Source organism: Andrographis paniculata, unplaced genomic scaffold (genome assembly GCF_009805555.1).
Source record: "Andrographis paniculata isolate CXL003 unplaced genomic scaffold, ASM980555v1 Contig14END, whole genome shotgun sequence".
In the NCBI taxonomy this organism is placed as follows: Eukaryota; Viridiplantae; Streptophyta; class Magnoliopsida; order Lamiales; family Acanthaceae; genus Andrographis; species Andrographis paniculata.
Window position 1 is genome coordinate 222,841 of NW_026137424.1, and position 72,089 is coordinate 294,929.

The following is a 72,089-nucleotide window of genomic DNA, read 5'->3' on the forward strand; positions in this document are numbered from 1 at the left end:
GAGAATGCATGAAAATCGGGTGGTCGAAAATTCCTTGGGAGAGGGTGTTCATTAATGATCCTTTCTGGGAAAGGTTTCTGATATGCAGGGCGGTTAGCCATCTGAGGAGTTAATCCATACTGATCCCTTAATATATGTGCAAGCTCATCAGGATCTACATGAAAGCGTTGATGATCAGGAACATGGAACGGATCCTGCACAGGAATATGAATAGGATCATGTATATATCCTTCAGGCCTGTCCTCACTTGTATTGTTCATCTGCGGATTGGTAACCCTTGGTCCCAGTGGAACAGTGTTGGGAAAAGTCAGAGGAGATTTTCCCCTATCCATTCGGTTGGGATTAGTGGCACTTGGGAATGTACTATCCACGAATGATGGCCCTGCGAAATTTGCCTGTAGTCTGGACGGTGATATTCCTGGTGGAGTTTGAGTGGGTTGAAGACTAACCCTAGACAGTGCTTGATCTATCATGGTCTGCATCAGATTCTGTTGCTCACGCAACATGTTCGTTTGTTGCTCACGCAACATTTGTTGAACATAAGACCACCAATCAGTTGGTGGTTGTGGGATTTCCCCGGCATTTGGCACAATAGGTGGTGGAACGGATTCTCCCACCGGTGCCGAAGATGAGTGAGGTTGTGAACCTGCCATATGGACCCTTCCGATGATACGGCCGGATCTAAGACGTATGAAATTATCGCCGGAATTGGAATGAGCAATTTTGTCTTGCTCCCACTGTGGTCGCCAATTTGTTGATGTATTTTTTTCAACAAAAATAAAGTAAAATTCAAAGATATAGAAAATATCCTTAAACTTGATTAATTAGTGCCTGAGATTAGGAATCTCTAAACACTGTACGGTACAGAAAATAAACTGGAAAATAAAAGACTGAAATTTAAAGTGGTGATCCCCAAATCTGACTTTGCGTTGTTGAAGTTGATTGAAGATACCTTGCCAAATGATTATCCAAGCCTTTAAATATTCTCTGGGAAACCGTACCGAAAACCGTCACCCGAACGGTTACAACGTCTCCTTCCCAACCGTCTTCCAACCCTTCTCCTGCTGACACGCGTCCTCAGCAGACCAAAATTATCCCTATATTTCACTCTTTGAACCGACCACAGACCTTCCGCCCTTTAGGCCCGACTGCCAATCCTCCCGACTTGCAAACCATCTGACTTGTTGGTTCTGCCGCAGAATTCCGACCTGAGAACTTCCCGACCTGAGGGCCTTCCGACTTGAGGTCTTTCCGTCTTGAGGACCTCCCGACCTGAAAACCTTCCGACTTGAGGTCTTTCCGACTTGAGGACCTCCCGACCTGAAAACCTTCCGACTTGAGGTCTTTCCGTCTTAAGGACCTCCCGACCTGAAAACCTTCCGACTTGAGGTCTTTCCGTCTTGAGGACCTCCCGACCTGAAAACCTTCCGACTTGAGGTCTTTCCGTCTTGAGGACCTTCCGACCTGAAAACCTTCCGACTTGAGGTCTTTCCGTCTTGAGGACCTACCGACCTGAGGTCCTTCCGTCCTGATGACTTTCCGTCTTGAGGACCTCCCGACCTGAAGACCTTCCGACTTGAGGTCTTTCCGTCTTGAGGACCTTCCGACCTGAAAACCTTCCGACTTGAGGTCTTTCCGTCTTGAGGACCTACCGACCTGAGGTCCTTCCGTCCTGATGACTTTCCGTCTTGAGGACCTCCCGACCTGAAGACCTTCCGACCTGAGGTCTTTCCTTAGAAATAAACCCATTTTCCTTGATTTCCTCACGGTGTCCTTCAGTCAGTTCAATCAACTCTATTGCCAGGCCCACTCTTCTTTTTACCTTGGGCTTTTAACCTAATTCTAAATTTCGTACATAACAGATACAAAAATAGGGTCTTCAAAGAATATGGCCAAATAGATATTTATGAAATTTGTATTGGGATAATACAACGATTCGATTCTTGATTTCAGGCAATAAAATCAAGAAATAGATTAACTAGGGTCAATGATTGAAATCTCCAGGGATGTGTGTACTTTTAATAATGGGGTTTTTTTTTTTAAATATATATATATATATAGCAATGGCTGCGCCCGGGTGGGCTGCCTACGTACCCAAACGGGATCAAGCCATACGTAGTTCTAGATACAAGCTATACAGTCTCAGTAAAGCAAACAGACAAGACCAGCTAATAGTAAGTATCTAGCCTAAAGCGGGACAAATACTAAGTGATCAAGTCTAATTAACAATAATCAATGCTAAGTCTAGAATCAAAGAGTAGGGAGAGGCCTACTACCTGAAACGGAAGGACAGAAGGCCATCAGCGTCCGCTCGAAGGAGGCCTCGAAGCGACGAAGGAATATCTGAGGGGAGAAGCGTCGTCTCCATCGGGAGGGAAACCGCCAAAGTCACTAAGGCATCTGCTACGCGGTTCCCCTCTCGATATATATGAGATATCCTCCAAGTCGAATCCCTAAGTCGTAGTTGAACATGCATAAGGCAGCGCTGGAAAGTCCAGCGGCTCGTCTCGGAGGAGATCAGAGATATGCATGCCATCGAGTCTGTCTCGATCCACAACAGCGTCAATCCTCGTTCAATCGCAATCCCTACGCCAGTCTGGATCGCTGTCAGCTCCGCCAAAGTGTTCGTCGCCCGCGGAATCGGAGTCTGGAAAGCAATGAGTACCACCCCGGCTGAATCGCGGATAATACCAACCGCACCCACTGCGCCAGGATTGCCAAGCGAAGCACCATCGGTGTTAAGCTTGAACCATCCCGGAGAGGGTGCCTCCCCTCGCACCATAATCGGGGGCCGAGAGGTCGGAGGGGGATATCGAAGTCCAAGCCCCTCGGCAATATGAAAGTCACCTGCCTAATGTCGACGTAAGAGAATCCTAGCTCGCCAAAGAGTCTGCAAATGTGTATGAATCCGCCAGATGATCCTCTCGGAGGATACCCGAAGCCCCCTGTGCTTCGCGTCATTCCGAGCGGTCCAAAGGAACCAAAAAATCAACAACGGAACATACGCCCTGATACTCTGAGGGTGCGCCGAGGAGAGCCGCCACGAAGACACAAGTGGATGCAGTGTATATGTCTCCGGTAAAGATACGTTGAACAGCGCTGCAAAGTGCTCCCACACTCGTCGGGCAACCCCCGAACCAATAAAGAGATGCGGGATAATCTCCACCTCCGTCCGACAACAATGACATCGTGAAACTATCGAGATGCCATAATTCTGAAGGATCTCATCTGTCGGTATCCGTCGTCGAAATAGCCTCCATAAGAAAACAGACATCGTCGGGGTGAGAATGCGCGGCCATAATAGCCCTGAGAGCCAATTCCGTATCCCCGCGTCACAGCAGCGCTCCCAAGCAGAAGACGTCATAATAATAATAGTGGGGTTGAGGACTCAAATTCGGGTCTTTTGGCAATGGGACACTTAAGTTCTCCACCAAATACATTATATCCATTGTTATTTCATATTAGACTCACATAATAAATTATATTTTAACACACAAACACTTCACAAGTTATACTAAGAATACACTAAAATTCCAACAATTTCATTTCAATATATGATAAATTAAAATTTTTAACTATCAATTAATCATCGTATTATATAGTTAAGATGTTTAGGGGTATTTGGTGTGTTTGGAGTTGAGAATAAGAGTTGGATTTGAGTTTAAAATAGTAAAATATTGGATTGAAATATATATTTTGAATAATATAAATAGTGTTCATATAACCTTTTGAATCAAAATTTAGTTTTAATATAATATAAAAATATCAATATTTGATTTGTTATATTAAAGAAAATAAAATAGTATAAGGCCAAACAAACCCAAATTTATATAAGTAATAAATAAAAAATAAATGATAACGCACACCAACAAATTAAAATCCAAATTATTATTATTATTTGTTACAAATTTTTTATGAGTGAATTAATTTGTTTGATTTTATTAATTTGGTTACAATGTTTATCTCATTAATTATATTTACTTTGGTTACAACTTTAATTTATTTGATTTTATTAAGTTGGTAACAACATTAATTACTTGGGTACGTTTGTTTGTGGGGTTTTGGATTCTTTCTATTAATCTATTTTTTTACTAAAAAATAGCAAATTAATACATAGTTGTATTCTATATTAAAAATTAATTTTATATTAAAAATATATATATATTTACATCCACACACCCTTAATTTGATGATGATAATAATAATAATAATAATAATATCATTGTCGTATATGTTACGTTTCGAACAATCATTGCATTTACTTAATGATTTTATTAACCGCTGTTTTGTCAATGACTTTGTCCCATAATAATGCAAATAGTTTCGAATGGCAAGTAACGAACATCATCAATCAATCGTCATAATCAATATCTATTTTAATAATAAATTAAAGAGTTTATCTCACACTACTTTAAATACATCTTATAAACTGATCTTGTAAGCTCCTGTAATATATCAATGTTGAATATTGTTTGAATTTTGATGTAATTACTTAACAAACTTATTTACGAGAGTTTGTTCATTTTGAATTTCTATCCAAGTTTTTAATATCAATACAAGCATTATTGAAAAGAAACACATTGTTTGTGTTTTGGTAGGAGAATAAAATATATTACTTTAATAATAAAAAATAATAAAAAACTTAAAGTTAAAACAAACACTCTCTTAAGACTCCCTATTATAAATAGACTCAACATTCATCCTATTGGTTACCTTGCTTCTCACCTACTGCTTTGTCTGCTCAACACTCTCCGATTTTGAGACCTAAGGCTCTGATACTATGTTAGATGATGCAAATGACCGCTTCATTTAAAAGTTTAAGCTATTAGGGGTGTGCATCATTTATTTATTTATTAATCTACAAGTAGGAGTCAACTAACAATGATGACGCTCAATTGTCGATAATTTCGATGTTATGCTCCCCGTGGATTTTGTTTTTGATTGCTGATATTTTTATTTTTGTTGTTCTTGGATCCATCCATCCTCCAAACAAACATGATCTGAGATTTGCAATGCTAAGAATTCGAGCGGTATACTTTTTTAAACTACTCTTGTGTTTGTTTGATTTTGGATTTTGGGGTTGGTTTCATCCATGTTAACTTATAAAAAAAACTTGAGATTGACTAGTTTTGAAGCTGGAAATGAAAATTTATTGTGTGTTTTGATTTTCATATTTTTTAAGGTAAAATAATTGTTAAGTGCAGATTTGTCTCTTTGTTTTGAGTCGAAACATATCCCATATCTAATGTTGTGTTGATTTTATACTCTCTTTTGAATCAAAGATAATTGTAAAATATGAATTTTTGAATACCAACAAACATATTATACCTGTTTATATTGAACATAATTAACCATTTACTTTTTTTTTTTAATTAACCATTGATGGAAACTCGGTGTTGTGTTTCAGGCACATAGCTTTCAAGTATAGAGACATTGTGGTCATCTTCAATTGTGATTTGGACCCTATGAATGACTTGAGCGCTTTGCAGAAGACAAGCTACATTCAAAATTTGAGCGAAGATATTTCGATTATATTTTTCAAGTCAATCACCAAGGACTAGAAAAAGTAGGCAAAGCATTGATGGTTTAGCCGAACAGTCATGTATGAATGTGCACACAGACATGACGACGACAAACAACCCGTCGTACCTATGCTAATACTTATCTCGTGTTTCTTTTCAAAAAATCTATATATATATATATATGTTAGGATGGACACAGCCTCCAACGAATACAACAAGACAACTAGAACCATTGTTCGCGGAATTCCTGGAAGCAAGACTCTAGAGAAGCTTTAGCATGGAGATGGAAAAAGTGTGAGAGAAAATAACCGATTGAAGAAATAAGAGAGATAAATTGCATAATAAATCTTTGTATTTTATGAAAATTTCATAAAATATCTTGTGTTTTATTTATTGCATAAAACTCTCTTGTATTAGTATACAATTTACATAATGTACCTTTTATTGTTCCAAAAATAGCAATGGATAAGAATCACACAATTATTATGTAGATGACTATGTATTGAGTAGAAATAAACATTTATTCTAAATTTTCAATAGTTGAATAAATTAAATAAGATTGACAACTTATTTCTTCAATTTTAGTCAAGAAACTAGCTAGATGAAATTTATGTTATAAATTTCTAAGAATTACTCGCATATCATACATATGATCTTATATTATATAAGAATAAACATTGTGAACATGTTAATATAAACAATCTATTCCTAAAAACAAGAAAATAGTTTATGTCAACATATTGTTTCCTCAATTTTATGATTCTTATCTAAAAGATTAGAGTATATGTTCATCTTCAAAAGTCATTTACATAATAGGTCTGCGATTCTTAGCTATTGTTATTTTCAAACGAAAATGGTATTTTATGCAAACTATTATGGGTATTCTGTACATTATTTTTATAAAACTCTGGGTGTGCAATATAATTTAGCCAAATAAGAATTTTGATCGGAGTAATTTAGATTGTGTGCAGACAACATAGCAGAGGGAAGAAGTTCATTTGATTATAATAAACCAGAATATATACCGATCCATAGACATAATATAAATACACGACAACTGACACAATTTTTACTATAATACAATAGAGACACCTTTCCAATAGACATAACAGCTTGTGTCTAATTGGATAAATAATAATAATAATAATAATAATTTATATATAATTATTTCCATAATTAACAAAAAGGACCGTCTATTTCAATATTATTTTCGTTGTTGTGGAGTTACGTTGGTATATATATTATATAAGGACTTAATATTTGTTGAGGAATATTTATCATATATATAACAAAAATATTGTTAAATAATTTTGGGAGAAAAATAACTTATTGAATTAATCGTAAAGTCACTTATTTATAGGCATAGTCCAAAACAGATAAAAACAAACAATAAAATAAACTAACAAATAAATTATAATAAATATCTCCGACATCCCCTTCAAACTCGAATAGGGGTGGTAGAAACTAACTTGAGTTTGTGTAAGAGAGACTGAAACCGAGCAGGATAATGTGGCTTGATGAAAACGTTGCAGTTTGATCATCAACATGCTGACGATAAAGAGAAGGATCGTCAAGGAGAGTTCCGTCCATTGGTGTAAGACGGCATCTGGCGTCAAGGAGTGTCGAAGTTGTCTTGCAATCAATGAGACCAGCACGAGATAGCAGATCAGAAGCATACTTAGCCTGAGATATGTAAACCCATTAGGACCATCAGAAATCTCAAGACCTAAGAACTACCGAAGATGACCATGACTCTTCATATCGAAGTGTTGCTGAAGGTAGCTCTGTATATCACATATACCAGACTGATCATCCCTAGTAAGAATCATATCATCAACACAGAGAAGCAAAATAATAATTCAAAAGAACATCGGGGAATAAATAAGGCAGAGTCATGCAAGCTAGAAGTATAGCCAAACTTAAGAAGAGCTTAACTGAACTTAGAAAACCAAGCATATGAAGCATGTTTCAAGCCATAAAGAGCACGTTGCAACTTACAAACTTTAGAAGAAGGAGGAAACCCTGGAGGCATTATCATATAAACATTCTCAGATAGATCACTATGGGGAAAGACATTCTTGACGTTCAACTGCAAGAGAGACCACTTATGAATAGCTGCAATTGCAATTAAACAGCAAACCGAGATAAGACGCGCCACCGGAGCAAAGGCTTCCTCGTAATCAATGCCATATTTTTCCCTTCACAACTAAATGAGCTTTGCAATGCTCAACTGACCCATCAGACTTAGTTTTAATCTTGAAAATTCATTTGCTAGGTGTTTTATCTGGATGTAAGTCAATTAAGTCTCATGTATGAGTCTTCTCTAAAGCCTGCAATTCTTAAGACATCACTTGTCGCCATAGTGGATCAGAATTTGCTTCATAAAATGACCCGGGCTCATGGAGAGATTGGATAGTAGAATAACAATGATAATCACACAAATGAGAAGGTGGATGACTTACTCAATGTGATCGACGAAGTATGACAGGTCCAGACATTGTAGTCAGATCTGCATCTAGAGACGAGGTCGGACGTAGATCAGAAGCCTTAAGTGGAGGTGGATCAGAAGTCTCACTGGAATAGGATCCGGAGATGGAGATGAAGTCGTAGGATCAGAATCAGGGAACAATGGAGGACATGATGGCAGGAATGAAGGTGAACCATGGTGGAAAACATGACACTCTCCCAAAAAGTAACATGACGAGATACACGCAACTGTTTAAAGATAAGATCCCAAAGCCTATAACCTTTATGCTCTACCCAATAACCAAGAAAACAACATAAATGCACACGAGGTACCAATTTGGAATGTTCATGCAAAGAAATAAGGATGAAACTAACACAACTGAAGAAATGGAGGATACTATAATCGGGTAGCTGACCATATAGACATTCAAAAGGAGTACTATTATGAAGGACAGATGATGAAATACAATTTATGGTATAGACAATAGTAAAGGTAGTTTCCCCCTAGAACCTATCGGGACAAGAGGCAGACAGAAAGACGCACGGACAGTATCTAAAATGTGCCGATATTTGTGCTTTGCACGACAATTCTGTTGAGAGGTGTATGGATGGGAACGTTGAATAAATGTACCTTGAGCATAGAGAAAACTTAACAAGGTGGAACTCTTTAGTCAAGGTCATTATCAGTACAGAAGGTCTATATGGAACAGGAGTTCTAATCATTTGAGCAAATTGGATGCATATTTGAGGTGATTCTGAATAGTGTTTCAAAAAATATATCCATGGAAAATGGGAGCAGTCATCTATGAATATGACATAATAACGACATCCATTCATAGAGGGAACAAGGGAAGGACCCCAAATATCATAATGAACCAAGAAAAATGGTTTACTTGGGACTGATATATTTTCTGAAAAATAAAAGGCTGGTTGTTTTCTGAAATGATAGCGCAAACAATCAAATGACTTAAAACGAGTAGAACCCAAATGACCCTTACTATCGAGAGACTGAATTTTAAAGGAAGATGCGTGACCAAGACACGAAGGAGTCACTAGAGACTAGGGGATGGAAGGGTAGTAAGAGGGGTATGAGAAGCAGCAACAACAACATAAAAATTATGGGGAGGAATTTTCAAAGACTCTACTCAAAAAGTCAACCCACGTTTCAACATATCCCAAAAATTTGACCCATACGTTTATCCTAAACCTGCACACCAAAATATGAGAAAGTAATAATAAGTCCTTGGTCAACTATTTTATCAGTCGATACAAAAATTAGAGTCAAGTGAGGAATGTAGTAAATTTCAGGAAGATGTGTAAATGGTAGAGATACAGATCCTGAATATGTGATATCCATGCGGCTCCCATTAGCAGTGTGTATAGATAAATAGAACATAGGGTACGCACCGGTCAAGACACCAAGTGTAGGTGTCATATGATTGCAACAACCAGAATCAAAATACCACATAAGACTACCTGAATTGGACATGGCATGAGAGGGATTGGAAGTAAGAACTTAATGCGAGAAAGTCACGATATTCTTTTAAGGTTGCAGATGTTGGCTTATAAGATGACCAAATGATATTTTGTGCATTCCGAGGTGACCGAACATGGCAATTCTGAATGACATGGCCTTGGCGATGACAATGACGACACTTCACTGTCATAATAAAATTACCGACATGTACAGAAATCAGATAAAAAAAATCCAAAAAAAATTCTTCAAAAGAAAAAAATTATACCATCAGATAGAGAATAAATTTTTGAGACTAACGCCAAAAGAATCACCGCAATCGGAGTTGAAACTCACCGCCACGCATCGGTCAAAGTTCCAGCAGTGCAAACTTTGACTTACATGTGGGCCCCACACATCCTGCTGTTCGCCGCCAAACTTTGCTGGTCAGCCGATTTTTGGATGGCGGTTCCAATGATGCCAGAGGTGTCGACCGGAAATGCTCACAAGTAGAAGAAACTGTGATGGCTTCGGTTGTCAATCTTTTGGATTTACAGGAAGGAATTTGGTTTTGATACCATGTTAAAATTATTTTAACAGAAAAATAACAACTGCATCAAGGCCTATTTATAGGCGTAGTCCAAAATGGATAAAAACACACAATAAAATAAATAAACAAATAAATAATTATAAATATCTCCAACAAATATATATGCCTTCTTCATGCTCAACCAGGCGAAATGATCATATCGGCTCTAGTTTCCAACAATTTATCTATTCTGAATTCTATTAGTTTTTCCAATCAAGCAAGCGGTTGAAATCTTCAGTACAACATTTAACAAAAGAGAAGAGATATATACTGCCCCTACAAACTGCATCTACAGAAGAAGATGGTTGAAAGAAAATGATGTTGTCTACCGGAACTTCGAGTGATTTTTTGGGAATGCTTCAAGTTCAAAAAATGTTTTTGCAATTCTTGCTGCCATTGAAATGATATTACCGGTTTGAGAACAAATTCGGATTTTAATGTATTTTATCAACTCTAAGTTGTATTAAATTTTATTTATTTAATCTATATAAATATTTAATGTACATATTAAAACTATTGTGAGGGCTCATACAAAAATATTTCTTAAATATCGAATTTATTTTTTCAATTAATAATTTGTTATCACTTATTATTAAAAAAATATCTTAGTATTATTTGATCAATGATTCAAAAGTTTCATATCATTTATTGATTATTAAATTATTTGATACTATTATGAAGAAATGACCGTACATGAACAACTACTATTTATTGTCAAGCTTGGGGTCAACTTCTAAAATGATGACTTGTTTGGCCGATACACAAGGGGGTTAGAACATGCTCACGTGCCAGCTGGACTGCAGCGACGTAGTCGTTCCAGCCTCATTTGTAATAAGGGCATTGATATCCATCAACAACACCATGTTCCCCTGACTCAGCTTAGTGGCTCTGCATGTTCTATTTTGGGTTTGGATAAATATACGGATCCTCCACCATGTGAAAGCGCTTGGAGCATAGTTCACCAAATTAGTTGAGTTGAACTCAATATGGGGCATTCCAAAAAACTCAATTTTTGAGTAAAACGCCAAAAAAAAGTAGGAACATAATCACTTTGTGTCAAATTCCAAAACATTAAACAACAGAACTGAAAGAAGATAACTTACTTTCAGCACGTTTTGCAGCTCTTTGTGATTCAGCTAGAAAATGAAATACAAAGACGCATGAGAATTCAAAGACAGAAAGATATGAAGTAGATATATACTTTTTTTGGACCTGGATTCGACACCACATAAATAAATAAAGAATATTATTGCCGCTGAAGTAGGTGCCAAAATTGTTTTTTAAAAAATAATACTTCCTCCGTCTCATAACTAAGTACTTTTTGTATATTGATCTTTGAATATTAATTATTATATCAAAACGTATTACAAATCAAGAAAAAATTGCAAATATATTTCTATTAGTGTCTTATAATACTAATATAATGACATTTGTATAAAAAATTATACAAATATAAGGATATTTTTAACGTTAAGTACAATAGCGCAAAAGGTAAATGGATACCTTGTTATGGGACAGAGGGAGTAATATGTTGGAGCCGAATTCAACATCTATATGTAGTTTAATATTTATAAAAATATATATTATTAGAGAATTTTAAAATAATTCATAATTCATAATTTCTGTCCACCAATCTTAGTCTCATTTCTTTGTAAATTTACAAAGTGGGCTAAAATTGGCATACGGAAGAAATATTTATTTTATATATTTAGTATAAAATTATATTGTTATCAATATAATTAGTTTTTTAATAATGATATTAAAAATAATATATATCTCAAATATAAATTCAATTTTTCATTCTAACTATTATTAAAAATGAAGAGAGAAAGCATGAGAACTTTTAGCTCATATTCTTCATTGAAAATAATAAGATACGAATAGAAAGCAATGTTAGTAGGTGTAAGAGCCACCATTCTTGTATTCTAACTCATTAATAAATTTGAATTTGATAAACAAAAGCTTATTTGAGCTCAATTCATTGATAAAAAAAAAAATAAACATCAAGCTACTAGATATGAATTTCAACCAAATTAGCTATAAACAAGATCAATCGACGTACAAAAATATAATCCAAATTTGAATATATATGAAGAAAAACTCCTATTTAACACAATCTAATTAGCATGTGATCTGATATGAGATTTGCGCGAGATGAGGAGGAAGGTCCTGACTGCTAAAGGGGGACTACCTTGGTTGTGAGCTTCCAGGGCTTGTAGATTTTTCCGTATTCCTTAAGGTCACTCCTGCATGCGCAACAATCAGAAGTTGAGGTGCTAAAATTTTTGCAGAAAAGATTCACAATTGGTACACTTGGAATTCCCATTTATGTGCACTGGAACCTGAAGAAGCTCGCCAACAACTCTGGCAGGAGAGACAGAGTGGACGAGGGGAAAATTCATACACTATTAGAGACGCTTGACATTCGCGACGGGGCAAAGCTTAGCTTCTATTTAAATCTCCTCCAACTCTGCAAATCCACCAGAAAGAAGCTGATTGTCTTCGGTACCTTTCTGTTGCCCTTGAAATTTCTGGAGATACTTACTGGTAAAATGAAGGGATACAGCATTGGCTGCGAGATGTTCATGATGACAGGAACTCCAGCACAGATGCTCGGGAGTCTATGGTGGAAAAATTCAATCTCTCTCTCGTTGGGGCTTCTCTCATTTCATCCTCGATGTTCACCTGAACCGGCAGTGTTAGCAGAACAAGAAGAGAAATGCGCAGCTAAGAAATACGGACAATAACAAAGGAGAATTTATATTTCTGCTATTAAATATGATACAATAAATCTAATATCTAATTACTAAATATTAGAACTTCAAAGTTTAAACCAACTTTTGCAACTCCTAATATAACTTAATAAAAACTCCTAAAATATATGCACATATTATTTATTTATGTTGAGAACTAATGTATTAGAATAATTGTGAAATAAATTCTTAGATTTGAATTTTTGAATTTGAATTTTTGAATTCAAATTCAAAATTTAATAACATGGTTACGAGGCTTTAATACGTGTCGGTTACGAGCTTATGTAATATATATATAGACCTCAAACCTTCATTGTAATTATCTATTCTTAGCATCATCTTGTTCAATAATAAAATTCATTCCATTATAATAAAAAAAAAACCAACATTTGGTATCAAAGCTAAAAGTCCTTTCTGACCTGTTCTATGGTTTCCAATCCCGCTAGTACGTCGACTTCCTCCAGCCACCTCATTCCAGAATTTGATGGAGAAGACTACGACTTCTTATACATCAAAATGAAGACCATTTTAAAGTCGCTTAATCTCTAGGAGATTGTAGATAAAGGTTTGTGGAACTAGCCGAGGAAGAAAAGCTCGACGAAAATACTGCGAGAAAATTGGAGAAGCTGAGACAAGCTAACGCCAGCGCTTTTTCGGTAATTCAACGAGCTCTCACTAGAAATATTTTTCCTAGAATCATGAGAGCCGACACCACTAAGGACACTTGGGAAATTCTCAAGGATGAATTCCAAGGAGATGTCAAAGTCCGAACAATTAAGTTGCAAACGCTATGGAAGGAGTTTGAGAATATCACTATGAAAGGAAACGAAATGGTGAAAGATTTCTCAACGAGGTTAATTGATCTCGTCAATCAAATGAAGTCACATGGTGAAGAGATTTCCGATAAGAGGATGGTGGAGAAGACACTTATTTGTCTTCCCGAAGAGTTTGATTCAATCGTGGCTGTCATTGAGCAAACAAAGGATCTCTCAACACTCACCATCCGAGAAGTATTGGCATCTCTCAAAATATTTGAAGAAAGACGTTCAAGGCGGTTAGAAAAATCCATCAAAAGTGGTTTCCAATCAAAGCTAAAGTTAGGCAACCGAGAAGATATTACAAAGTCCGACTCCAATCAATCTCAAGCTGGTGGAAATTTTTGAGGACGAGGACAAGGCATTCGAGGAAGAGGACAATCTCAAAATGCATCTTTTGCAACATTTGTAAACGATCAGGACACGTCAACAAAGATTGTTGGTTCAAGAATAAACCCAAGTGCAATATTTGCAACCGTTTCGGTCACCTTGGAAAAGATTGCAGGAATCGAGGCGCTCATCAAGAAAATTAAACAGAGACACAAGAACACCATGGAACATTCTATGCTTGCCATACCGCGAGTGCCGAAAGAAGCAAGAGATGGCTACTCGATAGCGGATGTAGCAACCATATGACCTCAAATAAGAGAAATTTTCAGCACCATTGATGAAAAAGTCACAACTCCCGTCCAACTTGGAAACAGCGCACTCATTGAATCAATGGGACTCGAGGCCATTCCGATCAACACAAAAGAAGGTGAGAGCTTCATTTCCGATGTTCTTTATGTACCAAGTCTAAACCAAAATTTACTTAGTCTTGGAAAAATTTTGGATAATGGATATAAGCTTCTTTTCGACAACAATTAGTGCACGATCTTTGACAAGTGTGACAAGGAAAGGGTGTTTATGAAGATTCTAATGGTGAACCGAAGCTTTGCTCTCAATATCAATTATTTCCACACAGCTGCAAATCAAGCCGATACCATGGAAGAATCAGAACTATGGCATCAGCAACTTTGTCATGTCAACTATAGAAGCCTTAAAGCCTTATCGGATTAGAAAATAGTGCATGGACTTCCGGACATCAAGGAGAAACACAATGTGTGCGAAGGTTGTATGATAGGAAAGCAACATCGACAACCTTTCCCGAACGATGTAGCTTGGAGAGCCAAAGAAAGTTAGAGCTTGTTCACACCGATATTTTTGGAATGATGGACACTCTATAACATGCGGGAAATAGGTACTTTGTACTTTTATTGATGATTATTCACGTATAACATAGGTTTATTTCATGAGGCAAAATTTGAAGGTTTTAACCATATTTAAAATATTCAAGAGCCTTGTCGAGAAGCAAAGTGGATGTGCCATCAAAACCTTGAGGAGTGATAGAGGAAATGAATACACATCAACGGAGTTTATGACCTTTTGTAAGGATGAAGGAATGGTGCGACAATTGACAGTTGGTTACACCCCTTAACAAAATGGTATAACCGAAAGAAAAAATCAAACGATTGTGGAGATGGTGAAGTCGATGCTTCATGAGAAAGGACTTTTCAAAACTTTTTGGGCCGAAGTCGTCTATATTATGGTTTACCTTTCCAACTAATGTCCGACGAAAGCAATTCAACACAAAACCCCGATCAAAGCTTGGAGGCCGGAAACCTTCTGTTAACCATCTCAAAGTATTCAGGAGCATTTTCTACGCTTAAGTACCGAAAGTGAAGAGAACAAAATTCGATGAATCAAGTGAGCGATGCATTTTTTTCGGATATAGCATGATGAGCAAAGGGTTCCGAGTCTTCAGCTTAAAGCAAAATCGTGTCATTATCACTCGGGACATTCAAGTAAATGAAAATGCCTCATGGAATTAGGAAGAAAGCAAAATTGAAAAGAAAGAAATCGTAATGGACTTCACTCCAGCGGCAATAGAAGAAGTTAACAATGAAGGAGAAGATGAGGCTCAACCATCAAGTCCCACCTCATCAAATACCACGGATGGGGTTGATCCATTCAGTGGTAACTCATCATACACCACAAGTCCAAATCCAAAGAAGTACAAATCATTGAATGACATTTATGCTTCTTGAAATTATTGTGCAGTTGAACCCGAGAACTTTGAAGAGGCTATGAAGGAAGAAGCTTGGAGAAAAGCAATGAATGAGGAGATTCAATTGATCGTAAAAAATCACACATGGGAGCTTGTTGATAGGACATCAAAAAAAGATGTAATCGGAGTGAAATGGATATATAAGGTGAAGCACAATGCTGAAGGGTCCATTCAAAGAAACAAAGCAAGACTTGTTGCCAAGGGATATTCACAACAAGTTGGAATTGATTACGACAAAACCTCCCCGGTAGCACGTCATGACACAATTCGAGCATCATCATACTTGCCGCAAGCAAAGGTTGGACACTCTACCAACTTGATGTGGAATCCGCATTCTTAAATGGCACTATAAAGAAAGAAGTTTATGTTGAACAACCACCGGGATTAACGGTCGACAGAAAGGAAGACAAAGTCTACCGATTGAAAAAAGGCGTTGTACGGATTAAAGTAAGCACCCCGATCATGGTACAGTGAAATCAACAACTACTTCATTCAAAGTAGATTTAAGAGGAGAAAGAGTGAGCCGACATTATACGTCAAGAAAAAAGGTAATGATGCTCTTATTTCTATCCTTTATGTCGATGACTTGATCTTCACAGGTAGAAACAAGGAAATGATCAAAGAATTCAAGCGTGACATGGCTCAAAAGTATGAAATGAGTGATATGGGTTTGCTTCGACACTTCTTGGGAATGGAGATTCATCAAGAAGAAGAAAATGTGGTTATTTCTCAAAGGAATTATGCCGAAAAAATCTTAAAGAAGTTCAAGATGCTCGGATGCAAACCAAGGTACCATGGATTTTGGATTGAGTTACAAGAAGAATATTGATGTCAAATTGGTTGGGTATTGTGATAGTGATTTTGGAGGATCCCTTGATGATTCAAAAAGCACGGCGGGATCTTGCTTTACGATGGGATTGGCTATTTTCTCATGGATTTCAAATAAACAACAAAGCGTTGCACAATCATCCGCAGAAGCAGAGTATGTATTAGCAGCATTAGCCACGTCTCAAACCATTTGGCTAAGAAGAATCATGGGTGATCTCCGACACAAGCAGCAAGAAGGAACCACGTTGTACTGTGATAACAAATCAGCTATCTCCATGGCAAAGAATACGACAGCCATATCCGTCACATTGCTCTCAAGCATCACTTCATTCGGGAGGCAATTGAAGACATAAAAATAAGGTTGGAACATTTTCGATCGGAGGACCAACTTTCAGATATCCTGACCAAGGCACTACCTTGAGAAAGATTCCAACAACTTCGAGATGCTATGGGAATCGAACAACACATTAAGGGGGAGTGTTGAAAATTAATGTGTTGAATAATTGTGAAATAAATTCTCAGATTTGAATTTTTGATTTTGAAATTTTGAATTAAAATTATAAATTGAATTTTGAATTTGAACTTTGAAATTCAAATTCAAAATTTAATAACATGGTTATAAGGCTTTAATACGTGTCAGCTACAAGCTTATGTAAAATATATATATACCTCAAACCTTCATAGTAATTATCTATTCTTAGCATCATCTTCAATAATAAAATTTATTCCATTATAATAATAATAATAATAATAATAATAATAATAATAATAATAATAATAAACAATTTAATAACAATAATAATTTGAAGCACTTCCCCTTACTTCAAAGCTTGTGACTCCCATACGCATCCTGAAATAATCATGTTTGGCTTGAGAAAGTGATTTGGTGAAGATATCCGCTACTTGCTTGTTGGTTCCACAAAACGTCACTGCAATTATTCCATTTGCTACACGTTGTCGAATGAAGTGGTGCTGAACGTCAATATGTTTTGTCCTCCCATGGAAAGCTGAATTTTTGGCAATTGCAATCGCTGCCTTGTTGTCACAGAAAAATTTGTGTCGCCTCCCTCTGCTCATGATCCAAATCTGTAAGAAGTTTTCGAATCCACAAAGCTTGCTTTGCTGCCGAAATTGCTGCTGAATATTCTGCTTCACACGATGATAAAGCTATTGTGTCTTGTTTCTTAGAGCTCCATTTTACTGCTCCAAAACCGAGATTAAATATATTACCAGACACACTTTTTCAATCATCAATGCAAGCAGCCCAATCACTATCGGTGAAGCCAACAAGTCTGAAATTTTTTGCTTGACTGTACCAAATGCCAAAGTTCAACGTCCCAGCAATATAACGAAGAATCCTCTTAGCAGCTCCAAATTGTTGTTTCGTAGGATGATGCATAAATCTGGACACAACACTAACCGATAAAGAAATATCAGGTCTAATATGTGTTAAATAATGTTGCATTTTCTTTTTCAGTCCCGTCTTTATGCTGTAACTTCTCATTAATATTCATTGGTGTGGCTGCAACTTCACAATTCACCATGTTAAATCTCTTTAGAAGATCGACAGAATACTTCTTTTGATCCACAAAAATTCCATCTTCAATCTGAATAACCTCAAGTCTCAAAAAATATTTTAGCAACCCAAGGTTTGTCATCTCGAATTTGCTCATCATGGTATGCTTAAAATCATCACGTAAGGCCTTTGACGATGCAAGATACACCATATAATCAACATATAAACAAACTAACAAGAATTCGCCATTACCTCTCTTCATATATAGAGTAAGCTCATTCTCACTTCTTGAGAATCCATTTCTATGAAGGAATGAATCAATTTCACTGTACCAAGCCGGGGAGCTTGTTTCAACCCATAAAGAGAGTTTTTCGTAACCTATCAACCGTATCTTCACTGCCAACAAACATTAAATTCAGGAGGTTGAGAAACATACACCTCATCTTCCAATGCACCATTTAAAAAGTCGACTTCACATCAAAATGATAAATTGGCAAATTTAATTGAGCAGCTAATTCCAAAAAATATATTCACAGTTTCAAAGAAAGCAACCAGAGAATAAGTTTCGTCAAGGTCTATACTATGTTGTTCTGAATATCCTTTTGCGACGAGTCGAGCTTTATGCTTTTGAATACTTCCACCGGATTATATTTGGTACGAAACACCCATTTCAAGCCAACAATATTTCTATCATGTGGGGCATCGACCAACTCCCAATTTGAATTTTTTTCAATAACATTTAGTCCTCTTCCATAGCTTCTTTCCACTCTCATTTTTGTATAGCTTCTTCAAAAGACGTAGGATCAGCCGTTAACGAAGCAAACTCACATGATTCATAAACTTCTGTAACATATCTGAATTTTGGCATCGATTCAGCGCTGCTGCTGTTCTGGACAGTGAATGGTGACAATTCTGCGCTACTAATGTGTCAGATAGAGGATGGTGATGATTTTGCGTTGCTGCTATTTTTTCGAACTGAGTTGTGCAAGTGTATTCGAGACGCTGTTACTGCCATTCAAAAGTGCAGGATCTAAATGTCTAACACCTTGTACATCGCTTTCTTTTTCATCAAAATATGCAGGAACCAATTTAATGACACCATCATTGTCAACACTCCACTTCACTGCAGCCTCTTCATTGAATATCACCTTTCTACTTATTATCACTTTGCCATTTATAGGATTATACAGATGATATGCTTTCAATTGAGGACAATAACCAATGAAAATGTTGGATATTACAAAAGCAGATAATAAAACAAGTTAGCAAATCCTCTATAGATTACTTGGTCAGTGTTGTGTGTGTACACTCAACGTTTGTTTGAAGAAGGAAAATGGAGATAAATATTGCTTGTATCAAAACCATTACAAGACTCCTCGAAATATATAGAGATAGAAGAAAGATTCTGGAAACAACAACAGTAAATGCAAACGCAAATATCAACGGAACTGTCCGAGCAGTAGATAAACAGTCACTAGACAAACCAGTAACTGCCAGACAAAAAAACTGCTATCTAAATGTTATGTTTGAAATCTTCTTGAACAAGTTAATTTTCATCATTCTCCCCCCTAAAACTTGTTCCTCCTCGAACTTGCACACCAAGTTTCTTTCTCAATTTTTGAAAAACTTCAGCCTTCAGAGCTTTTGTGAATATATCTACCACTTGATTATTTGTACTCATATGTTGCAATTCAACTTTCTTTGACTTCACATGCTCTCTGATGAAATGGAAACGAGTATCAATGTGCTTTGAGTGTTCATGATGAATTGGATTCTTTGCAACTGTAATAGCAGACTTGTGGTCAATGTAGATCTTGGTCGGATGCTTCTACTCTAACTTAAATTCACCGAGCAATTTTCTCAACCAAATAGCATGGCAAACACAGGATGTTGCAGCAATGTATTCTGCCTCACAAATAGATAATGCAACGATTGACTGCTTCTTCGAAGACCAAGTAAATGCACAACCAACAAAATAAAACATGAATCATGTAGTGCTCTTTCGATCATCACGGCTTCCGGCCCAATCACTATCACTGAACCTAACAAGATCAGGATTTTATGTTGCTGAATATAACAATCTATAATCGATAGTACCTTTGATATATCTCAGGATTCTTTTTGCTACCTTCAAATGAGATGCCTTTGTTGTCTCCATAAATCTGCTAACAAGCCCAACTCCATATAAAATATCAGGCCTGGCACATGTCAAGTACCTCAAACATCCCACAAGGCTCTTGAAATATGTTGGATTTGTTGGCTTGCCTTCTCCTTTTTTGGTTAGAGCAGTCCCACACTCAACTGGTGTGTCCACAGACTCACAATCTGTCATAGTAAATTTCTGCAGAATTTCCTTAGCATATTTTTCTTGTGACACCAATATGTTCGTTGCATCTTGAGGCACTTCAATTCCAAGGAAATATCGCATCAAACACAAGTCATTCATCTCAAACTCCTTTTTCATTGACTGTTTGAACTCCTTAATCCTAGAATCTTTGCTGCATGTAAAGATCAGATCATCAACGTATAAACAGTTCAATAACAAGTCACCTGCAGAGTTCATCTTAGCTTAAAGTGAGTGCTCGTATGGACACTTCACGAAGCCATTTGCTAAGAAATATAAGTCAATTCTTGAGTTCCATGCCCTTGGTGCTTGCTTTAATCCATAAAGAGCCTTCTTCAATCTATAAACATTGTCTTCCTGACCTTCAATTTGAAATCCAGGGAGTTGCTCAATATATACCTCTTATTCAAGTTTTCCATTCAAAAATGCCGACTTGACATCTATCTGATAGATCTTCTGATTTCTCTGGGCAGCAATGGAAATCAGTAATCTCACAGTTTCAAGTCGTGCTATGGGGCAAAAACCTCTTCATAATCAATCCCGTATTTTTGCTTGTACCCTTTCACCACCAATCTTGCTTTATGGCGCTCGACTTTTCCTTCAGCATTTCTCTTTGTTTTGTACACCCATTTGATTCCAATGGATTTGTGACCTTCTGGAAGTGAAGTAAGCTCCCAGGTTTTGTTTTTCTGAATTGCTTGAATTTCTTCCTCCATAGCTTTCTGCAACTTAGGATCTTCCGCAGCTTCCTGAAATGTTAGTGGGTCTATTTCAGCAAATAAACAGAAATTGTTGTATTCATCGTCAATATAATCTTCAACAACCTCTGTGTTGTCAATCAACTCCTGAATACTTCTCATTCTCCTTATTGATGGACTCCTGGAATCATCACTATCAGATTCGCTTCCTCCACAGTTGGGTGTTGTTGCCCGAACACTTTCTGTTTCTTCCTCACCAACTTCAATTACTGGATTTTGTTCGCTATGATGCTTGCTGCTCCAGTCCCAGCATTTTTCTTCATCAAATGTCACATCTCTTGACATAATAATCTTCTTGGTAATTGGGTTGTACAGCTTGTAACCTCTGCAATTTTCACCATAGCCGAGTAAAATACGCTTCTGGCTTTTGTCTTCAAGCTTTGCTCTTTTCTCCTCCTGCACCTTAGCATATGCAATGCTTCCAAAGATTCTGAGATGATCGACATTCGGTTTCTGCTTGCTCCATGCTTCTTCTGGAGTGATGTCACCAATTCTCTTTGTTGGAAACTTGTTCAATAAAATAGACTTCACAAGCTACAGCATCTCCCCAAAACTCTTTTGGCACCATTCTTTCTTTCAGCATGCAGCAAACCATGTTCATGATGGTTCTGTTCTTCCTCTCCGAAACTCCATTCTGTCAGGGTGTCTGTGGCATAGTCAGCTGATGTTATATGCCATGTTCCTTACAGAATCTATCAAACTCCCTTGAGGTGTATTCTCCTCCACGATCTGTCCTTAACCATCTTAGGTATTTTCCACTTTGTTTCTCCATTAGATTCTTGAACTCCTTGAACTTTGTAAACACTTCTCTTTTGTTTCATCATATACACCCATTTTTTGCCACTGTAATCATCTGTAAATGTCAAAAAGTACCTGTTTTCGCCAAATGAGGTTGGTGTAATTGGTCCACAAACATCGGAATGCACCAACTCGATCTGTGATTTGGCTCTTTTTTCTCCGTGCTTGCTGAATTGCTTTCTCTGTTGCTTTCCCATGACACAAATTTCACACGGATTGCTTGCTGGTTCAATTTTTGGCAATCCCAGCACCATGTTTTTGCTACCGAGTGATTTCAGTCCTCCAAAATTAAGATGCCCATACCGCAAGTGCCACAAAGTACTACCATCCAGAATTGCAACCTTCTGACAGTATGAATCGCTCGCTGCCATTAGCTTCAGGGGAAACATTCGGTTCCTGGTCATTCTCACATTTGTAACAATCTGATTGTTTTTATCACGTAACATCATCATCAGATTATTCATGCTGATATCATACCCCTTCTCAAGCAACTGCCCAATACTGAGCAAATTGCTTTTAATTTTAGGCACATAATAAACATTTGAAATGAGTACGTGCCTTCCAGATTGCAATTCGAGGGCTACATCTCTTTTTCCTTTAATTGGGCATTTTGACAAATCTCCAAATGTGATGTTTCCCATCTGCCTTTCATCGAGTTTTATGAAAACTTCTTTTCTCCCACACATATGATTTGATGCTCCAGTGTCAAGGTACCATGTACTTTCCTGCACACTTTCCGGTTCTTCTTTTGCCAACATAAGTAGTGCTTGACCACCATTGGTTTCTTCTTGGTCAACCAGATTTGCTTCTTCTTTTACAGAATTAGTGTTCTGTCAACACTCTCTAGCATAATGACCAAAGTTCTTGCAATCATGACATTGAATTTCAGATTTGTCATACCTCCATCTAGAGTTTCTTCCACAGCCACGTCCTTGCCATCTTCCTCGGCCTCGATTTTGTCCTTGAGCACAATTCTGGTCATTATGTCCAGTCTCTTGAGCTTGCCTATACGTAGCTCGTCCTCCTCTTGCTCTTCGTGGCTGAAATCTTCCATGTTATGTGCCTCCTCTGGATGCATCAAATTTCTTGAATGTGAGACTCGTTTGGAGAGCTTGTTCCAAAGAAGTATCACCTCCTCTTCTCAAAACCATGTGCGCATAGGCTTAGAGCGAACCCAGCAACTCATCAACCGTCATCTCCTCCACATTTTTGGACTCTTGAATGGCTACTGCTACGAAATCATACCTCGGATGTAGTGACCTCAATATTTTTTGATTAATTTTAGCATCTTCTAGTTCCGCTCCATTTCTTCGGATCTGATGCGCAATAGCTATAACACGAGAGAAGTAATTTGCAATACTATTTGTCTCACCATGATTCAATGCCTCAAACTGAGCCGTCAAGGACTGCAGTCGAATCTTCTTCACTTTATCAATTGCTTCATGAGCTTTCTTTAATCTGTCCCATGCCTCCTTCAATGTCTGGGCAGTGGATATCAACTCGAAATCTGCTTCATCAACACCTTGATAGATTGTGAACAAAGTTTTCTTCTCCTTTTTCTTCAACTCCTTATGTTCCTCTGCATTAACTTTTTCACCTTCTGCTTTTGCATACCTAGATTCAACCAGGTCCCATACATCAAGAGATCCCAATAATGCCTCCATTTGTATACTCCACATCCTGTAATTATCTTTCGTCAACTTGGGCACCGGAAGGGAACTGCTGGACGCCATATCCGTCTTTGGGCTGCCTTTCGCCGTTAGGCTCTGATACCACTTTTTGGATATTACAGAAGCAGATAATAAAACAAGTTAGCAAATCCTCTATAGATTGCTTGGTCAGTGTTGTGTGTGCACACTCAACGTTTGTTTGGAGAATGAAAATGAAGATAAATATTGCTCGCATCAAAACCATTACAAGACTCCTCGAAATATATAGAGATACAAGAAAGATTCTAGAAAAAACAACAATAAATGCAAACGCAAATATCAATGGAACTGTCTGAGCAGTAGATAAACAGTAACTAGACAAACCAGTAACTGCCAGACAAAAAAACTGCTATCTAAATGTTATGTTTGAAATCTTCTTGAACAAGCTTAATTTTCATTAGAAAATGCACTTCTCAGATTTTTCATCCAATTTTGAATGCAGATTAATCAAAGCATATGCTGGACAACCAAAAACTTTTAAATGGCTCACCCTGGGTTTTCTACCATTCCAAACTCATATGGCGTCCTATTCAAAACAGCTTTCGTAGGAGATATATTTAATAAATACACGGCTGTTGCCACTGCTTCTCCCCAAAAAGGATTCGGAAGTACTTTAGTTTTTAAAAGACTTCTCGCCATTTCCACCACTATTCTATTTTTCCTTTCAGCAACACCATTTTGCTCCGGTGTATAAGGTGTTGTAAGTTCCCTACGAATGCCATAATTTTCGCAGAAAGAGATAAAGTCATTAGATAAGAACTTACCGCCTCTTTCAGTGCGCAACACCTTAATATTTTTTCTGCATTGCTTTTCCACCATAAACCTTAAATTTTTTAAAGTTATCAAGACTTTCAGATTTGAGTTTCAAGAAATAAACCCCAAGTTATATGACTATAGCCGTCAATAAACAAAAGAAAATATCGACTTCCACCAAGAGATTCTGTTTGCATTGACCTACATAAATCAGCATGTACAAGCTCCAAAAAAGTTGAAGATCTCCAAGATCGTCCACTAGGGAATGAACCTCTGGACTGTTTTCCATACACACATGCTTCACAAAAATCAATCTCTGAAATTTTTGGCAATCCAACCACCATTATTTTTGACATAACAACTTCAAACCATTTACATGTAGATGGCCATAACGTAAGTGCCAAATATTTGATTATTCATTTCTCCTAACAACCAAAGCTTTGCCCACTGATCGAAAGACATCCAATGGAAACATTCGACTTCTTGTCCTACGGATAGTCGCTAACGTCTGACAAGAATTTTTGTCACGAATAATGCACGATTTTCCATCAAACATAACCAAATAGCCACTTGAAATTAATTGTCCTACACTTAGAAAATTATAAGCTAATGTAGGCACAAATTGCACATGGTGGAGAAGATAAAAATCACTTTGGATTGGTTTCACAATAATTGTACATTTTCCTTCAATTCTCATTTTCTTTCCATCTCAAGTCGAACTTCTCATTTTTGTGTTTCATCAAGATCTTTGAATAAAAATTTATTTTCCGAAATGTGGTTTGAACAACCACTGTCCAAAAACCAAATATCTTTATAATCATCCCCACAAATCAATGAATGTGTCATAAATAATTTGTTTGTTTCTTCAGTTTGCTCAGTAAAATTTGTCTGCTTTTGTTCATCCTTCTGCTTTGCCCAAAAAAAAATCTCTCCATGCCCTTGTTGCATTATCTGCATTGCAAATTATTTTTTAATTGGCGTGGTTCAGAAGACCTGCCCCTGCCTCCACCATGACCTCATCCTCAAAAGCTACCTCTGCCGTGCCCACAATTTACAGAAAATTCTGACTTTCCCTTTGAACTCTCCCCCCTTAATTTGAAACGCTTTTTCTTCTGATTTTTCAGAAGATCTGTTCAATCTTGCTTCATGCGACATCAGAGAACTCATCAATTCATCAAGTTTACACGTTGACAAGTCCTTACTTTCCTCAATTGTAGCAATGATCAAATTTTGGAATCAAATTTCCGAGAACCTTACTGACAACAATCTGATCGCTGACCGATCCAGATTCTCCATAACACTGCATCTGGTTGACGATACCAGAAACACGTGACGGATATTCTTGAAATGATTCTTTTTCTTTCATACTCAATGTTTCAAAATCACGCCGAAGGGTTTGCAATTTAATTGTAAGTACTTTGTCGTCACCCAAATATTCTTGCTTCAAATATCCCATGCAATCTTGGATGTTCTCGCAGATGCAATACAGGGAACAATATCATCCTGTAATGTCGATTGGAAGAGTAGCAATGCCTTTGCATCTTTTCTACAATTTTCCCGCAACTGTTTATCCGGTGCTGCAGGAGTCGGGTCTGGGTCATCAAATCCAATTTCAACCAAATCCCACAATTCTTGAGAGTTGAAAAGAGTCTTCATTTTCAAACTCCAACGGATGGTACTTCTCTCCTTTGAAGATTTGGAATTAATGGTTGAATTGAAGAACTTCCATTTTACATATTGCAGACGAATAAAAAACTTAAAACATAATTCTTCACTTCTGAAAAAAAATAAATACAACACAAGCTCCCTAATAATAAATACTAGTAACCGAAGGAATCAATCTAGTACAACCACCATTCACTCATCAGGGCCAGCTACAAACATACCCGTGGAGGAACATGCTTCTCCATCTCCAACTACGGGAAGGCACTTAGGGGAGGCGAACAACCTACAATAAAATTCGAAATTATATAAGAATTTATTGGCCAAATCAAATAAGATGGCGTGGTGTGGCATGGACACCATTAGTTGTCGAAATTCGCACCAAAATATGTAAAAAATACTTTTTAACATAGAAAATTGTGCCTTATTATTTTTTTATATAAAAAATTATTATTATTTAATGTAGTTGCTATTTTACACATCTAATTTTTAATTTTATTTTTAATAAAACATAAATTTTATATGGCTTTGTCCCACATTGGTGTATTTTAAATTGGAGATAGCGCAGTGAAACTCAACCTCCACAGCGGTATACAAACTTTGTCGCATTTGCATTGTCTGTTGCAGATTAAATATGTGGAGACAGTGAACCATCCACATATTCAGACGCAATTTAGCGTGATGATTCTGCTAAGTGGATAGTGGTGATGAATGAAGAAATTGAGTCTCTCCATAAGAATAATACTTGGGTTCTTGTGAAACCACTGCCAGATAAGAGAATTATTGGAAGCAATGGGCCTTCAAGAAAAAAAAAAAGGCATTCCAGGAAGTGATACAGTAAGATAGAAAGCACGGTTGATTACAAAGGGCTATAGTCAGGTGCAAGGTATTGTAATGATGTATCCACACATGTTGTCAAACATAGCTCTATTCGTATTTTGCTTGCTTTGGTTGCCATTAAGGATTTGAAGTTAGCACAGATGGATGTTAAGACAGCCTTTCTATGTGGGGAACTTGAAGAGAATATTTACATAAAGCAACCCCAGAGTTTTGAAATCAGAGGAAAGAAAGACCATGACTATTTGTTGAATAAATCCTTATATGGATTGAAGCAGTCTCTAAGGTAGTGGTATAAGAGATTTGACTCTTTTATGTTTAGTAGTTGATATTTGAGGAGTATTTATGATAGTTGTGTTTATTTTTGGAAGTTAGCCGATGGTACTCGCATCTATCTATTGTTGTATGTTGATGATATAATTATTGCTCCTAAGAATATGTCTGAAATTCGCTCTCTCAAGTTGCAGCTTAGTAGTGAATTTGAAATTAAGGATTTGGGAGCAGCGAAGAAAATTCTTGGCGTGGATATCCAACGTGTTCGTGGACAGAGAATATTGGTCTTGACTCAAGAAAGTTATGTTAAGGTCTTGGAGCATTTTGGCATGAATAATGCCAAACCAACGAGTGTCCCTTTTGCTAATCACTTTCGATTATCAGCTGCTCAGTCACCACAATCAGTTGAAGAGAAAGAAAAAATGGCGCGGGTTCCTTATTCAAATGCAGTCGGTAGTCTTATGTACGCAATGGTATGCACCCGTCCAGATATTTCAAAGGCAGTCAATGTTGTTAGCAGATATATGTCTTGTCCTGGAAAGCCACATTGGCAGGCTGTGAAGTGGATTATGAGATACTTACAAGGTACTTCGAATGCTTGTTTGGAGTTTGGAAAAAATAGTAGCTCTCTGGTTGGACATGTAGATTTTTTTATTATACTAGCGATCTCGATAGAAGAAGATCTCTCTTAAGCTATGTATTTTGTATTGGTGGTTGTGCACTTAGCTGGAAAGCATCCTTACAGCTAGTTGTGGCATTGTCTCTACAGAGGCAAAATATATGGTAGGGACAGAGGCAATTAAAGAAGTTTTGTTGTTGAAAGGACTTTTGGGCGAGCTCAGTCTACATCAGAGTACTACTGTCATTTATTGTGACAGTCAAAGTGCGATACACTTGACTAAAGACCAAAGGCATCACAACAGAACAAAGCACATCGATGTGAAGTATCACTTCATCCGAGATATCATTTTTGAAGAGAAGTTCTGTGTTTAGAAAATTGATACAAAGGAGAATTCTGCTGATATTTTTACAAAATCTCTTCCAGTCGTCAAGTTCAAACAGTGTTTGAGTTGGATTGGAGTTCAGTGTTCGTGATTTAGCCCGATGGGGCTTTTTTGGAAAAAGTAGAGCAAGCTCACTAGTTTGTCATGTTGGACACGGCAAGGTAGAGATTTGTTATGTGGCTTTGTCCCACATTGATGTATTTTAAATTGAAGAAAAATATTGTCCCATATTGCTTGTGGTGACAAATTTGCCATAAAACATTCCCTATAAATTGGTAGCCTTGGGTTGGGTTTTGAGACACACAAAAGTTAAACAAGTAGTCTTTCCATATATATTTGTGGATTACTTGTTTTGCCTTGAGGGTATTTTGGGAGATTGAGAGTTGTGGGCTTTAGAATTGTTATTCGAACCTATTTTGTATTATTTTTTTATAGTGAAATTTTACTTCACCTTTGCCCATAGATGTAGATCATCTTGACTGAACCACATATATCCTTGTGTCTTTGAAAAATTTTGTTCTTATTTTTGTCATTGTTAAGGTTCTGCAAATATTTCTTTGGGATCATAATCCTAACAATAAAGGCACCGAAGCGGCACCTATTATTTTATAAAAATAAAACAAAATAAAAATATAGGCAACTAATTTGGTGTTATAAGATTATTCTTTTAAATAAAAAATTATTGGAACGGTTTTTCACACATTTACTAATAAATCAATTTTTAAAAGTAAAAAATTGTTGGAAGAGGCGCTATTGTTCGTGCCTCAACTATCAGATTTTTTAAATAAAACAAATTTCTCAAAAGCTTTTTTTTTTTAACAATAAATATAGAGAAAGGCGCGGAAAATAAATTTATTTTTTGAATATTAAAATTTATAGAGTGTGGTGCGGTTATTCGCGCTTCTTCTTTTAGACTATTTTAAAAATAAAAATTGTTGTGAGAGGAGCCGTTGGTCGCACCTTAACGGTCAAGATTATGTTATAGAAATTAAAATATTATTTAGACGCAAAATTCAGTATTTTATATTTAAATTAGTTGAAATAATACCTAATTTTTTGAAAGCCTAATTTCGCTGACCTATTTCCGGAATCCTTGTCACTGCGATCATCCTCTCGAAGCTGGGAAAGCTGGTTCCCATGGTTGTGGTTCTGTCTCTCCTCTCTGTCTACGTCCCTGTGGTAAATTATAAAGTTTATTATATATCTTTCTCCGCCAGATCTTTCTTCTCGAAGGTGCAAAAAGGTAACTCAAAAACACCTCCAACTTTTAGTTTCTCTTGCTCTTGAATTTTGTGTCTTTACTGATCTGATCCAGAAGGATTTAAATTCATATGAACATGAGCATTGCCATTTACATTGGAGTGTTCGATTTGATTTGATTTTAGAATTGAGTGAGAATGGTATATTTTGAGCCAATGGCTAACTTTCTTTTTTTTTTTTTTTTTTTGCCCCAAATTATTTGGATCTATTCTAGAAGTTTACTATAGTTTTTTTTATGTTTTTTCTATTGCTAAAAGAGGACCTTACAATCTCTTTCAGATTTTCGAATGGTGGCTTCTTGAAGGTATAACCACATTTCGTTGTTTTCATTGCCATGGTGCTGTCAATCTTTACTATACCTCAATATATGTAGCTTGTGCGTATTGTGATATAATCACATCATGGAGAGGAACTTGAGAAAATGATATCTTATTAATGGAGTATTTTAATAATTAATAGTACAGGAAAAATCCATATTCAAACCTCACTCACATTCTTCTCTACCTCGTTGACATTTTGTGATGCAATATAAGTTCCCTCGTAGGTTTTCCTTATTTGGCAAAGATTGGTTTTTTATGTACATATGTTGATATGTACCTTGATCAAAAGCTCAAGTGAACCTTTTTACTTTTATTTTGAGATGTCATTGCTTGTTAGGCTTGGAAGTAGATGACTAATAGAGTGTGCATATGCATCTGTTCTGGTTAAGGCTAGTACCTTTTAGGATGAATATTCATTGTGTATTTGTTAAGAAGTCTTAAAACTTTGCTACGTGACGGTGATTGTTGGGTCAAAAAATATAGAGGAATAGGACCCCACAAATTAAAATATTGTTGGATATGGGTCTAAAAGCACATGAACGTAAAGGAGGCTCAAAGATAAAAGTGAAGGCAAAGCTCATTGGCCATGGAACCGCTCAACAGCAATGGAGCTTCAAGCCTTGGAGCCAAAGACTGCTGCCTCCGCAGAGCCGAAGGCAACAATTTCCATTGGATTGTGGTGCTTCCACAGGGCCAAAAACAGCAGCCTCCATCGACCTTAGGGCAGTAACTCCTTGGACCATGGCGCCTCCATCCCGGAACAATGTTTCCATAAGGTCATAAAGTGTTGTCTCCATTGGGTTGAAAACAACTACCTCCATTAGACTACGATGCTTCCACAAAGCAGAGGAAGGTTGCCTCCACAAGATAGAAAGCAACAGCTTCCACAAATCATGGGATAACTACCACAGTTGGCCCTGGGTTAATAATTCCGTCCTTAACATTAGTGGAGGGCCTATGCACTTTCATACTTTATTCAAAAAGCTCCATGAAACAAGCCAACAAGAGAAAAACCGAAGATTCAATTTAACTTGAGATTGTTGGGGATACATCCCTGTAGACCGGCTAGGAGTACAATGGAAACAAGTCGAAGTAAACGGAAGATTTGGTCCAGAGACAATGGAAGAAGTTCAGAGCAAGTGGAACCCGGTCTAGAGGCAATGGAAGCGGTTGGGAGCTGATGGAAGGAGGTTACCAGAGAACTTATGGAAGGAGGTTACTAGACAGTTGGAGGTAGTGGAAGGAGGTTACGAGGCCATTGGAGGTAGTAGTGGGAGGTTACCGGTGGTTGAGAGTGGTGGAGGAATAATTGGAACTGCCCTTTTAGTGGGAAGAGGCAGTTATTCTATCTTAAGATTAAAACTATGAAAAAATACATCACGCACACGCACAAGAAGATGAAATCGTATTTTTCTCTATTTTCTTGTAATGTTTTAGTTTCTTTTTATACATTTTAATTCAAATTACATGTTTTTATCGGCTTTCCAGTAGATTTATCCGAGTTTTAGTAGATGTTAGTTTAAATCCATCGAAATCGATCGTTTAGGCTCGAAGCCTCGCTTAGGCTCGAAACTGTGCAGGCTCCACCGAAGGAACCGCCCAAAATCCGACAACAAATAGGCTCTTTGGACTACTTCCGGAACCCACACCGACAAATCGACGAACTACTTTGGAACCTCAGAATGTTAGGATCCAACAAATATATATATATATTATAGTGTGGCGTGAAGGTGACGCCAATATATTTTATTATTTTTATTTTATTGGCTGGTGGATTCTTGGCATCAAAACATGGTATTTATTTATTATTAATTATGTTTGGTTCTAATTTTGGTGCCTATAATTTTTTTTATTTTTTTATATTAGAAATGGCACCGCCTTCAGTAATACAAGAATATTTTTTTATTATTATGGTGCGGACAATCGCACCATGTATTTAATTTTTTGGTATGGTCAAAAGTTAGTCTTTTTATATCATTTGGACAAAAGTTCGTTAAATGTAGATTGGTTGAGATCAAACTGGGTAGTTATAGAGATTGGATGAGATCGAATTATGTAACTATATCTTGTGTCTTGTATCTAACTTTCTTCTTTCATATGCATACATTTCCTATATTCAACTTGGAACAAGGTTTTAGATAGACTATAAAAAATTATTAGTCAAACTCAAAGATCCTTACAAAACAATTTGTAACAATTACTATTTTTTTTTATCTGTGGAGTCGCTAGTGGCAAGTCCAATGGCACCCATGCTATGTTAATTAGAGCTATCCATGATATCTTCCTTCAGTGTACGAACTTGGGAATCAAGGGCCTCGAACCACATGATCATTCTTGAACTTGACCTGCATTCAAGCTTTCAACGGGTAGTTACTCCCACCAACCTTTGGACCGAGTTTCATCTACCTCATCGAGATGCATATCATTTTCTTTTATATGGTCCTTCATTTCCAGGATCTTGTCAAGCTGTTGATTGAGCTGCTCAATTTGGTTCCAGGATTGCATGTCGATGAGGTGAGATTTATTGCTCATGGGCTGGTCCGGAATACTAAATCTCTCCATTACAGATTCCATACTCATATGGAAAAATGAGTACGGATTGTCTATAGGGGAGAATATAATTACCCCAATATCAACACCACAAAAAGTACTGAGCTCACTTGCTTTATTGTACAAGCCAAGATATTGCTTTGTAAATGTAGCGTACATATTATTTTAATTTTCAACTTGTTACATTGGAATTCTGTGCTGCCCTCTTGTTTGTATACAAGCCCTTTTATAAATAAATTAAGAGCAAATTTTAATACAAGTGAATAAAAGTGTAATAAACTGTTCTAAACTTGTTATATGAGACAACCATGAATAGGTGACAATGTATTTTTATAGTTATCAAAATTAGGCTTAAAAATTAATGTTATTGCAGTATATTCCATTGTATAGCATATGGCATTATTAAATCACTATGTTAAGTGATTTAGTCACTTTTTGTTGGATCTTATGGATAATAATACAAAATATTAGAAAAGTTTCTAGTTACCAAAATATTAGCATTTAAATTTTGTGTGATATATATAAGATAATGGTAAAGTTTTGACAAAAAGTGTAACTCTTACTAATTTATATCACAAGAAAAATAACATCACTTAAATATTAAATTGATATGTTGATTTTAATTTTAAATTTGTATGCTAATATTTTTTTAAAAAAATTCTTTACTATAAAATCAAGATTCTATAGGCATGGGAATATATGAAGTATAAAAAATAAATAAATTAGCAAAATATTCAAATAGAATAAAATAACTCACCAATGATCAAATCATTCGGCCTAGTTGCTGCTACGTGGCAATGGAGCCAATGTATTATCATAAACATTGTATGATTATAAGATACAATTAAGGATCATAGTTAATATAGTATTGTGTTGATAAAAAGTTAGGTGGATAAATGGCAAATATATATATATATATATATATATCGACCCCTTTATAGACCGTGTAACAGTTATTTTGAGCGTAAGTAAATAATAAGAAATAATAATAACAATCTTTAAGTGATTTAACATTTCAGATTTTATTAATAAAATAATGTGTATTATATTATGAAAAATAAATCCAAGTTCTTTTTATTTGCATTTGATTAATCATATGTCAGTTTGTTTTTTTCTCTTAAAAATAGTAATTTGCATGTTTAAAATAAATTTTAAAACGCTACAAAAGAAATTGACTTTTCGTAGCGATCAGTTATTCGTATTAAATGCTCAAATTTTGTGTCAAATACTATTTTGTGTCAACTTTGTTGAGGATTTTGGTAGTCAAAATATTGCAATCTAAATTAATTTGTGTTGATAGTGTCATCAAGCAAATACAAGATGTTATGAAATATTTTAAAAATTATAGAAATATTGAATTTGACTCCAGTTAGAAAACGCCAAAGAAGTTGTCTTTCATATGAATGTTGAATGTAAATTCCCAAATAAATGTCGTATTTACTTAAAGAAACAATTTGAAAATGTGGAATATAATCCGATGAGATACAATTTAAAATTAATTCTTTTCTAATTATTATAGCTATGGCTATTGCGTTATTAAATGAGCTATTTGAACAATTATATAATTTGATAGTATTTTTGAGTTTTTGTTTAATTCTAAAAAATAAATCTTCAAATGATAACTAGCTTAGAAAATGTTGTGTTGTCTTTTCAAGTACTTTATCTCATAATAATTTATGTGATGTTGATTTAGAAGATTTTATTAGCGAATTAAAAGTTTTACAAGTTACTTTACTAGATACTTAAATCCACCCATTGAAATCCTTAAATATGTTAGAGTCATTGATTGTTATCCAAATGTTTCAATTTTTTATCTGAGTTTTATTAACATATCCTGTAATTGTAACAGTACAAGACCAGATATAGCATTTGCTGTAAATTTATTAGCAAGATTTAATACAATGTCAACACAACGACATTGGAAAGGCATTAAACATCTTGTTGGCCTGCATAAAGCCAAGTCTCATACTGCTACATATATAAATGTGGTGGTATTGTGATATCTTGGAGATCCATTAAACAAATATTAACCGCAAATCCTCAAATTATGCTGAAATAATAGCAATTCACGAGGCTAGTCAAGAATGTGTCTGGTTGAAATCAATAACTCGCCACAGTTTAAAGAATTGTGGTTTGAAATCTAAAAACGATAATCCTCCTACTATTTTATACGAAGATAATGTAGTTTGTATAATACGATTGAAATGAGGATATATCAAAAGGAAACATATTTCATCGAAAATTTTCTTTACTCATGATCTTTAGAAAAATTGTGAAATAGGTGTGTTGCGGATTCGATCCAATGATAATTTAGCATATTTGTTTAGCAAGATTTTACCGACGGTCACATTCGAGAAATTAATAAGGAACATCGGAATCGTCGGTTGCGAGATTACAAATGATGTCCATATTTTGGGGAGTATTTTGAAATGCATGATTGGCATATTCTTTCACCTTTACTAGAATTTTTCTCATACTGGGTTTTTTCCTAATAAGATTTTAGCAAGCCATATTCCTTGCAATTATTAGGGACTTTAATTCCCGCGACCATAAGTTTTTTTAATATTATATTTTTTAATATTAGATTTGGATCATTTGTAAAAAAAATTTTAACCGTCGGATCAAACGAAATTTTAACCGATTGTTTCTCGATCCTGATTTTTTTTGTTTAAGTTTGTGATATTCTTAGGTTAATTGAGTAGTGATTGAGGGTGTTTATACATATTCTTGAAGGACTCTTATATACAATTTAATTTGGCTGACTCGTGATTTTTTTTTCTTTATTTTGAAAGATTTTCTACGTTAAAATTTATCGTATCTCTTTCATATTTTTCTTTTGTGAATATAATTTTTTATTGTTCAATCATGTTCTTCCCAGGGAATTGCATTTTCCTATTAATATATAGTGAAATTCTTTGTTTAATTTTAATATTTTAAACTTGGTTATGTAGAAAGTTATCGTAAAATAGTTTCTATTATTTTTATTGTTATGTATTCTTTTTAATTTTTACTAATCAATTCTAATATTTATGTCGTGATGTAGAAAAAAATAAAAATAAATTAATATCGCAAAAAATGAAGAAGCAAAGAAAGAATACAATGTTTATATTTTTTCTAAAAAAAAACTTATTATAGTTTTGAGTATTATATTATGATTTTTTTTTAAAAAAAAGTGTATATTATGTCAGATTTTAAAAGTTTTTACTTGAAAAATATTAGAATAAATTTGTAGAACAAAAATAATGATATGTTTTAATATTAAAAAATTAATTTAATTTTAAATTTTGTATTTTCATTATGTATGAATCAGTTGAGTTAAGAGAAAAGAGAAGAAAAAAATAGAAAAATAGAAAGAAAGATAAAAGAGGAAAAAGAAAAAAAAGACAAATAAATGATGGAGAACAATCGGTATGATATATTTTGTTTGTTTGTTTTTTAAATTAATTAATTATAATTAATATTATAAATATATTTTTTTAATTATCTAATGCGATAATTTATTATCTAGTCATAAAAATTTTTCATTCTTATATATGCGTTTTTTGTTAATTGATTTGATTCCGAGTATTATATTCTAATATATTTTATATTTTAATTTTGTAGATTATATTCAAATTTTAACTCTTTTAATTCGAAAGAATATTTTTATAATCCATATGGAAAAATTATACTTCCCCCGTCCCACATAATTTGTTCCTATTTTCTATTTTCGTCCGTCCCACATAACTTGTCTTTTCTATTTTTGAAAATATAAATATGTACTTTAATCGCATTTTAAATTTTAAATTAAATTTTATAATTTTTTTAATTTTAATTAAACTATTTAGTTACTTAATCTTAATCTATAATTATTTTTACTAAATAATAATTATTTTTACTAATACACTTCTTAATTACTTACTAATTATATTTTACCTAAATTCTCGTGTCTACAGTAATACACCCATATTACATGGACGAAGGGAATAGTATATTTTAATATATAAAAAAATATTTTTTTATTCTTTTTATTCTCACTGTGTGTGTATTTTTTAATATTTATTATATTCTTTTTTTATTTCATTAATTATTTTTTTAATTCTTATTTTATACTACCTTCGTCCGGCTTTAAGGGTTTCATTTATTTTTTGTGTATTAATTTTTTAATATTAATTATTATATCAAAGTGTAGTACAAATTAAAAAAAAAAATGCAAAAATACTTGCATTAGTGTCTTATAATACTAATAGAATGACATTTGTACAAAAAGTTATCCAAATATAAAGATATTTTTAATGTTAAGTACAATGACGGAAAAAGTAAATGTGACTTTTAAAGACCAACAGAGGGAGTATATGTTTTTTATTAATTGATTTGGTTCTGAATATTATTGTTGATGCAATTTTTCAACAATAAAAAGTAAAATCCGAAAATAAAATTATCTTCGAATTTGATAAAATAAATGCCTGAGATTAAGAATCTCTAGACACCATACGATACATAAATAAACTAGAAAAATAAAAACTACAGACTGAGAAAGTAAATGGTGATCCCCAAAAGCAATTCACTTGAATTTGATGTCGATTGAAGATCTTTTTTTAGAACAAACCCGAATCCTTAAATAACTCCTTAAAGAAACGGTTTGAACCGTGGTCGGTTACAGCAACCGCTGTCAACCGCCCACAAGGTCCTCCTTTGTCGACACGTGTGTTAACCGACTCACCAACCGCTCGCGCCAGTTACAACACTCAACTGGCTCGGCCGACCGCCTCTGAACACCTTACCGCCTTAAATGGGCGGCTGGCCCGACCGGCTACTCAGCCGTCCAAAATAACCCTTGACTCCTTAGACGGACCGTAGGGCAACCGACCAATCCAGATACTAATTGGTCGCTTAGACCAAACGACTCATTGGTCACCCAACCAAGCGACCACCATCTGGTCCCTTCAATCGGCTCAAAAACTATTCGTCCAGACGATTCATTGGTCGCCTAAGCAAGCGACCACCACCTAGTCCCTTCACTCGGCTGAACAACCATTCGTTCAGACGATTCATTGGTCGTCCAATCAAGCGACCACCATCTGGCCCCTTCAATCGGCTGAAAAACTATTCGTCCAGACGATTAATTGGTCGCCCAAGCAAGCGACCAACTGACCGCCATTTCAAGCGACTGAACTACTGTTTGATCAAGTGACCGGAAAATCAATCAAGCAATTAACAAGAGGCCTGTTAAGTGACCAACCAACAAATCCTTAATTCGCCCGATCAATTAACAGACCTTTCCTTTCGTCCGACCTCTTTTTGACCGACCTTCGCATCGGCCGTCTCATCCTTCTTTGCCCGACTTCCTCTTTCGACCGACCTCCGTATTGGCCGTCTTATCCTTCTTCTTTGCCCGACCTTATCCTGTCCGACCTCCGTATCTGCCGATACTTCTTCTTTGCCCAACCTTATCCTGTCCGACCTCCGTGTCTGTCGATACTTCTTCTTTGACCGACCTTATCCTGTCCGACCTCCGTGTCTGCCGTTACTTCTTCTTTGCCCGACCTTATCTTGTCCGACCTCCGTGTCTGCCGATACTTCTTCTTTGCCCGACTTTATCTTGTCCGATCTCCGTGCCCGACCTTATTTTGTCCGACCTCCGTGCCCGACCTTATCTTGTCCGACCTCCATGCCCGACCTTATCTTGTCCGACCTCCGTGTTTGACCTTTATCTTGTCCAACCTCCGTGCTCGACCTTATCTTGTACGACCTCTGTGTCTGTCATCCCATCTTTCTTTGCCCGACTTCATCTTTTGCCCGACTTTTGGGCCATTTGGCTTATATTCAGACCCATTCAGAATCCTACTGTCATTATTATTATTATTATTATTTGTGCTCAACAATTATATTCTAATATACTAATTTTAATTTTTTTTTTAGATTATGTCTTAATTTTAAATATTTTGATTTGTAAAAAAAAGTTTAAGAAATCTATACAAAATTTTATATTTAATGTATAAAAAGTTTGTTTTTATTTTAGTAATTTCATTCTTTATGTATTTTATTTTTTGATAGATTTAGTTTTAAATATTATATTCTAATATTCTTTATCGGTGAAAAATATGTTCACTTCATATGTTTTTCATAGACAGATGAAGCAATTTTATTTTTTTTTAACTTTGTAGGGTATATTCAAATTTTGAATCTTTGAGTTTAAAAGAATATTTGAGGAATTCATAGATAAAATTATAATAATTAAAATTTATTTTTCTTTTAGTAAATTTTTGTTTTAAATTTTCTATTGTATTATTTTTATTTTCTACTAATTAATTTTTATGTATTTTTAATTGATTTATTTTTTAGCATTATATTCTTTTTTTTTTATTTCATACATTACATTTAAATTTTGAATATTTTAATTTGAAAAAGTATTTAAAAAATTCATATCGAAAATTATAATAAATTTTAATATATAGAAACTTTCTTTTTATTTTATTACATTCATTTTTATTATGTATGTTTTTTTAAATTATTTATTGTATTTTTTTTTTTTACTAATCAATTTTTCATTCTTATTGTTCATGTATTTTTCAAATTGATTTGATTTTGATAATATTAATACACTTTTCAAATTTGTTGATTATGTTTCAATTTCGAGTATGTTGATTTGAAAGAATAATTAAAATTTAAAAATTATGATAAATTTAATATATAAAGATTTTATTTTTATTATAGTAGTTTCATTCTTATTTTAAAAGTATTTTATTAACTATCTATTTTGTTATTCTCATTTTTTTTACAAATTAATTTTTTTTATTGGTTATGTTATTTTTTAAATTGATTTGATTCGAATAATATATTTTATATACAAAAAAATTATAAGTATTATTTATAATTAATATTAAATTAGTATATAAATCAATATCAAAATAACTTGTGCGTAACACGAGTTACATAATTAATCGATTAATTTAGTTTACCAATCAGTCGCATTTTCACTTATAATTAATTGGTTCTGTAAATTTTAAATTTAATTTTTTAAAATTAAGTTTCATTTATTAAATATTTAATTGATTATACAACATGTAAATAAAGTCTTAAATATACTTGCGATTAAATATTATTGTCGCTGAAATTCGTCGATGACGGCCCAAATGGTTTAGGCCAGTCGAAATCGACAATAATCGGATTCCCCGGCCTACTCAAGAAAGTATCCGGGCTAAGTTTTGTGCAAAAATAAATTAGTATAAAAATTTGCAGGAATTGAGATGTTGGATCGAAGATGAAAAATTAAGGAAATTCCCTCAAAAAATGAATCAAATTGAATACTCGACAAGAATTTAGGAACAAGAAAATCAAATAGGAAAGCAATGATAATGCATGAATAAAAAGTGGAAAAAAAGGAGTTGAATTTGCTGTTGTAGATGGGATGAATTTTTCTGCTCCTCAAATTCCTCCTTTTTAAATTATCCCTTCATTGCTCCAAAGTCACTATCCTTGAATTTAGGAATTACTTCATCCACTTGTCTCATAACTTCTTATCCGGATGTGTGCGGTTGATCAATTCTTGCTCAAATTATTAAGCCCAGTCTTATGCCCTGGTTGAACTGGGCGGCTCTTCCCTTGGGCCTGCTTAGGCGGCCGGTTGAGCTCTTTTGGGCCTGCCTAATATTAGACGGTTGAATTTTTTAGTGGGCTTCCAATATGAGATAAAAATTGTTTTTTTGTAAAATAACAAATGCACCCTCCTCCCAAAAAAAAATATTTTAGACAAAAATGTATTTTGTATTATAATTTCATTGAGGTGCGAATCTTCCATGTCTTCTTACGCGCGCCCCAATGTGGTTTGAACTGCACTTAAGCAACTATCACTTCAGAATTCTCCCTCTGCTCTGGTTCTGAAAAACTTCTTCATCACTCTTCTTCTTATGTTCTCCCCAAATGCATTACTCCCTTCAAACACCTTTAACCCTAAGTCATTCGACTCCCACCTGCTGCCGACCGCCCGTTCTGAAACCGACGCCACCGCTCTTCGTTTGTGTAATGGTGGGTACCGGATCCTCAAAATTGCGTGTCATCGAGAGTCCCTCCGAAGTTCCATCTCGTCCGCCGTCTGCCACGAAGGTGAAGGAGAAGCCGTCGTCTGCTGCTCGGCCCGCCGGTACATCGGCAGTGCCTCCATCTGGGCTCACGAAGATTTACGGGCATTGGGCTTTTCGCCTCAACTCCGAATATGAGGATTTTTTCAGCGTCGTTCTGGCCAAAGTCTTCGGCCGAGGTAACCTTTCCCTTACTCAACCTTAGTTAAATTTTTCCCATATCCCTTCCCGACTAACACGATTCACTACAAAAAAATAATATATTTGTAACGGAATTTCGTTCCTAAAATTCACGTAGCTAACGTAATTTCATTCCTATTTCTGTCTCTAATGTCATTAGTAACGGAAAAAGTAGATTTAGAGATAAAAAAATGTTGTTACAAAAATAATTTTTTCTTGTAGTGATTATTGAGTCCAGAAGATTTTGAATCTTGGGGTTCCTGGGTTGATAGGCTAGACCCTGTTTTTGGCGATATGTGGGATTCTTGGGGCATTAGGGATATGTTATTGTTGAGTAAGGCGATCCCTTCCCATAGTAGTGAGTTAGAGAAAGCTTTGCTTGGGTTTTGGATCTCACATATTCTTAAGAAAAGAATAAAATATAATTTTTTAAATAATTTAATACTAAAATAAATATGCGTCAAAGTACCCAAAAATTATAGTTCTAAAAATAAGAACAATCAAAGATTGACAATAGTCCGCAATGATGGCGATCAGCAATAGTCCCGATTATAAAAAGAATTGTAGAAGAAACAAATGCAAAGACAAATTTGATTTAGAATTAAGGTTCTATTTATGTTTAAATATTTTTAAATAAATAAATAATATAATTTAGATTGTATAAAATATAAATAAATTACAATAATTGTTAAAATATCTGGGTTTGGGTCAGGGGAGGGGCGTGTTTTTAATAAACCCCGTAACCTGCCCCATACCCAGCCGAATCTTAAACTCAAAATCCACAACCTGCCTTGAACAAAATTTTTTAGACTCAAACCCGCCCCATTAAAACCGGGTCGTCCCATTTGACATCCCTAGGCCGAACTTGCTATTGATGCCATTGTTTTTGGTGCTCTATTTGATCTTGCGTCGTATGTCATGAGCTTCCTATACCGTGGTATAAATGACCTCCTTGCAAAATTAGCTAATTCATTTGCCCGTGATATCCAAGGCATCAGTCCTCTCTGGTTCTTGGAATTTTGGGCTCGGCTTTACTTTCCGCAATTTTCTAATACTTCCTTTGATATCACTCGTATTCCGAGGGGCTCTTGCCTTGGCTTTGCGTTATCCGGTTTTCCTCTCTTAAAGGGGAATCTTCCTAGGTGTATATCTGCTCTCCTTCGTGAAACCTCTCTTCCTTCTGCTGAATTTTTTCCGTTGTCAACACATGTTTGTGGGCCATCTTGGTTCACCTTAGCTGCCAGAGATCACGATTCTTCTCCTGATGTCGTCAGCTTTCTGAGTTATTGGGGAAAATGTGCCTCAACCCGGATTATATTCAGTGGACTAAGTTTAGGTTCTCGGTTTAATTCATTGGTCGGGGAGGTATATCAACCTCAGTTCTGAGCGCGGAAATTAAGACTGATGCAGAAGATTCCTGCCATCGGTTTCTTGTTATCTTTGTCGTATGATTTATCCGGGGGAGTGAAAAAGGTTGAACCTGCAGCATGGCACTCATATGCTTATAGATCCAGTTCGCCCATCCCGTCACTCTACCCATTTGACCCTCGGGCGACGACAACCTATAACGGGTGGTGGAGTGTAATACAAGAGGTGATCGATTTTAATACCATACAAGGCTCTATTGTTAACCTTACTGGTGATAGTTCCGAGAGTAGAACAACTTCTGATCCGGTACCCACGCAATCGGAGTCGGTTTAAGGGCCGTCTGTTTTGGGTAAGTTTCTGATTTTACCAGGGTGCTTGATTCGCATAATGTATCTTATGTGTTTGTTTTTGCATTTTCCAGCTATGGCCTCAAAATCAAAAAAAGGCCCGAAATCTCCTGCTGCTTTCGTTGTTTTCACGTTTGGTACATGGAAATCTGCTCGATTTTCCATCCAGTTTGCTATTCCAAATTCATAGTCTGCAGAGCAGAAGAAAAAATGTCCGGCTTCCCCGACATCATCCGATCAGGTAGTCTTGATGGTTTGCTTTATAAAGCTTTTTGAGTCCAACCTAATGTTGCATTGATTGTGGCAAGTTCCATTAAAAAAGGCTGTGGTACATTCGTCTCCTAAGATTTCTACGCGGTCTCCGGTTTCCACAGCTGCCTTGCTACCGTCAGTGCCCGTCATAGATTTGACGACTCGAGATGTTGTTGTTAATCTGACTCCTCAGTTGGGGGTCTCACCATTGCACTCAGTTTCCTTGGCTGTCCTAATGGATCTAGAATAATACTTCACCCAAGGTTCGCCTAGCCCTTCACCTCGATCCCCATCGCGGAGAATGTCTGTGGCACTGGGTAAGACTCTGCTGAGCAAGTATTCTTCGTCTCCGCTTGACAATCCAGGATAGGCTAGGCGAAGTGGCTGATCGTCTTCAGTCTGGAAAAGCCCTCAACAAAGTCACAGAAGAAAAGTTAGAAGAGCTGGCTTCGTTGGAAGAGCGATGGAAGACCTACACTGAGTCTTATGAGGAAGAGAGATGCAAGACATAAGAGGAAAAAACCTACATTGACAGCCTTCAAGAGGAACAGGTTGTCCTCAAAGCTGAAATGGAACGAATTCAAGCGCGAATGAAGAAGATCTCTCCAGAGATTTAGAGGACGTCTGACAACCTGATTATAAAGGTTGCTCACCGCCTTGAGTTGTATGTTCTAACGCGGGCTGTCGATGGTCCTTTGCTAGCATTGGCTGGGTGTCGGGCGATGTTTCAGTAGAATTTCAGTCTGGCGGAGTGGAGCCTAACTGAACTCAGGCAGTCCTGGGTTGACATTGTAACTGGCTAGACCGCTCTTCGCCCCATGAGTTCGGAGGCTACCGACTTCCGAGAGTTGTCAGAGTAAGCTACCTTCTGGTTTGGTAGTCTCGCCCTCTCGCGACTCTCTGAAGCCTACAATTGTTGGGGCATCGTCAGTCGGGGATAGCTCATTGCTTGATATCCAAGTAGCTCAGGATGATGATTGATATAGTGTGGCAGCTTTTCCTTGTTTTGTTTTGATGACTGATATCTCACCGCCGTAATATCTTTTGAACTAGTCTTTTGTAGGTGAAACTTGACATGCATCAGCACTTGTTCTTATTTTGTTTGAATGTTTTCCTTATACTCTGTATGCATGTCTTTCTTCATAAATGGCAAATGTAAGTCTGCTCCGTCTTTTTGAAATCCCACAGGGAAGGGTCGAAATGTTTCAAAAGTCTTCCGTTGATAAACACTTTTGATTTGTCGCAGTCGGGATTCATTAATCTATATACTCCGTGGGATGACTTTGCTGTGATAATGTAAGGGCTTGTCCAATTAGGTGACCACTTACCCAGTTGTGGATCCTTGGGACCTTTCAGAAGTATAGTTTTCCAAACCAAGTCTCCCTCTTGGAAAGACCATGGCCGAACCTGTCGTTGGAATATTCGTTCGGCCTTCTTCTTTTGAAGCCGGAGGTGTTTGAGGGCCTGAAGGCGCTCCTCCGTCAAGTCGTTCAGCTCTTGCAGCAATGTCCAATCCTGCTCGTCCATTGGTACTTCACTCTGTTTCAAGATCCTAAGAGAAGGTGCCGTGATCTCAAAGGGTAGGATTACGTCTTGTCCGTATGTCAGTCTATAGGGTGTGCTTCCAGTCGCGGTGGACTTTCCGTTTCGATAAACCCACAGGGCTTCCTCTAAAGTATTGTTCCAATCTCTCGGATTACCTTCCAACACCTTTTTTTGTGATTACAATTAACATTTTATTAATAGCCTCGGCTTGCCCGTTGGCTTGCGGATAATACGGAGAATAAGTGTAGCAATCGGATGTCGTACTGTGCTACAAAGGCCTTGAGCTTCGTACTAATGAACACCGTCCCTTGGTCGGTTGTGATGGTCCTTGGTATATCAAATCAATGAATTATATTATTCTTGATGAAACAGATAACATGATTCAGCCATACTTGGGCCAACAGGACAGCTTCTACCCACTTTGTGAAATAATCGGTAGCCACGAGGATAAATGTGTGCCCTTTTTATGAAGGCGGGTGGATTTTTCCAATGACATCCATCGTCCATCGCCTGAAAAGGCCACTGTTTGAGAATCGAATGAAGTTCATCGACCGGGGCGTGTCACAAGGGCCTTGGCGTTGGCATGAAGGACATCCCCGAGCATAATCGATACAATCCTGGGAGATCCGGGGCCAGAAGTATCTATATCAAATGATGGTCCACCTCATGATAGAGCCAGCCCTATGTGCTCCTCCAATGCCCTCTTATACCTGCACCATTATCTTCATGGCATTATCTTGCCCCAAGAACCGTGCCAAAGTTCTATCGGCCCGACAACGATAGGGTAAACCGTTGATACAAGTGTATCTTAGGAGTGCATCAGCACCGGTGGCGATATAAGGGCTTGCTTGATCTGCTCCAAAGCGGTCTATTGTGTTAAACCCCCATTAAAAAATCTCTCGACTTCCACGTAGCAACACAAATAATGCTTTCATTTTCCCAGCGGCGTTAGCAATGAATCCCCGCAAAAAATTAATCTTGCCCATTAAGCTCTGCAATTCCTTAGGGTTGCGTGGGGGCCCAAATTCTTGGATTGCCTTTGTCTTATTATAATCGACTTCAATCCCCTTCTGATGGACGAGAAAGCCTAGGAAATTTCCTGCTGGACGCCAAATGCGCACTTCATCGGGTTCATTTTAAGGTCGTGCTGCCTCATCTAGGTAAAGGCTTTCGGAGGTTAGTGAGATGGTGGTCGAATGCTCTGGACTTGACAACAACTTCGTCGATGTATACTTCTATGCACTCACTGATTAAATCGTGGAAGATCGCGTTCATGGCCCTTTGATAGGTTGCTCCGGCGTTCTTCAATCCGAAGGGTATTACAATCCACTTGAATATTCTGATCACCCCAGACATCGGTACGTTGTTTTGCGGGCATCCTCCATGGCTAAGTATATTTGATTGTAGCCCGAGTACCCATTCATAAAGGACAAGATCTCATACCCCATAGTTAAGTCGATGAGCATGTCGGCGATCAGAATGACGTACTCATCTTTGGGTGTCGCCAAGTTAAGGTTGTAAAAATCGATACACACCTGGATCTTCCATTTTTCTTCACCACGGGTACGATGCTAGATATCCATTCTAGGTATCGGCAGGTACGAATGAAATTCGCCTGAAGCAACTTTTCCACCTCTTCTTTGACCTTTGGCATCAACTCCGGGTTGAACCGCCGTGGGGGCTGTTTATTAGGTTTAAACAATGGCTTGGTTGGCAGCCGATGTTCAACAAAATTTATGGATAGACCCGGCATCTCATGGTAGTCCCGTATGAAACAGTCTAGGTATTCTCATATTAAATTCGTAAGTCACTATTTCTGGTCCGGAGGCAGCAAAGAACTAATTACGGTCATCGGAGGCACTGTACCGTCGCCGAGATTGATTTTCTCAAGAGGATCCTGCGCTTCGAATGATGGGGTAGCCCTCTGGAAAAGCGAGGGGAAATCTTCGTTTTGGTCCTCCGGATGAGGTGATAACTCTTGATTGTATCATATTTTATAGCTTATATTTACTTGATTAATTATTTATTTATGTCGAGTTTTGGTATTGTATATATTAATTTATTCTAATAATTATATTTATTTCATCTTGTGTGTAAAATATTAATGTATTAGTTTTTAGGTGTAATTTATAATTATTTTGGTATATAAATTAAATTAATTTATGTGTTTTTTGAATTATATTTAGGCATTATTTATGTGTTATTTAAGTATTTAATTTTGGCTAAATTAATTTTATATAATAAGTATTATTTATTTAAATAAATATTTATAATGTGTTTATTATTTATACATGTGAAATAATGCTTGGAAACTGGTATGGGAGTCCAAAACTAGCATTAAAAAGTGAAAAATGACTTCGGGAGCGAAAAAGAGCCGTTGAAGCGAAAGTCAAAAAATTCAACGGTCAACGCGGAAAAATCAACACGCAAAAGTCAAAGTCAACTGCTAGCACGAAATCTAAGCGGCGGCTGGCGTGGAAACTGTGAGCGGAGCGAAAATCTCTGCATGGAGGTAAGCGAAGCGATGGCTGTGCGAAAGATAAGCGGCGGCTACACGGAAAGCGAGTGGCGGCTGCACGGAAATTTGAGCAAAGCGGAATGTTATGTCCATTAATCTGTGAGCGGCGGTTGCATTTATGAGCGCGGAAGGCCATGCATGAAAGTGAGCGAAGCGACGGCTGGCGCGGAAAGCGAGTGTCGGCTGCACGAAATCCATGAGCGGCGTAATCTAGTGCATTAGGATAATTTTCAGATAAGTAATGTTAGAATTAAATAATTAGCTTAGTTGTTGTATGTTAAGAGCTGCAATTTTGGTTGTACATCAGATTAGCTTTAATCGTGCTTCTCCTCCTTTAGTTTAGAAGTTAGTTGTAGCCTAGTCTAATGCATAATAAATAGAGTATGATGTTCTTGGTTAGATTAGCTTGTTGTATATTAGATTAGATTAATATTATGTTGTGTACTATGTATTTTAGTTAGTTAATCTGCCGTTGTTTTTAGCCTTTGATAAAATGCTGCTGATTAGGTAGGATTACAATTAGATCGGTTTGCAGTCAAAGTTTTGTTTGGGTGTTCTTCTTAATTGTTAACTAGCTTTGTAGTGTTAAATAACTAACTTAATTTAACTGCTTCTGTAACAGTCTCTCAGTATAATTGTGTACCCAAATCCTATTTTGTGTCTTTAGTTAGGTGTTACTCGATAATTTATTTAACTGTTAGACGGATCAGTTGATATATGGCGCTATAATGATTAATCTTGTTTGTTGTTTAGTTTAGCAATGCTAATCGAATTTGTAAACTTTATTGCTTAGTTTTTGGCTTTAGGTCTATTCGTAGCTTAAGTTTAGTTTGTGCATGCTTGGTGATTGCATTAGCTTAGTCAGTAGTTATTCTTAGTAATCTGCTGCTGCTATAGTGCTTATATTAGTGTCTGCGATTGGTAGTTAGTGAACTCCTCTAACCTTTTGTAGATCTTGTTGCTCATTTCTTTAACTTTAGGTTGCTCTTTTTCTTAGCCATATGTAGTTTTCTTTTATTTTGTTTTTGTTGTTGTTGTTGTTTTGTAATTATTATTATGCATACGGCATATTTAGCCTAGTGACTGTGTGTTAGATTAGGTTAGTATGTTGTAATTTATGTCCATTCGCTTGTTGTTTGATTGTCTCTGTTTTTCATATAACTTAAGATCTCATGTATTGTTGTTGATTAGTTGATACGCAACTTAATCTTATTCATTAGGTTTGCTTATGTGATGGCTTGATGCTGATTTATTTATTTATTTACGTTTGTTGTAGCCCGTCAATCTTATTTTAAGTTTGTTAGAAGAAGCAGCCTGCTGCTTTCTTAATTAATTAATTATTTATTTAGTTAAGTAATTAGTTAGTTTATTTAATTTCTATTAAAGTACTAGTAATTACTTCTGCAGTAATTTTTTTTTTTTATTTCGTCTTGCCTTAATAAATAATGTGTGCTAATTAATTTATTTAAATTAAATTATTTCTATTTATTTTTAATTTATGTCGATTAATTTATTTTGTTTAATTTATTATGTTATAATTTATGATGAATTAAATTATTTTATATATTTATTTTTATTTAAACTAAAGTGAGCTGTAAATATGTTATTTTCTTGAGTCAATTGATTTTCATTGTGCTTAATTTGAGTTTGAATTCGAATAAATTCAATAATTGAAGTTATTTTAAGAATAAGTATAAATCGAGATTTTGATCAAGTTGGTTGATATCTCTTTCGTTTCATTTGTTCCATACTTAGTTTGATTTTTTAGAACTTTCGTCTATTTAGCTGCACTTGTTAACGGAGAGGATGAATTAAGTTTCCTTAAAAATGGGATTGACCAACGAATAGTCCGAGGAGGATGCCGATTATCTTTATATGCAACTTGACTTGGCAAAAAAAAAAGTATCGACGCGAAAATATGTCGAAATTAATTTATTATCCGTAGCAATGTCTATTGGGCCCCCTTCTTTCTTAATTTATTGTACCATAGAATTTATTATGGCGGTTTATTTAATATTTTGAGTTGTCGCATCATCTTTAGAAGCTACTACAAATACTTAAGTTTGAAAATATTTCAGGAGATATAATTTAGAATCTTTTTAGATGAACAATATCGCGTAAATGGCTTAAGGATCTGAACTTTAGCTAAGATTCACTTACACACCACCGTCATATTGCCGACAATATTGAGTCCTTCGTTTAGAAAATACTTGGTTTAATTTCATTAATTGAATTTATTCGAGGACGAATAAAGGTTAAGTGTGAGGAATTTGATAACTCTTTATTGTGCCATATTTTATAGCTTATATTTAATTAATTAATTATCTATTTATGTCGAATTTTGGTATTATTTATATTAATTTATTCTAATAATTGTATTTATTTCATATTGTGTGTAAAATATTAATTTATTAGTTTTTAGGTTTAATTTATAATTATTTTGGTGTATAAATTAAATTAATTGATGTATGTTTTTTGAATGATATTTTATGTTCATTAATCCGTGAGCGGCAGCTGCATTTATGAGCGCGGAAGGCCATGCATGGAAATGAGGGAAGCGACAGCTGGCGCAGAAGCGACAGCCATGCGGAAAGCGAGTGTCGGTTGCGCGGAATCCATGAGCGCCAGCTACATTAATCATGTGCAGCAATTACTGCTTGTATTTACTACACTGCTCTCCCAGCTCATGCATTTATTCTTGCACTCTCCCAGCTCACCCATTTAATTCCTGCATCATTATTTAGCCAATTTTTGGCTATTTTGTATTTTTTTTTTAATTCTAAAACCTTCTAAAAAAATATTAGTTATTAGTAGGTTAATAAGTAGTTATCAGTAGCTATTTTAGAGTAGTTAGTAGCTATTTTCAGAGTTAGTAGCTATTTTAGAGTAGTTAGTAGCTATTTTAGAGTAGTTAGTAGCTATTTTTAGAGGTAGTTATTTATGGGCAGTTGTAATCGTGAAGCTTCTAGAAGCTTTTCTTACACGGTCTGACCGTGTATAATTATAACCAATATAATTTTTTTACCCACAAAGTTTAATAGAACAAATGAATTAAGAATATGTATAAAAGAAAAGAGAAGGAGGAAGAAAAGATAGTGCAGAGAATGTGAATTAGTATGGATGATTACCAACCACGAGAATAAGTCTCGGACCTGAAATCAATCCATAAGTAAAACAAAAACAATAAGCTAAATCCCACTACAAAGGATTGGAAGCCACGAACCAATAGAATCACTCCAAAGACCCGATTTGAGACTCTAAATGTGAGGAAATCACTCCCTAATACTAGAAAATTATAAAAGTGAAATTCGATTCAAGATGTAAAAAAAGTTTTCATTACAATGATAGGCAAGGACCTTATATAGAGATCCTTGAGGAAAATAAAAGGCAACAAATAATAAAGGAAACAAACCAAAAGGTAAGTCTAACTATAAGGAAATAAATAATTAGGAAAGTTTTAGATATGGACTTATACTATATGGAAACTTATAATAAAAGGAAATATATATTAAAGTAACTTCTAGAAGCCTCCAAAGTGATGACTCTCTTGATAATCTTCCATGATTAGCGATTCTCTCCATATTTGATGATTCCCTTGATAATCTTTCATGATTGGTGATTCTCTCCATAAGTGATGATTCTCTTGATAATCTTCCATGATTAGCAATTATCTCCATAAGTGATGATTCCCTTGATAATCTTCAATGATTAGCGATTCTCTTTATCTTTCAATTAGGATTCTTGCGGGTCCCATTGAACGAGCGTCAGGTGAGGCCTAAGTGGTCTCCAAGCATCATCCTTAAATTGATTCTCCATGAAAAACCATCCGATCAATGTAGTGACGGATTTTTGAAATTGACGAGCTCAGCTTCGAGTGATGGGTCCCACGGGCATTTGAATGCTTGAAGATTGGACGTCCTCGTCATTCCTTCCTTCTTGAAAAGCTTTCTTGTTCTCCCGAACAAGATATTCATCTGCTGCATCAAAAAGGCGTAAGTCAGAAACATTAAAAGTAGCATGAACTTAGTACTTACCTGGGAGTTCAAGTTTGTAGGCATTATCATTAATGCGTTCCAATATTCGAAAAGGCCTATCTCCACGGAGAGTAAGTTTTGACTTTCGCAATTCGGAAAATCTTTCCTTCCTTAAGTGTAGCCAAACCCAATCTCCTATCTCGAATACAGCTTTCTTGCGCCTACAGTTATCTTATTTTGCGTAATTGTCAGCTGCCTTTCGTAGGTTATCCCGAACTTGAGAATGAAGTTGTTGGACAAATTCATACCTTTTTCTGCCATCAAAACTAACGTGTTCATTGTGTGGCAATGGCATAAGATCAGAAGGAGTTAATGGGTTAAAACCGTATACAACCTTAAATGAAGAACAATTCGTAGAGCTATGAATCGTACGTTTATATGCAAATTAAGCATGAGCTAAACATTCTTCCCAACTCTTCAATTCTCATTAACTAAGGCACGTAACAAGCTACCCACAATTCGATTAAAAACTTCTGTTTGACCATCAGTTTGTGTGTGGTGTGATATGGAAAACATTAATTTTGTACCAAATTTAGCCCAAAGTGTTTTCCAAAAATAACTTAAAAATCGAGAATCCCTATCAAAATTAATGGATCTTGGAACACCATGCAATCTAAGAACCTCTATGAAAAATAATGAAGCAACATGCGAAACATCAGTGGTTTTTGTACATGGAATAAAATGTGCCATTTTTTAAAATCGATCAACCACAACAAATATTAAATCTTTACCAGACCTACTCCTAGGCAAACCTAATATGAAATTCATAGTAATATCAACCCAAGGGGATTCAAGAATAGGTAGCGGAGTATACAATCCGTGTGGATGAACAGTAGACTTCGACGAGAGGCACGTTGTACACCAATGAATTGCGGCTTCAACTTCGGCTTTCATTCGTGGCCAAAAAAATGTTCCTGCAGCAAGTTAAGTGTCTTGTTCCTACCAAAGTGTCCCACCAAACCCCCTGAATGACTTTCCCAAATAAACAATTCTCTCAAAGAGCATTTAGGCACGCACAATTTATTTTCTCGCAGCAAATACCCCTCATGTACATGATACCTGCGTGACAATGCATCCGCAACGATGTTTTCCTTACCCTTTCTGTACTTAACAACATAGGGGAAGGTGTCAATGAAGGAGATCCATCGGATGTGTCTCATACTCAACTTACTTTGGGATTTGATATGGTTGAGGGATTCATGATAAGTGTACACAACAAACTCACAAGGACATAAGTAATGTTGCCATGTTTGCAGGGCCCGCACTAAGGAGTACAATTCCTTATCGTAGGTTGAGTAATTCAATGCAGCGCCATGTAGTTTTTCACTGAAAAATGCAACGGGTCTCTTTTCTTGCGAGAGGACGGCGTCAATACCTACACCAGAGGCATCAAATCAAGTTCAAACGGTTTAGAGAAATCAAGTAAAGCAAGTATGGGTGCACATGTAAGTTTTGATTTCAAAGTATCAAAAGCATTTTTTTGTTCACTTTTCCACTCAAACTTATCCTCTTTTTTGGTAATTGCAGTTAAGGGTGCTGCAATAGTGCTGAAATTCCGCAAAAATCGACGGTAGAAACTTGCAAGGCCATGAAAACTGCGGACATCACGTATGCTAGTAGGTGTAGGCCACTCTTGGATGGTTGCAATCTTCGCAGGATCTACACATACTCCATCTTTTCCTACAATAAAACCCAAAAAGTTGCACTTGTCGACGCAAAAGTCGCATTTTTTTAAGTTAGCATATAACTTCTCAGCCCGTAAAACATCTAAAACTGCTTGTAAATGTTCAACATGTTTTTTAATAGAAGTACTATAAACAAGTATGTCATCAAAGTATACTACCACAAACTTATTTATAAATTTCCTTAAAACATGATTCATCAATCGGATGAATGTGCTTGAGGCATTTGTAAGTCCAAATGGCATAACTAACCACTCATATAGACCAGAAGAAGTCTTGAAGGCAGTTTTCTATTCATCACCTTGATTCATCCGAATTTGGTGATAGCCACTTTTTAAATCAATTTTTGAAAAAATTGCAGAACCACACAAATATCAAGCATGTCATCTAATCTAGGAATGGGATGACGTGACGATACTTAACTGTTATAGCATTGACGGCTCGGCAATCTACACACATGCGCCAACCTCCTTTTTTTCGCACCAATAGGACAGATATAACACAAGGACTTAGGCTTTCATGAATCCAACCTTTGCTTAGTAGATCCTCCACTTGCCTTCGTATTTCTTTTACCTCATCCAACTTGGCTCGATAGGCTGGCCGATTAAGAATTGATGATCCCGGGACAAAATCAATTTGGTGCTCAATTCCACGAGTGGATGGTAAACCATGGGGTACTTTCTCAGGAAAAACATCATCATACGCTTGGAATAAGTTAGCAAAACTAGATGGAAGTTTATTAGAGTCATTAATGGAAAAATAAATAGGTTTAGAAAGTAGTAGAAAACAATGAACTCCATGTTCTAAGCGTAAAGCTTCCTTCCTACACATAAAAAGATTAGACCTCTCACTCTCGTGTTTAAGATTCTAGCTGGTTTCACCCTGAATCACTGCACTCGTGTTTGATTTTTTAGTAGAAGGGTATAGTATTTGAGAGTGGCTCGGGGCAGATGTATTTATCGGTAAGGATGAGGATTTGAGAGATTGCGGGGTAGTTAGGCTATATGAAATAGTAGATGCACTTGTATGCGGAGTACCTCTTACTGCGGGTGATTCTAAGGAGGACTTCAAATTGGACTCTTTTATTCCTTTGTTGATATGTTGTGGAAGCAGCGCTTTAGGTAACCCTACAATTGGAGAAAGTTTAAACGGATTACCTTGCATCCGCTTTGATTTTAGTTGTTTCTCCACCTTTTATGGCCAAGTGTACCATCTTCTCGAGGTCCACGTATTGGTACATCTCTACCGCATCAGCAATATCCCTTTGAAGCCCATTCAAAAATCTAGACATCGTTTGCTCCTGATCTTCATGGATATCGACTTGTAGAAGAAGTGTTTCAAGCTCCTTATAGTACTCCTCCACTGACCGAGACCCTTGTTGTATACTCTGCAATCTCTACAATACTTCACTATGGTAATGAGGGGGAACAAACCTCTTTCGCATGAGTGCACGAAGTTCTGTCCAAGTACGCACTGGAGCCTCCCTATTTCTGCGGCGGTCAATGCTCAATTGGTCCCACCATACAAAGGAATGATCTGAAAACTCCATTACGGCCACGCAGAGTTTTTGTTGGTCAGTTAATTGTTGAACATCAAAGATTAGTTCTAACCTTTGTTCCCATTGCAAAAATACTTCAGGGTCGGATTTTCCTTGGAACGGTGGCACTTGAAACTTGATCGAGTTGATAGCTTCATCTCAATCCCGTCGGTGATGGTTATTATGATGCCTAGGTCATTCCCAATTTCCTTCAAACTCCTCATCATCGGGTTCATCAAAGTTGTGTGGGGGCGGAGGCCGGATGTTGCATCTTGGCCTCAAATGCGGTTGAACATCATTTCGCCTCTGAGCTTCCGGTAACGGTCGGATATTCTCTTGTAACTTTTGTTGATTCTCTTCCAGTTGATCCATCCTAATATTCATCAACTCCAATCCATAATGGTAAAGAGTTTTGAACTCTTGTAGAATGGTATTGAGAAGACCTTGTACATCAACTTGTTGAGAATTGGATCCTTCACCCCCCGCCATTATAAAGAGAAGGGAAAAAAAAAGAAAATAACCTCACTAGAACTCTCGTGTATCACTCTACACCTTATGTAACTCTCCGTCTCGCAAAAAGGACTCAAATCAAATCAATTTAATTCTCCCAAAGACGATAGCCAAAAATCCAAAACAGAAGTGAAACCAAAAGAAATATAAGTTCAGAATGAAGGTAGAAGACAAATAATCTAAATAGATTTTTTTTTTTTTTTGATAAAAGAAAAGTTGATTTGAGAACTAGAAGTTAATAATATATATCTTGATATTTGATAATAACTTTTTTTTTTCATTTTTTTGCCTCTTTTTTTTTTGTTTTTTTTTTTTGTTTTTTTTTTCAAATAAGAACCGTGATATCAATCAAGAGATTGTATCAACTAGCTCTGATACTAGATGACACAGTCTGACTGTGTATAATTATAATCTGCAGTATAATTCTTACCCACAAAGTTCAATAGAACAAATGGATTAAGAATATGTATAAAAGAAAAGAGAAGGAAAAAAGAAAAGATAGTGCAGAGAATGTGAATTAGTATGGATGATAACCAACCACGAGAATAAGTCTCGAACCTGAAATCAATCCTTAGGTAAAACACAAACAATAGGCTAAATCCCACTGCAAAGGATTGGAAGCCACGAACCGATGGAATTACTCCAAATACCCGATTTGAGACTCTAAATGTGAGGAAATCACTCCTTCACACTAGAAAATTATAAAAGTGAAATTTGATTCAAGATGTAAAAAAAGTTCCCATTACAATGATAGGTAATGACCTTATATAGAGATCCTTGAGGAAAATAAAAGGCAACAAATAATAAAGAAACAGACCAAAATGTAAGTCTAACTATAAGAAAATAAATAATTAGGAAAGCTTTAGATATGGACTTATACTATATGAAAACTTATAATAAAAGGAAATATATATTAAGGTAACTTCTAGAAGCCTCCATAAGTGATGATTCCCTTGATAATCTTCTATGATTAGCGATTCTCTTCATAAGTGATGATTCCCTTGATAATCTTCCATGATTAGCGATTCTCTTGATCTTTCAATTGGGATTCTTGTGGGTCCCATTGAAGGAGCGTCAGGTGAGGGCTAAGTGGTCTCCAAGCATCATCCTTAAATTGATTCTCCATAAAAAATCATCCGATCAATGCAGTGACGGATTTTTTAGATTGACGAACTCGGCTTCGAGTAATGGGTCCCACGGGCATTTGAATGCTTGAAGATTGGACGTCCGCGTCATTTTCCCCCTATAAATATCCCTTCTAATTGTATGTTATACACACCATATATATACATAACCATACACATTCCATACACTCCATTTTCTCCATTTCTTTTCTTCCATATTTTTATCTAGTTTAATAATACAAGATTTTTGGTTTTGTGTCGCAAGCAAACTGATTTTCTCCTCCTTTTATTTTAATTTCAGTATATTATTTTAGCTGGTAAAATTCCTATCACACTTCTCCACCTCACCTTCACCCAAAAATTCTATCGATTTGAATTGTTCAAGTTAGATTTCGACAAGGTTGCGGAAGGGCGATAGAAGAATCGACTATTTCAGCCTAGTTTCGTGTCGTATTCATTAACAGATTCTAGGTAGTTCAATGTAGCTAAGTACGTGGGAGCCTTGTCGACTTTCTTAGTTGCTATTCTGAATTCGATTCTGATTAAAGAGAGGTATCAGAGGGGTAGAACCACTAGCGGAACGGTTTGAAGAATAATTCATGGGGCATAGGCGGTTGTCTATTGGGTCACAAAAATGTCCGGTGATAGCGGATTTTCTTTCAAATAATGTTTTTCGCCGGGTGTCACTAAAGCCTCATTGTAAATCCCATAAGGTCAAGTACTAATCAAGTCGAGAATCGGCTTAAGCGAGCAAATGCGATCATGCTCATTTGTCTGAGCCGCCCCGCAATTATACATATATTTTTTGCTATCACACCATCGTCATCCCGCTCATTTTGTCCATAGGATCTAGCCATTAAGGAACACAAAAGTCAAACACAAGCGCATCGCTCCATCCTTTTCGAGATATGTATATTTTATCGTTTTTTAGTTAGATTTAATTTCTGTAATTTATCTTTTCAGTCCTTCGATTGCATTAACTCATTGCACTTTTTCTAATTAAATATAGGATATTCACATATTCCCTAAGTTCGACCCGGACACTCCCGGTTAAAGAGATTTTTTTATTTTTGACGATTTTTTTGGAGTTACTACACGAACACGCACGACACTATTTTCATTTTATACATATATCATTTTTTTGTATCTTAAGAGATATTTCTAAATCTCCTAAAAATCTTCGATCATGAGGCACCTAATCTGGAGGATCTACCTGCCTTTCAAGAATTCCAGCGGGGCTAGATCTAGTACTCCATGTAACATCATATTTCTCGAAAATCCGCCCTTTCAGGTCCTGTAATACCTTTTGGTTGTTATTCATTGTAAACAGTTTGACGAACAGGCCGTGTGTTAGCCTCTGTGTGAATTTCGAACCCCTTCATTGTGATGTTACATTTTGTCCATGTATCCACATCCATCAACATCATCGAAAGCGTATACATGCCAGGCGAATAGTAAACCTCCTCAGCTCCATGAACCTCCATGGCTGGATCGGTCTCGGCTTTGACCTTTACTATGCGATTACCATTCCAGAATATCACTTTTTGATGTAAGGTGGACGGCACACACTAGGTAGTGTGAATCCAGTCCCTTCCTAGGATGGACGAGTAAGTCGGTTTGCCTTTGATCATAAAGAAGGTCATCCACTCAGTACGACTCCTAACCGTCACGTTGGCCACTAACACGCCGACGGCCGAATGCGCATTTTCCGTAAACTCCGTGGTCCGCGTGGTGGTAGCAATCAGATCTCCCCGGTTCTTTCCAACTTTTCAGAGTGTAGACAAGGTCATCACATTGACGGATGCCTCTCCGTCGATCAAAACCTTGTTGATCGTGCGACCATTGAGATAGACGGTTAGGAACAATGGTTTAAGGTGCCGTGTTTGTTCTTCGGCTAACTTCCGAAGATGACCAGTTCTGATTCCCTTTTCGGCACCTCATGTTCCGGATCGGCCCATGAAAGAAGGCCAATTTCTTCCACTAATATTTTCCCTTGCAAATAAGAAGACTGGACCTCCGGAGCCACGAACTCTCTAGGAAAAAAACCAATAGTGTTCACCCGAAAGTCTCTTTCATAATGTAGTGCTTGTTCCAGATCTTGGTTGTTCACGATAATGTTTAGACTCACAATTGACGACTTATCATCCTCCAAGGCCCCGATAATTGGTTTGTCCTCCGGGACAGAGACTGCCGGCTCCTCCGGATGAGGTTGTTGTCCTGATGAGGCGCTGTCCTCTAGGACAGTTTGTTTAGGTCTCTATTGTTGTAGCCTCCTCCTCTTGAGAGGTAATTTCTCCATCTGAGGTGTTTCCTCAGTCCCTATAATTTTCACTTGCTCTCCGGAGGGCTTCTCATGTTGTCGTCCCTGTTCTGCGAGGCGTGCTATCAAAATTTGACGTTGCCGTCTCCGCCGTTGGGTCCTAGTCAATAGTGGGACCCTTTTTCGAGTATCCGTCCATCTCTCATCATTTGACGGTCTTTCCGTCCATCGCATACTATGATGAGTTATCACCACTTGGTCGACTAAAGTCACTCGCCATACCTCACCATTCTTTTCAAAGCTAACTTCGGCCACTGTATTATGTGGTGAGAGGTGATCCTATACTGAACTCCTTCATGGAGGTTTTATGGACCTCCCCAATCATTCAAATACATTCTTCCTTGGTGCGGCCTGTCCAAAATTTGGCCTGCTATCCAAGGCTGATCAGTTCCTCCTACCAGGACAGACATCGATGGCATTAATTTGAACCGGGAATGGCTCCGTGTAAATTTTTATCTCTTGTTTATCGGCCAGCCATAGGCGGACCTCCTTAATAGCCTTTTGTACCATTTTTTTGAAAGCGATACAGCTCCCAACCTGGTGTCCGTACAAGCCATGCCGTTTGCAATATGCTTTTCCACCCAATTCCTCGTCGGACGGCATTTTATGGCCTTTTTTAAACTGGAGTTGATTATCCTTCAACAGAAAGTCAAATATTTGCTCAATTTTTGATATATTGAAAGCATATTGTACCTTGGGATTGGTCTCCTTCCTCTGAGGTACTTTGAGCGCCGGGCAAGTATACGTCTTTCCTTTCCTTGTGATATTTTTGCCAGTAACGTCTCCACCAGCTCCTCCGGGCAGTCTGTTTTGTCCTCTTGGACTTGGATAAGATGTGTTTTGCTTCTGAACCATTTGTTGGTCCCAAATTCTCCTCCACATTGTGTCGTGAACCACCCAATATGCTCGATAGTGGAGCGTGAGCCTTCTCCCGAAAACAATGTGAACTCTGGAACCCGTACATTCTGGGACATCGGATGATCGATGACAACTTGATCTGGGAACAGCTGTTGGTAATGGGGTCTAACGGGCAGCCAAATGGGGTCGTTATACAACCTCCGAATTACTTCCTCGATGGCCTGCGGATTAATAATCGATCGCGGTAGGGGAGCAATATCGGCATATCCTCCAGGCTGCCCCGGATCTAGTTGGGCACGAGGAAACAATTGTTGAGGACCCTGTGGAGGTTGTGCCAGAGGTGGACATCCTCGATTCCCCTTGGCTGGTACAGGTGCTTCCGATGGCGGAACAAGGTTACCAAACTGGATCGGGGGACTCTTTGGAGTTCCATACCTCTGTTGCATGGCTGGTCCGGTGGGGGGAGCTTTTTGGTACACTGCTTGCCCTCCAGGTGGAGGTGACATGCCTGGAGCTGGTGCACCTGAGCCCCAAGCAACTGCTACAGTCGACGGAGTTGAACCCTATGGACTCGGAGGAGCAAAAGCTGCCCTCAGTGTGGGTTCGAAGGTGGGGCTGATGCCCCCCAAGTCATCCTCGCAGCTGAAGGAGCGGCTGGAGGTGATGAGGCCTTGTTTGGCCGTGCCCTAAGGTTCAGCAGTTCCTCCTCCGGCAAGGATATTTTCTTGATCGTTCGCCCCTGCGAGTGATGTGGACACGCTTACGCCACCAAACAAATGATTGTTTTGCCATTCGGTGGCTGGTGGTGTATGCCCGCTGCTCCCCGGATGTCCCTGATGTGGCGATGGCCTTACGGTGGCCTGCCCCAAGAACAGCCAAAGTCCTTCAGCCATTGTCTCATCCGAGGGATTGTTGTTTTCGTTTCCTTTGCTTAATATGGTTACGTTACCATACTGGAGCATTGTCGGAGGGTGTCTAGATGTGCCCCCTTGTGTTACCTTCGTCGGAGGTGCATTTTTCATAATCTCCAGGACCGGCTGTTAGTGCTTTACCTTTGCGCAGCTCCTTCTCTCTTGCCCATGCGATCTCATTTCTGATAGTTGGCTTCAGGATGTCTGTGAGATATTGGGAGAGTGTCAATGCCGACTCGTGGAAGGCCGTTTGGATCGCCCTGCGGATCTGATTTTGGAGGACGCTTGCAGGCATAGTCTACATCATTTCTCCACTTCCCGGAGCAGCAGAGGACACATCCTGCGTGAGTTCTCTGGGTGTGCGCAACGCTGAAGTTTCACTGGCGGTTTCCTTATCTTTTGACATTGCAGATTTCTCCGGCGATGGTAATTTGTGACTCCTCAGTTGCATAAAAAATGCGAGACCGTCGGAGTCCCACTAGGCGTGCCAAGTTTTTGTCGCTAAAATTCGTTGATGACGATCCAAAGGGTTTAGGCCAGTCGAAATCGACAATAATCGGGTTCCCCGGCCTACTCAAGAAAGTATACAGGCTAAGTCTCGCGCAATAATAAATTGGTATAAAAATTTGCATGAATTGAGATGCTAGATCGAAAAAGAAAAATTAATGAAATTCGCTCAATAAAGGAATTGAATTGAATGCTCTACAATAATTTAGGGGAAAAAAAAAATCAAATAAGAAAGCAATAATAATGCAGGAATAAAAAGTGAAAAAAAAAGTTGAATATGTTGTTATGGATAGGATGAGTTTTTCTGCTCATCAAATTCCTCCTTGTTAAATTATCCCTTAATTTCTCGCCAAGTCACTCACCTGGAATTTAGGAATTACTTCTTCCACTTCTCTCATAACTCCTTATTTGGATGTGTGCGGTTGACCGATTCTTGCTCAAATTATTAGCCCCAGTCTTAGACCCTTGGCTAAACTGGGCGTCTCTTCCCTTGGGTTTGCTTGGGCTACCGATTGAACTCTTCTAGATTGACCCAATCTTAGACGGTTTAATTTTTTTGTGGGCTATCAATCTGAGATAAAAAATTATTTTTTATAGGATAACAAATAAATAAGATATCAAAGAAATTTTTTAGTGGAGCTAGATTAGATATTATATACCTAACTCAACCCGCTACTGTAGTTTAAATATTTTAATTGGATAGAGTTGAAATATATTGATTGTATATTTAAATATATGGGGAATTTTGCCCACTTTTATACACTAATTTTTTAAAAAATATATCAAATTAAACACCTATTTTTTATTTTTTTATATGAATATAAAAATTAATTTTACATTAAGACATTAAATCATTACATATTTATATCATATGATACAACTACTCAAATTCAATATTTTACTATTCAAAATCCAATTCCAAAATTCAAATCCTTAGCTAAACACCCTAAATATGTTTTCGGGTTGTTATTATTGTTGTAATTAAGTCAAACTCAATTTCATCTCGCACAATATATAATAATTTTTTAAATTACTTTGAGAAACTTTTCATTATAAATCAAAATTGAAGAATACACTTAAGGTGTGTTTAGTAAAGAGAATAAAATTATAGTGATATGATAGCAGAGAAAAAAACTTATAGAGAAAAGAAACTTAATAAAGAATAAGAATTGATTTTAATGTTTGGTAAAATAGAAAATTCATATTGAGAAATATTTAAAAATATAAAAAAAATATGGATGAATCAATCAAGATGAAATTTCATATTGCAAGTGAAAAAAAAAAAGATAATGAATTAATCACGACAAAACAATGAATAAATGAAGTAAGAATTTGTGATAAATATTGTCATATTTAATTAGTGTATTTTTAATAATAATAATAATAATAATAATAATAATAATGGTGTAATTTTTAGATATGGGTATAATATATTTTTCAAATAAATTATAAAATTAAATATTTAAAAGAATAAATAAATAAAATAAACACACTTTCAGGTATTCAAATTTTATCTTTCTCAATTTTTTTGCACATGGAGGAGACATTAAATTAGAGGAAGTGAAATAATTTATTTTCTCAAATTTTATTTCTCTAACTTAAACAAACAAAAGAAATTGAGACATTTCTATATCTATGTCTTCATTTCTCTATACAAAACACACCATTAGAGATAACTGTTAAAAAATATGATGCATTCTGGGCCTTTGGATTTGGGCCTCGTACTGGGCTGAGCCGACTATATACTATATATATATACACATATAGACTAAGCCCTAATTGGGGATCACACCAATCATCGTCTTCATCCTCACTCACTCCACCCTCTCCATTTATCTCTCTACTCACACACGAGTTCACTTGTGCACTCCATCTCCACCATCTTCCATACACTCACATCACACACAGAGCACATTCATTTTACATTCTCTATATTTCACTTCTACTCCATACACTTCCCGCACCAGTGCACGATCTCTGCACGCGACTACTTGAATCGCTTCATTACGTTTTTGTCTTCGTTCGCTCATTAATTAATTTCTGTATTGATTTTTCTTGGCCTCATTTGTTGCTAATTTCTCACTTACATTTGTTATTGTATTAGTTCTTTCATTTCTCTTCCTTCCGCAGGTTATAAGTGTGATTTGTGACTGTTTGTGATTGAATCTAAGGTCCCGGTGTCCCAGACCTTCGGAAAGCAGCTAAAGTGATGTTTATTTCTGGATCGGCTTAAATCTCGTTGTATTGTATTTGGTTATTTGTTGGTTTATGATTAGTTGTGAACTTGTTTGTGTGTTCCTATGAGAACACAGTTGCTTTCCGTGTTGATTCTTGTGTTGATCTGTTGATCCCCGGTCCTTTGCAACCATAGCGAGTACTATTTGTTTCTTATCTCGCTATCTGTGTACACCGTTGTGTTGTTAATAAATGAGATTAGAGTGTAGGTGTTCCTCACTCTTGTTGATAAATCTATGCATTAAATTACTTTTGTTATCCCAACAGTAACTATAGAACATTATTCATATTTGAAGCCATAAATTAAAAGAAAAAAAATAATAAAAAAAGCAAACATTGAGTTGCACAAACAATATTTGTTTTTAGATTTTATAAAATATGTCATGTACATAAAGTATAATATGTGTTTGGCATACCACTTTTATTACTGAAACCATATGTGAATATAGTCTTTGGGACTTGTTCATTCATGCGCTTACAAAATAATGTGAAAGAACCCAATAAAGACTCATTTGTCTCCTTATATAAAAGTGTAGCCTCAAAGAAACACGTTTGTCTATTATGATTAAACCCCACAAAAACCCCTACAAGCAAATTAAAGTAAATATATATGTTTGTCTTTAAATACATTACATATTTCTATAAAAGATAGTCAATATGATTTGAAGTAGCACATATTTATATTTCAATAAGACACAAGCTCACAATATTTCTATGATGACATATAGAAAAGTTTGGAATATCAAATATAAAACACCTAGATTATAAAGAAAGCACATAAGTACTATTTAAAAAGCATAAAACATTCAAGCACATCAATTATAAAGAAGTAGCACATTATTTTTTTCATAATGAGATCTTGGACCAACATAAAAAATTTACTTTTGTACCTAAAGGCTGTGAACTTTTGTTTGTTTAGTATGTTGAGTCAAACGTTGTGCTATTCCCAAAAATATGTAATTAGACCTCATCTAAGCATCAAACTAGAATATGTTAGAAATCTTATTGTTTGTATCAACTTCAAGATCATAGAAAAATTATAGATTGTCTATTGATCGTTTACTAAAATACGTCAACATTGCATTTGCTTCTCTCTTTTTTCAACTCATCATTTCATTGTCTTTTTTTATAATTTTTTAGATCGGATTTGAGAAACCCAACATCCTTCTTACCTTATGATGCTAGTTTCATTAAAATCATAAGAATGTCTTGATTGAACTCTTGCATCATGGCTCATCCTTGCAATAGCCGTGTTTGTTTCCTTCATCTTCCTATTTGAAACAATCATATGCCTATACTTTGGAGGATGCAAATCATAGTTGTGTTTATCATCAAAGAATGTTACTTGTATACACAATTCTATGTACCCAAGCGCAATCTCACCAATGCATTACAACCAATTCTTGTTTTATCTTTTTGTTAAAATCATTTCATGGAGAGCTTGTTGCCAAGACAAAACCCCTCCTTATTGCAACAACACTCTCCAAGTACTAAATTATATCTGTGTTATTTTTCATTTTTTTTTTTCTACATTCTTATCCTAACTCCAAAACTCTTAGTGTGTGCATAATCACAATACAAATGATGTGCATCTTATAAGTGTATGAAAGACCATGTTGTCATATCTCAATTCCTTACAAAGTACATGCAATTAGAATATGAAAAGTAAATGACAATTAAGCACATAATACTTTTTAATCAACACTAATTAAGTTTAGTACCACACATATAATATTATACCAAGCATACATTTTATTATATATATCACTACAAAAAAATAGTTTATTTGTAACGGAATTCCGTCCCTAAAGATCACGTAGCTAATGTAATTCCATCATTAATGCTGTCTCTAATATCATTAGTAACGGAAAAAGTGAATTTAAAGACGAAAAAATCTCGTTACAAAAATGATATTTTCTTGTAGTGTATATATATATAAATCACACAATTATGTTATAAAAAACATAGTCATATTATCTAAAAATGCAAAATTATTGTATTAACATCACATGCTCTCTCCGTCTCAAAAGATATGTCTTATTGGGAGTGGGTACGGAATTTAAGAAATAATAGTATTTAATTAAAAATTGGTATAAAATAGAATGTAAGTGACTGAAATTCACTTGCTAAGGGTTGAAAAATTAAATTAAAGTGATAATTGTAGTGGCATTATGTAAATTTTATAAAAAAAAAAAGTAGGGGTAATTTTGTTATATAATGGGGACTATAGTTACTAAATAAATAAATGAGATAATTGTTTTTTTTATAGACGAAAATAGAAATATAAGAAAACTCTTTTGGGATAGAGGAATTATTATCTTTTAATATTGCAGTAAAAATATATTTATATAAAGAGAGCAAATAATTTGTTATGGGTCAGCTAATGTTTTACTAAAGAAAAAATAATAATCTGTTATCGCAAAAAAAGTCTGTTGATACGACCCAATGGATTTATACATGTCGAAATTGACAATATTCGGGTTCCACAATCAATAACAAAAATGCAATAAATTCGAAATGAAAATATCACAATGTATGAAGCGGAAATTAGCCTTAAGTGGATGACTTTGCACCAAATTGGATGAAGGGAAAAATGGAATAATGAACTGAAAATTCAAATATGCAAGAATATAGCAACAAAAATCAGAAAATAACATGAAAACAAGTAGAAAATAATGCAACAAAAGTGATAAAAATAAAAGGGATAAATGACATGGATGTTTTTCTTAGATAGATTGTTTTTGTTTTCTCCTTTCAATTTATATCAATAGTTTATAGGCACCTTCCCATCTTTTCCACCTTTATCTCAAGTGAGGTCACCCCCTAATTTTCCTCAACCTCTTTGCAATCGTGAATGGAATTTTTTGACTAAATCTTTGATGGATCTCATCATTTGGACTTGTCTTGGGCTTTTTAGGATTAATTTGGGCCTTACTTCCTGAGCCGGATGGTGACAAATTATTTTTATTGGGAAACAAATGCCTCCCACAAAATATTTGAGCAAAATTTAACTTATAGCGCAGGTATTTTTGTTTCATAATGCCAAACAAACAACTCGGAGGGCACTCTTATGGATAATTTTCAAAAATGATTTGATCATAGTTTTCCTTTCCTTCAAATTGAACTTAATTTTGACGTTGCCATGAATGGCCACCAGAACAAGTTCTTTTCATATTGTTGTATTGTTTCCCTTGGGAGCAACGGATCAGGTTTTTCCCCAATCCATACAAATTTTAACAAGGCTCATGGCTGACTTCTAGATATTGGTCGGTTAGTGTTGGGAAAATGTATTGCAGCTCTGTTTCCTTTTGCCAATGTCCTGAGTCGTCCTCAGCTCCCACATAGATGTGTAGAATTTTTTTAGATATTTCATGTTAATAAATGTCTTCAGCTTCTACCTCTTCGAGTTCCATGAGTTTATAGGCACTGTTCGATGACTTAGCCAAAATGATATATGACCCTTTCCAATTGGAGGACCATTTTCAGAATCTTAGATCTTTAGGACCTTATAGAGCACCGCTTTCCAACCCATATCGTCTTCTCAGAATGCTTGCAGCCACACATGTTGATGAAATGTTCACTTGGCATTCTTCTTCAAAGGGCGGATCTATTTCAAAGCTTACAATCGTTCTTCCGGCAAGGACTTTAGCTCCTGGAGCAACATCTGATTGTGTTCATCAATAGGCATCTCATTTTGCTTCAAAATCATGATATAAGGTACTGTAATTTCCAATTGCAACATGACCCCTTGTCCATAAGTGAGCTTGTACAAGGTACTACTAGTTATGGGGGATTTTACATTTTGATAAGCCCATAGTGCCTCATCCAATGTATCGTGTCATCCTCTCAGGTTGTCCCCCAATTTTTTATTTTTTTTTTATCAAAATCGGCATTTTGTTTGTTGTCTCAACTTGTCCGTTAGCCTGTGGTAATAAATGGAGGAATGTACCGGCTGAGTTTTATATTGGGATGTGAAAACTTTGACCTTGGTGCTTGTAAACACAGTACCTTGGTCATTGTGATTGTCTTGGGGGAAACAAACCGATGGATAATATTATTTTTAATAAAATGGATGACATGGCTCTATTGCACATGGGCCAATAGGACAACTTCCATCCGCTTTGTGAAATAGTCAGTTGCAACGAGAATGAAAATGTGCCCCTTGGAAGACGATGGGTAGATTTTATCGATGATATCCATCATCCATCCTCTGAAGGGTCACGATTTGATGATGGAATGTAACTCTCAACTGGGACTTGCCACAGGGGGCCGTAACATTTGACAAGCGGGACATCCTTTGGAATAGTCCACATAGTCTTGTGAGATTTTGGTCAAAGTACTTGTAACGGAGGATTATCCATCTCATGGATGATCTGGTCCCGTGGGTACCTTCAATGCCCTCGTGTACCTCCACCATTACTTTCATGATGTCATCTTTCCCCAAATATTGGGCCAATGTTCTATCCGTCTTTTTATTCTTGAACTCTCTGTCAATAGTCATGTATTTACGAAGTTGCTCACACATATGCTTTGAACCACCCGTCTCGGATCATCCAAAGTTTTGACTAACTCTATTTCCCAATCTATCTATTTTCCCATCTGTAGACATTCATGCTCCTGGATAAGCTTTTTCTTTTTAATTTTGGATGCCTATGCACAAGATTATTTGCCTCCATATTTCATTCACTAGGGATATCTTTCAAAGTCACATTGGCAAGCTTCTAGAGGAGCTCATGGACCTTTCAAAGTAGGTTCTAAAGTTAGGGTTCTTTACATTTAAACTCTTCAGTGGTTGGCGGATATTGAGCTAAAAAAATCTCCGCAAATTAGCACATCCTGGTGTCTTTTCTTGAAAAGAAAGCATAGAGTCGGTAAAAGATCTCCATATTCAGCTAGTGGCAAAGCACCACACTTCCCCTCTAAGGCTGATTATCACGACCCAGCACATGTTGCTCCTCCGGTACTATAACGAGCCATGGTTTCAACTTAACATATTCCATGGGAGCAGCCTGGACCATTTCCGGATGCTCAACCAGAAAGTCCACAATAGTTTGAGTTAATAAAATATATATTGTGTTACTATATGTATAAATTATATTTTTTTAATATTCATTGAGAATTGTTCCGGTAAAAATGTTGAGTGAATAAACCCAATAATTCCACAACAATAATAACATCAATATTAACACAAACTAGGAGATGTTATATTACATACACAACTAGTAGTTCTTGATTACGCACACAACTAGAAGAGTATTCAATAAAAATAAATATAGAGAATCTCAAACAACACACTAAAATACTTTCCTACAATACAAACAATTCTTGCAAGATGTTGGTCCTGTCAAACTAAGAACAAACACACAAGTATTACCATACATATTGCATTATTTAAGACCATCATGTAGTATAACATGGAGATTTCCTCAATTCAATATTTCTTCTTGTTGTAGGAACATGAACACCAACTTTCATTACTTTTGTGTGGATGTGCTGAAGTTGCACTACTCTCGCTAGTGTAAGAATATTGTTCATTTTTTGTATAAAAATTTCGGTTTGGGTTTCGAGCCCATCTTCGGCCCAAGCTAACTAATTGCTACAAGATTCGCACTTGAAATACTTTTTTCTTGGATTTATTTTGTTTTTTGATATCTTAATGACACATTTTCTACCACAATAATATATTGATGCCATTCAAGTGGTATATATGTAAATTTGCCAAAATAAATACATATGAAATAAGATTAAAATTGATATGAACTAAGAATAGCACAACCTTAAAACTTATAAAAATGCATTACGATACGAAATTTTTGTCAAAGTTCTTCATGTATTTGGGACCAAACACAAATTTCCCACACTAATTACCAAAACCAATTTTCTATAAAAAGTACCATGGACTATCATCGGCATAGTTTTATTTTTTGCAAACCAAAGCACACCAACTTCCCACACTAAAATACATAAGAAGTGTAGATTTTGTAGGAATTGCAACATAATTGGAAAACTGCATATCCATGTGAATCTAACGGCTTAGAAAAAATAGTTCGCAAGATTAACCAACGACAACCTTAATTGTAAATCTTGTAAACAAATAGATTCCAAAAAATGGCAACTCAAAATCTGGACTAACAATCGCTTCTCCTCAGAAGAATTGTAAACCAAATGGGAAATCATTTCAATTTCTACAAACTTACACTTTACCTCATACTGGACCTCTTCTCCGGACCTCAAGTTCAGCTAGAAACGGTTAGAGAATGAGCACAAGAAATCCGGCCTTCAAAGACAAAATCAAGTTTAAAATTGATTTATCGGAGAAACAGAAAAATAAAAAAAAGACAAAAGTGAGTAAAAATTAGTATTTTCTCTTACGGGAATTCGACCGGCTTGGTTGGACGCGACCTTTCGTCGCTGGTGATCGGATCTTTGAGAGAAATATTGTGATTAGCTTTCAAATAGCAATAATAAAGCCACTGTTTAATGTTTATTTTATTTTTTCTGAATGAATATTTTAGTTTTGAACACACCTATTACACGTGACATTTAGAAGAAAAATTTAACCGTGTCTTATTGTTGTTACTCTAAGAACATAATGTTGTTACTACTAATAATAATAATACAAGCACAATGTACATCGCAGAACGTCTTACGATCCAACGGTCACAAATTAATCTCACACGATATAGGTACACCCTACTCCAGGCAATCACTGCCCGCTCCATTTTCCGTCGACGTTACACCTCCTCGTCTCCAGATTTTTACTATTTCTCTCTCATTTTGTAGCGCCCTCTTTCTCTGCATCGACGAATCGCAATCCCAGCCTGCTGGGCTCTAGAACAAATGGTCAATCGGGCGTGTGTTGTCTCGGTCTGCTTCGAGACCACGTAGGCTTGTATTTGTGTTGCTAGGGTTTAGGATTTATTGCTGTGGCGTTGATTGGGGCTTCAATTGAATGCATTTGCAGATTCGAACGAGAAGTTGAAGTCAAGCAGTTAGTGTTCGAGGGGTTTTGCCAGGCTAGAGGGTTTCTTATTTTCTACTTTCATTATAATTCCTTTTTTGGACCTGTGAGCGGATGGATTCGGTGTCTTCGTCATTGCCAAGAGATGGGTCGACGGCGGCGGTGGGGACGTTAGGGGACGAAGCTGCTTTTTCTGTTACAGCGGGGTTGGCAAAGGAGGCTGCTTTGCTCTTTCAGGCTGGGAAGTTTGTCGATTGTTTGGGCATATTGAATCGGCTGTTGCAGAAGAAGGACGATCCGAGGGTATGTATTTGTTTCTTTGTTATGATTGCGTGTTAAACTTAGAAGCATTGGTTCATGGTGGGTTACGTTTTAGTGGTATGGTCTTGGGAGTTGAAGTTGATTATGTTTGTGTAATGCATGTACTGCGGTAAGCTTGAAATGAGTTTATTGAAAGAAAGTCACAAGGTTGTTTCTGGTATATGTGGTCGGTCTGCTTTTATGATGTTTCAAAAGTTGCCGCAGATGGAATTGGTTGCATAGTTAAGTTTTGTTAGGGTCCATTGCATAAGTGAGCTCATATGCAATTGACAACTTGGTTCATGTTAGAACAGTTGCGCCCTTTCTGTTCATATATTTAGGTGATTTCTTTTGCTTTCCTAAATGGCTTAATCATTGATCATAGCAAATGCATTGGTACATAGCACACTTGTTAAGTTATTATGTTTGGTACACTATATATTTTTTTTTTTCTTGATACTGCACGTTAATGGTAAACCGGGTAATCTGCATGCTGTGGTCCCTAGACATCTCCTTATCCCCTAAGGGGAGTAAAAACAAGTATTTCCGCTATGGTTTTTTTATGCATTGAAGATTAAAGCAGAGACTATACTTTACCATAGAATGCATAAAAAATAATTTTATTTACCAATATTTGCTGCCACATTACCTGAATATCTGTTGACCATTAGCCAATGCATCAAGTTTAACCTTTTTCCTAAACATTGACATTGTACATAAATATTGGCCAACCCTAGAAAGAACTGGTCCCTGCACCTCTTATGTTGATGGGAAAGTCACCCCATTTTTCATTCTCGTTTAGTCTGTAAAGTACTGAAATTAGGCAACTTTTGGAGGATTGTGGCTGAGCATTACTTTAATTCTGGGGTTTTTACCAATTGAATGGCTGGGAAATGGCTGAATTCTAAAATAATTAACAGGCATTCTAAACTATACAACATTTTACACATTTGAGAGATTAAAAATCTGATCTGCATTCTCTTACTTTGGGTATTTGTTGTTTAGCTCAAGATTAGTCTGTATTTGTTTTGTTACAATATGTTCAAGTGACTGAGGTCTGCATCTTAGGTCTGATGTGCTGGCTTAGGAACCCTTTGCACATGGGATTAATTGAAGTCTAACTTTGCTCATGTCTGCAAAAGCCTCGATGAATGTAGTAATGAAGGGTTGCTTGAAATCATTGATGGGACTATGGGTTTGGATTTTGGTTTGGGAGTTGGGATTGAGGTTGGGAATAATCAAATATTAAATTGGAATAGTTGTTTGATATGTATAAATAGGTGTTGACGTGGGTTTTGAAAGTATATATATATATCTATAGAAGTGTTTGACTTGATATTTTTTGGAGGATCATTAATAAATAGTGGGAAACCTAAGGGAAGCCTACAACCAGAAATAACATTAGTTTAACAAGGTTGATTAAATTCAGTCTTTTCGTTTGTTTATTTTTATATGTTTGTAATCATAGAAGCTAGAGCTCCATTATATTGATGTGATGTTTCCATTTAATGTTCTTTTGTATCATTCCTTGTTGTATTTTAGGTTCGTCATAATATAATTATTGCTGAGAATGTTGGAGATGGCTGTTCAGATCCTAAAAAGCTTACTGAAGATCTTGAAAACATAAAGGTTTGTACATGTATGCTTTTGAACTCACATGTATTATGGATGATATATTTTGTAAATAATCAAGTGATTATTCTATGTGCTGCATAGATAATGATGTTTATTTATTATCAGGGACTAATTTTTACTCTCTTTCGAACTTATAAACCTCTTCATGAAGAAAGTCATTCTTAATATCATAGGGTAACTGGTAAGTCCACCAAAGTCCCAAGTATAATTATGATTAAGATTTAAGGTCATTCATTCTCTCTATTATAGCTGGCCAGTGGCACACCAAGGGTCATGTGCCAAAGTTCTCCCAACAGATTTGGAAATATTGACTGAACAGATCCAGTAGGATAATTGCACATATACTTTACCTTTATAAAGGGCTATGAAGAGATTGGGAGTTGATTGTGTGGGTTGAGAATTCAAAAGTGGAGAATCACATGTCAAAGCATTTGGTAAAGGTATCAGTTGCTATAGTTGGATTACGGCATCGGGTGTAGAACTTAATAGTTGAAGATGGAGGTGGGGAACAAATAGAACCCGAAATGACTTAAACATATGGTAGGGGAAATGATCCAATTCTTTCGCAAGGTTGTGAGATGAAGTGATAAGCATGAAAATAGACTTGGTGAGAGACAATGTAGCAGTTTAGTGCAGCGGAGAAACACCAATACCCTTTCTACGAACTACTATAGCCAAGAAAGATGCACTTAGGAGCCTTAGGGAAAACAGTTTATGAGGGAACAATAGAGAGAATGGAATATCTCCATCAAGAGCTGTGGAAGGCATACAATTTATCAAAATCAGGCAATAGGCACTGTTAACCCAAAATTCTTTGAAAAAAGCATTCATCTAGAAGAGAAGTGGGGGGCATCTTTCAAAGTCATAGTACTTTCATTCAACAACGCC

General features: G+C 36.3%; 4 protein-coding genes across 8 annotated transcripts in view; 2 read left to right on the forward strand and 2 right to left on the reverse strand.

Moving 5' to 3' along the window:
- Window positions 1-17,776: 17,776 nt before the first annotated feature.
- LOC127258292 (uncharacterized mitochondrial protein AtMg00810-like) lies at window positions 17,777-18,260 on the reverse strand. The gene is made up of 2 exons (XM_051285091.1): window positions 18,031-18,260; window positions 17,777-17,936 (listed from the first exon to the last, which is right to left on the reverse strand). The coding sequence occupies exons 1-2, from the start codon at window positions 18,258-18,260 to the stop codon at window positions 17,777-17,779; spliced, it is 390 nt and encodes a 129-aa protein (XP_051141048.1).
- A 4,852-nt stretch (window positions 18,261-23,112) lies between these two features.
- Window positions 23,113-23,682, reverse strand: LOC127258312 (uncharacterized). The gene has a single exon (XM_051285112.1). It carries the CDS (start codon window positions 23,680-23,682, stop codon window positions 23,113-23,115), a length of 570 nt encoding a protein of 189 aa, XP_051141069.1.
- Window positions 23,683-40,172: 16,490 nt separating this feature from the next.
- On the forward strand, window positions 40,173-62,313 carry LOC127259062 (uncharacterized). Of its 2 annotated transcripts, none has more exons than XM_051286220.1 (2): window positions 40,173-40,556; window positions 62,201-62,313. In XM_051286220.1, exons 1-2 carry the CDS (start codon window positions 40,220-40,222, stop codon window positions 62,218-62,220), a joined length of 357 nt encoding a protein of 118 aa, XP_051142177.1. In that variant the 5' UTR covers window positions 40,173-40,219; the 3' UTR covers window positions 62,221-62,313. The 2 variants fall into 2 exon arrangements, with proteins under 2 accessions (XP_051142177.1, XP_051142170.1); XM_051286213.1 differs by lacking the exon at window positions 62,201-62,313 and adding an exon at window positions 49,102-49,311.
- A 6,724-nt stretch (window positions 62,314-69,037) lies between these two features.
- Window positions 69,038-72,089, forward strand: part of LOC127258798 (uncharacterized) — an 11,005-nt gene continuing 7,953 nt past the window's right edge. For 2 of the 4 annotated variants that reach the window (XR_007840363.1, XM_051285819.1), the window contains exons 1-2: window positions 69,049-69,569; window positions 71,109-71,195. Coding sequence is in view for 3 of the 4 variants with exons in the window: in XM_051285819.1 (XP_051141776.1) it covers window positions 69,381-69,569; window positions 71,109-71,195 (276 nt within the window). In the remaining variant the exon portion in view is untranslated. Of the gene's footprint in view, window positions 69,570-71,108; window positions 71,196-72,089 lie in introns of all 4 variants that reach the window. The other 2 variants (XM_051285803.1, XM_051285811.1) reach the window with 2 other exon arrangements.

What these genes read in the sequence shown, in the direction of transcription:
- LOC127259062 (XM_051286213.1), top strand. Translation starts at nt 40,220, where the DNA reads ATGCATTACTCCCTTCAAACACCTTTAACCCTAAGTCATTCGACTCCC. An exon ending in GGCCAAAGTCTTCGGCCGAG is followed by an intron (nt 40,557 to 49,101) that starts GTAACCTTTCCC and finishes CGTGAGCGGCAG; the next exon opens with CTGCATTTATGAGCGCGGAA.
- LOC127258292 (XM_051285091.1), bottom strand. Translation starts at nt 18,260, where the DNA reads ATGGTGTATCTTGCATCGTCAAAGGCCTTACGTGATGATTTTAAGCAT. An exon ending in CCAATGAATATTAATGAGAA is followed by an intron (nt 17,937 to 18,030) that starts GTTACAGCATAA and finishes TGTTGTGTCCAG; the next exon opens with ATTTATGCATCATCCTACGA.
- LOC127258312 (XM_051285112.1), bottom strand. Translation starts at nt 23,682, where the DNA reads ATGGCGTCCAGCAGTTCCCTTCCGGTGCCCAAGTTGACGAAAGATAAT.